General features: G+C 48.9%; 2 long non-coding RNA genes across 2 annotated transcripts in view; both read right to left on the minus strand.

Annotated features, from left to right (window-relative positions):
- Positions 1 to 10351: 10351 nt before the first annotated feature.
- Positions 10352 to 39715, minus strand: LOC124963456 (uncharacterized). The gene is made up of 3 exons (XR_007104741.1): positions 37823 to 39715; positions 15213 to 15293; positions 10352 to 11056 (listed from the first exon to the last, which is right to left on the minus strand). It is a non-coding gene; the product is annotated as an uncharacterized LOC124963456 (long non-coding RNA).
- An 18096-nt stretch (positions 39716 to 57811) lies between these two features.
- LOC124963455 (uncharacterized) overlaps positions 57812 to 71911 on the minus strand; it is a 17761-nt gene continuing 3661 nt past the window's right edge. The window contains exons 2-5 of the long non-coding RNA XR_007104740.1: positions 65048 to 65165; positions 62515 to 62591; positions 59429 to 62291; positions 57812 to 58469 (exon numbers count right to left, since the gene is read on the minus strand). This is a non-coding gene — a long non-coding RNA (uncharacterized LOC124963455). The remainder of the gene's footprint in view (positions 58470 to 59428; positions 62292 to 62514; positions 62592 to 65047; positions 65166 to 71911) is intronic.

The following is a 71911-nucleotide window of genomic DNA, read 5'->3' on the forward strand; positions in this document are numbered from 1 at the left end:
AATCTTCCACCCTGGTACCGTTTACCATTGTGAATGAGAGGCACGCTGGTTTGACCTGACGGTGAGCTCCAGGGTATGAACAGCATCCCTGGCCTGCCCCTGAGATTCCAGTGACAATCATCAATTCATGTCATCAGAAATGCCTCCAGACATTCCTAGAACTGCACCAAGAAAGGGGAGGTCTCCCCAGCTTGCGGAAGACTCTCCTGGCTGTGCTTCTTCAACTTGGACAACTGAGACTCTCAACACAGTAGAGACAGGAGGACCCAACAGGGGCGACCTCCCACGAAGGGTCAAGCCAGAGGAGCTCAGCGTGCTTCCAAAATAGACCAGCAGAGGCAAGTAAGGCCATGTCGCCCTTGGAGTCTCAACTCTCTCAATGCCACCGAGTCCTTGCCGTGGCGCCCCGTGTCCCCTGCCCTGCCCCATCCTGCTTCCCAGCGATACTGAGCTGCCGCACATATTTGAAGGCGCTCTGTTCTCTGAAGCCTGGACTTGAGTTGTGTCTGGCAGACATCTCTGTCGGTAGGTCTCCTGCTCTGAAATTTCTCTGTGTGTGTTTGCTTCCCACAGCTAGTGGGAGCTCAGAGGCCACACACCTCTTCCCCCTTATTAGCTGGCTTCTCCCCATTCGGTGACGTTTGTAGAAAATGAACTGAAAGGCCATATTTTGCCTGGTGGAATCATTCTCTCTGCGCTCGTCACCCTTGGTCTTCAGAGAGCTCATCAAATCGTGCAGGATGGAAGCACGTTTCCCCTGAGCGAACGTGCCCCGTGATCCTCCCCAGGGCTGGGCGTGCTGGCGGGAGCCCTGCCAGCAGCCGTGCCAGCTGGGCACCTGGCCTCTCTGGCAGCGGGTACGCGAGGCCCCACCCCTGAAGCCGTCCTGCCCAGCCCTGGGATTCAGCTGGCAGCGAGCATTCCAGGAGAACGTGCACATTTCTGCCACATAGGTCACTCCCCTAGTGGCCTCCTCTGCTCCTTTTTCAGAGTGGACACCGTGATGTGACAAAGAGGACTCCGTAGCTGATCCCTGCACCTGTCTTGCGGTCTCATCACTTAAAGCTTCGGGAGATACTGCACTTGAAGTCTCGAGGTTCTCAGCTGCCAGGTGCTTGTGTCTCCAGAGCTGTGCACTTGCACTCCGAGACCACGGCGCCCGCTGCCGCTCTGTCTGTGCAGACACCAGTGCATGTGCAGGGCCGGGGTGCACCCGCTCCGCTCCCAGCACCTGCCCCGGGGCCAGCACAGTGTGGACGCCTGACCTCTGGTCCACATGTTGAGAGACAGCTCACCCCAGCCCCTCGCCCCACCCTGTGGACCGACGGAAGCCTCCCCGTGAGCTTGGCCTGAATGCCTCCCTTGCTTTGCTTCTGTTTCCCCACCCTCAGCTGCTCCCCTGGGAACATGCCCTTAATACATTGCTGGCACAGGCTCTTGTCTCAGGATCTGCGTCTGGGACCCAACCCAGAGTGACCTCTTCCTCAGCAGGGAAGGAGGATGAGTCAGAATCACTAAAGGATGTGAGTGGCCACGTAAGCTGTGGGACCATCCTGTCTCTTCAAACTGAACAATAGCACGTCACAACCGAGTGGCCAATTAACAACAGAAATGCATTTCTCATAGTCCTGGAGGCTGCAAGTCCAAGATTTAGCATCTGGTGAGGGCGCCTTCTCACTGTGTCCTGGTGGTGACAGGGGCGACAGATCCCATACAAGGCTCAGTCCAACGCTGGCCTCCTGACCACCCCAAAGGCCTCACCTCCCAATGTCACTAGGGGATTGAAATTTTAGGCAGACAAGCAGACCCTCTTGGCATCCTCGTGTTAGGCCTCAGTACACCAATTGGTAAGCACTTTAGAGTCAGCGGCATCAGGCGTCACACTCAGTGTGGGTCCCTTCTGAGCCAGGGACCTAGGAGGCGGCAAGGTGGGGTGCCCAGGAGGCTGACTCTGCCTGGCAGTCTCATGGTTTTCCATATCCAGCTACCTTCCAACAACCTCTAAAATCTAATAACATCGGTTACAGCCTTTGGATGATGCATTTTTTCTCTCTAAACAGCTTTTATTTAAAGCATTATCACTATAAAAATAGCCATAGAAATGGAAGACATATGGGGAAACGTTTTTAAAAGATCAAAAACCTCAGTAAAATAATCTATGACACAAAGGGAATTTTGGAATTCATCTCTCCTGGCAAGATTCTGTGCACACAGTAGTCACTCAATAAATACTCATTGATTGATTACAATTCCAAGTGTTTCACATTTTTATTGGTTTCCTTTCCACTTGGCAATATTAGAAGCACAACAAATTTGAAAATATGAATCTTAGAAAGGGCCAAGGATCCGAATCCAAAGTGATGACTTTACAGATGGGAAGACTGAGACCAATATATTTTAAGGAATTCTCCATGGCCATGTACCTGACTTATGAGGACAAAGAGCTGTGCTCCTGCTGCTCTTGAGAACAAGGGCCTTGATTTATAATTGTGGAAATTCCAGTAACATAAACAAAGTCTCACCAGGGGGATGTGAAGGTGTGTTAGAAGACACGTCTGCTGGGTGCCGTTTATCTATAGTCATAGCAGAACAAGCCAACCACACAAAAGGCACTTAGAACAGCACACATTTGACCGGAAGCGGGGATTTCAATGGGCAGAGGTGGGAGGAGAGGGTTTCCACGTGGACAGGGCAGGGAACGCTGGTGCAGAGACCCAGGTACATCTGGAGAACACGTCTGCTGCTTCGATGGAAAGACCTCATCTGCTGGCGATTTGGAATAAAGCTATTTGTCTATGAAAGGGATGTGGCCCATGGTACTAGTCAGGAGTTAAGCATCCACTCTGGACATGAGGAATTGGAGGAAGCAGACGTGCAGTGAGTAAAGGTTCCCTGGGCAACGAGAAGGACAATGAGGAGGATGAGCTGGAAGGGGATGAGGTGGCAGCCAGGACATGTGGGACAGGGGAGTGGCTGCCACGGTGGCAAAGGGGACCAGAATCTAATCTCCAGTTACTCAAGGAGATAGCGTCCTGCTCTCAGCCCTTAAAGGTCCTTTCCTTGTGACAAGGTGGTAGAGCAGCTATTCCCGGGAGGTAGACATAGGCAGGAGGAGTCACCCCAGGTTTAGGAACCAGGGGCTTTGAAGCCATTGAGAACAGTGGGACTCTGGTGACAAGACCCACCCCATGGTGAACTGACTCAAGGGCAGGTTGGACGCACTGTGGACATAGGCAAGAGCCATGCTGCTGGAGAAGTGGTGGAGCCATGTGAGAGGACAGGCCAGAGTGTACTGCTGGGGGTGGCCACCAATCCCCCCACACCCAGCAGATTCAGGCGATACTCAAGGTGAGGACTGAGCTGGATGCTCTGGCTCCTCATCACTCCGAGGTCTCCGTGTGCAGCCAGCTGGGACCACAGTCTGTGAAGAGCGGGCTTGAGCTTCCAAGATGTGCACACCCATGGCTGGAGGCTGGAGACCTCAGTTACCCAGCAGCAAGCCCCTCCCAGGTCAACCGGCTTCCTAGGAACCATGTGACGGGGAGGGCAAGGAAGCAGGGAACTGCCCAGGCTCCATTACCTGGGCTCCAAATCAGATGCCATCACCTCTTTCTTTCTGTGTTAGATCAAATCTGTTCCTCACTCAAGGGGAGGAGAACTAAACTCCATTCCTGAAGGAAGAGGAACAAAACATCTGCAGATGTATTTTTGAAACTATCATATTGGCTTAGCTGGGCTGGGAATGAGAAGTATCCAGGTGGAAAGGGTACCAGAAAGGTGACAAGGAGGAGTGGCAGAGACACTGGACACTTCTGGCAAAGGTAGACCCGGAGTGGTCAGAAGTCCATCCGAGGCATTGTGGGCTAATGACTGCGGCCAACAGGGAGAAGCGGGCAGCTTCATCCCAATGTGCCTTTTCCAGGTATGTGAGTCAGTTACCACCTGCTTCCTCTGCAAGCTGAGGTGATATTTTGTTTGCCCAAATTTTCTTTTTCTTTCTCCCAAATTGATGCAGAAACAAACTCCATCATTAGATAGTAAGAAGACGACTTCGGCGTTCCTCCTTGGAGCCTCTTTAGAGCACCAGCAGGCTGCACAGCGCGGGCCTCTGCAGGACCAAGATACTTCCCCTGCCCCAGCCGGCCCTCCGCAGGCCTCTGTTCCCCGTTGTCCGGGTCCTTCCACCAGACTCGCCCCTCCCAGGCGCTGCTCCATTTGCATAAGGCATGAGATACTGTCTCTGCATCTCAGGGTCAAGAGCAACTGATGGACATGCAAAATACTCGGTAGCATGACTGATAAATGCCCATGTGCAGTTTCCTGGCTCCAAGTGAAATCCTGAAACTCACTTAGACTTCTTCGACTTGGATGCTGAGCTCAGCCAGCACCATCTTAGTCTCAGCACTTTCCCTCCTCTTCAGGCTAAGGAAAAAAAAAAGTGCATACATCAAAAACAATTGCAGAGCATTTATAACAGAAGCACCAAGAGTTCATTCTCTATTATCAGGGGGTGGAGGAAAGAGAAGGCAGGATGACGCCATGGATAAGGCCCTGGACTGGAGACCAGAGCCCGGACTGGGGAAATGGCTCTGGCCAACTAAGGGGGAACTTGGGAGTCTGGACTCAGGATGGTGCTTCCTTCTGGTTTGCCAGCTGTGTGCTTGCATTAGGTTGGCAATTCCAGGGCACCCCCTCTCCAGACTCCTGCAGTGCGGAGGTTTCCCCAACTTCTGTGTCTTCTAGCACAGAAGGTCCCCTGAAACCTCCTGGGGTATTTATTTTGGTTCCGTTATATTAATCTGATTTTTACATTACCTTCTGCCAAGAAGTCCAAGATCAGAAGGAGGGAATTTGACCATGATTCTGTGTCCCTTGGTCAAAGGTGGCTCCTGATCAAGACCTCTGTGTACCTCTGGAAGGCACCTTAGCTCCTCACACAGACTTTCCCACTCAACTGGTCTTCTGATCAACCTGTCACTCCAAACTCCATCAACAGATAATAAGAAAATGAGTGTTCTGAGACTCAGCGGATTCACAGCGCTCTGGTCCAATATCCCAGCCACTGCTAGCCTGTGCTGTCTCCTGGGACCCCAACTGTAGAGCCACTGACAGGAAAGATGGAGGATCCTGAAGCCCATATTTGGCTACTCTCCATTTCACAATAGAAAAATTTAAAAAACAAACAAACAAAAAAATAAAAGCCAGGATGCAATTTGCCTGCTGCCTCCTGATACATTTATTTTTTATGCCAGAGGTTTCTTAGAATGTAGAAAAGCATGCTTCAGCAAAGGGAGGCCAATTTTCAAAACCACTCATTTGGCAAATACACCAGCTCTCAAGCTGGAAAGACCTGCTTCTGGTTCCTTGCAGTTTACCTAATTCAAAAGCAGTGGTAATCCTGTTTTAAAAAAATTATCAGCTCTGCCAATAGCCTTGGGCTTTACTTGCTGCCACAGTGCTGTGCGTGGAGGGAGAAATGGTGGTAACGGGTCTGATGCAATAGAAATGCACCGTGGTCCACAGGCAACAGGAACGTCTGCTTGAAGAGCTACCGGGCACAAAATTTATGGCACCCTTTACTTTACAACTGCAGGGCTCTCACTATAAATGCTTTTGTGGGATCAGCCCATTTATTCCTTGGCTAATAACCTATCCATCCAAATAGCAATGTCTGAATAAAGGTTTCTACTCCTACAAGGTGCAGCATCTGACCAGACCACAATCAACATAACCGCACTTTACTCTCACCGGGTCAACTTACAGGATAAATTCTGCATTGTTTTATGGATCGAGTTCCCCAGCTTGACAAAGACCTCAGAAGAACACCAGCACTGTTAAAAAGTGGGCGGGTATTGGAAATCTACAGGAATCTCTATAAATCTTCTTTCCAGCACTATAAAACGATGTGTCTTCAGCATGTTCTTCCTTCCTGGATGTAGGACTACATGTGCTTACCAGAGTAAAATCCACGAGGGACATCAATGCTGCAGGAGATCTGGCTAAAGCCATTCTCTTCTAAGTCATCCATTTGCAAGGAATTGACTAACTCAATCATACTGCAGGTCTTCGTTCAGCAGGAAAATGAGTTGACTAATCTGAACTCACACACCAACAGTAGAAGCATGTACCTTCCCATAGGACCGTTCTCCGGAGTCCTGCAGAGCACTCTTACTCGTTTGTATTTAACGTCTAAGGTGATGCGCTCTTTCTCCAACCTCATGGCAAACGCATGATCAGCACAGAATGATCCTGAAAGAAAATCCGTGTCCAGCATGGATCTACGGACTGCACTGCTGCTGCTGGTGCGTATGGCTGTGTGCTTTCCCCAGGACCATAAACCGAGTGATGTGGAACAACAGAAATTTGTCATCTCACAGTTCCCACAGTTAGAGGTACACAATCAAGGTGTGGGCAGGGTTGGGCTTCCTCTGGGTCATAGGAGGCACTCCACCCCAGGGGTGGCAGTCTTCCCTGCTCCTTGGTTGACAGCCACATTGCTCTGATCCCCCTCTGCTGCCCGTGGCCCTCTTCCCTCTGCACACCTGTATTCTCCTGGGGCGTCTTCCCTTCTGTCTCTCTTCTCTAGCATACACAGGGTTCTACTGGGGAGAGGTCAACAGTGGACGTGGGAGCAGATGCCACTGGCTCACCACAAGAGGCCCATTCTGTGTCTGACATCACCTTGACAAGTCCATCGTGAGCTCAAGGGACTTTGGTCCAGAAACACAGTCTTGTCTTTATACCCAGAATTGCTGTGTGCTGGGGAAGTAGATGGTGTGACTCAATTCTTAATGGCTGAGCCACAATATCGGTGTGCTAATTTTTAGTGGGAAATCAGTGTCAGACAGACTGAAATGTTCATTTTAATGTGGGTGTGAATTCATGTCTGAGGCTGAACTACACAGGCAGTGAACTCAGAAAGCGTCTTATGAGAATGGAAATTAAGCAGGAGGAGTCATTTGGTGATTCAAACAACATATTACCTGAGCTTGGTACTGCCATCTTCTCCGACTTGCTGCTTGTAAAAAGTGCATAATAAAATGATCACATCTGACATCTATTGCAAAATTACTTTGTGTTAAGCATCATGCTGAATACTTCTCATACATTTCCTTTCATCTTCTCACAATGGTAGGAAGTCGGCCGTGCTCTCATTTCACAGAGAAGGAAGAAGTCTGCTGAGTCTTTGTTGACAGTGCACAGTCAATAAAGGGCAGACCCACGATGGGACTCTAGCCAGATGGTTTCCAGAAGCCAAACTTCACCTGTCGCACTGTCCACCGGAAACCTCTGCGTGGGATGGTGGTGGTCGCACTGCTTGCTGTCCCTCTCTGCCAGCCTTCCCTGTTCTTCCCTGTCTCTGCGTCATCGTGGTCTTTCTTGACAAATGCTAGTTAGTTAGTATCTGCGAGTGGTCCAAAGAGAAAGCTCGCTATTCGTGATTCTGACGTGAAAGAATTTTGTTCTTAATGTTGACGTATTGCACACAATACAGCCCTGTGCTCAATAACTGGTAGCAATAAGTCTTGGAAGAAAAACGAAGCCACCTAAGAGGCCGCAGGGTGACACGGTGACGATGTTGGAGAGTGTGCTCAAGGGACAGTGTCTAATGGCAGCCTAATGCAGCCAGAGGAGATGTGAGAAACGCAGGTGCCACCCGAGGACCAGCAGCGCGAGAGTCACTCAGGAAGGGGAAGAGCAGGGAGAAGTGGAAAGGAGCCCACCCAGTAGACGGAGACCTTGAACAAAACGCCCCGCACCGGGCTCGTGTGCCTGCCCCAGCAGCTCCCTCCTCCAGCTACAACCACCCTGTTGTTAGGAATCCAAGCCTTCTGCCCGGTGGGGGCCAAGCCGCAGGACGGCGAGCGAGGGAGGACCAGAGCGCTCACCGTACCCCGTCAGCCCGCGCCACCACCCAGGAGTGTGCGAGGAGAGAGCACGCTGACCTTAGCGGATGCCCTCCTTGGAGGACAGTTATCCCGGGCATTTTTATGAATTGTCCCTGCCTCTCCAGCTCCAAGTCTGCCTTCCCCGCTCTGAGTACCATTTCACTTATGGCCATTAAACAGCATCAGCACTTGGCTTTGCCTCAGTTATTGGTGGGATGCGGCTACCCAAGCACCCTGCAGGCCCATGAGGAGGTGAGCAGTGTGACTCTTCCTCTTAATCTCACATCCACAGAAACGATTCCATCCCGGACACCTTCTCTACCACAACACTCCTTTAGGTCTTTCACTCGTGTTAAAACTCACTTAATGCTTAGAGCAAAGCTGCCAGGTAGGTCTGTGGCACTCAGAATTTCTAAGTGAAGAGGGTCTGACCTCTGACCTCAGCCAGGACACAGACCACACACTTTGCTCCAGCATCTGCTTTTCCACCAGGACGCCCGGTCCTGTTGCTAGCGCAGGGCTTGGCCCACACTCAGAGCATGTTTCTGAAAGCAGTTGTTTTACTTAGGGGTTGAACAGGCGCTGATCAAACTCTGTAGCAGTGCATCCAAGTGCATGCCTGAAAGAACTGAACTTAGGAAGGACAGGAAATAAGAAGACAAGAAGAAGACCGCATTTAGAATGTCTAGAATGTGTTACCCCATCCCTCAAGGACCTCGCCTGCAGATAATCCACCTAGGAACAGCCTCTGCATGCAGTCAGGGGCTTTTCCTGGCACCTGGACCTCAACCCTCTCACTACAGCTTGGGTAACAATCCAGGCACACTGATGTCATTGTCTTTTTCCTGGTGATAGTTTCACTCGGGCCTGGAGCTTCTATCCTGTTCTACACTTAGCCTTCAGATTTTATTGTCCTTCTCAGCTATAACATAGGCATGTCCCCTGGGCTGTTTTTTGAATGAGGCCTGCCCGCCCAAGAAAACAAACGAGATACATGTAAGGTGATTTAAAAATAAAGTGTAAGACTGAAGTTTCTAGCACTAACAGATCGATTTTCTGAAATCGCTGGCGTTGGCTGTGTGGACCTTTGCACCCCGCCACGTGCCTCGTTCCCCCCTTGCTGGGCTACGTAACTCCTTGGCAGCTCTGCTCAATCCTATCTGCTCAGAATTTGTTTTCTATCTCCCTACTAAGTGTAAAGAGACTGTATTCTCTCTCCGCATTCCTTGATGCAGTATAGGTTAAAAATGTAAAAATAGTTACCCAAGAAATAGCAATTCAACCTCAAAATGCTAGAGAGGAAATGTACAAGATACAGAGAGAAAGCATGTTCTTGCTTCTCAATTACCTTTCAATAATACCACCAGTTATCCTACCAGTGCTATTGAAGCACCTGCTATGCGGTTACGTGTTCTGTTAGGCGACTGGGACAGAGAGAAGACAGATGAATCCCCCTGTGTGTCCTACTGTATAGAGGACAGTCAGCACAACAGGACAAATTCTGATACTGACAACATAAGAAAATTCCATTCAAGACGAGAGAAAATTAAACTCGAGATGAGAGAATGAAGAGTTAAAGAAGAGGCGGAGGCTGCTCTCTTGAGAGTTTCCACAAAGATCTCTCTGAGATCAGAAAGGTAAGAGACTCGTCACGTGACTGTCTGGAACACTGTCTAAACCACAGAACTGCACGCACCCGTCTGTGCTGAGTGGAGTGGGGGTGTTGGGAGAACAGAGGGAAGATTCCCTGGCGGGGCTGCAGTGCAGCCTGGAGAAGGGCCGGAGGTAGTGGAGGGATCACAGGGAGGGGTCTAGGCGGTAGAGCAGCCTGCAGACCAGGACGAGGTATTTGCATTTTATTCTAATTGCACAGAGAAGCCAGCTGTGGTAGCAGGTGATTAATCAAGAGTGTGCTATGGTAAGACTCTGTGTTCCCAACAGATTGCTCTGGCTATTGTGTGAAGAGTTGTAGGGAGTGGGCTGTGGAGAGGACACTCCAGTATGCAGGGCTGCAGTTGGGAGCAAATCCTGAGAGGAATTCATGTTCAGGAGGAGCATCTGCAGAGGAAAAACTAGGCAAACTAGAGGTGTCCAAATATGTTTTCTGCTCCTTCTACATGATTGAAAAGAAACTGCCTAAAGCAGTAATTATAAAATCATGTTGATGGGCATATACTGTACAAGAATGTCATTTTCATGATACTAGCTCATATGAAGGGGTGAAAATGGAACTTTGTAGACGAAAAGTTTGCACACAATGAAAATTAAGTAGATACCATGTGGACTAGATGTTATAAATTAAGAAGCTAATTGTAACTTCCAGGAAAATCACTGAGAAAACACTTCAAAATATATAGTAGAATAAACAACAAGAAATTTAGAAAGTTCCATAAAATATGTATTTAACATAAAAGAAGTCAAGACAGAGGAGCAAAAGAGATTTTAAAGAAGACAAATATCGAAATTGCAGACACAGATCTCACCTTATCAGTAATTACATTTAATACAGATGAATTAAACACTCCAATCAAAAATAAATGATGGAAGAAAGGATTAAACAAATGATTTATCCACAGTAGTGTCCATTTATCTGATAATGGACATTCCATGTGTTCAATTACCTGCAGTTAAACACAGTCCAAAAATATTAAATGAAAAATTCCAAAAATAGATAATGTGTATGTTTTACAGTGCATGGTATTATGATCATTATCCGCCTGCTGCACCTGGATGTGATGAGCCCTTTGTCAAGCATGTCCACACTGTATATGCTATCCACCTCTTAGTCATTCTGTAGCCATGTCAGCTGTCAGACTGCTGGTGCTCAGGTGGCCTTATTTTCCATAATAATGGCTTCAAACCACAAGAATAGTGATGCTGGAATTCAGATATGCCAAAGAGAAGCAGTAACATACATCTTTTCAGTGAAAAGTTCACTACTGAGAAAAGAAAAAAAAAAGTATGATAAGATTTCCAAAATCTATGGTGAGTGCAAATTTTCTACTTGTAAAATTGTGAAGAGAGTAACATTTGTGCTAGCTTTGCTGTTACACCTCAGATTGCCAACGTCATGGCTGTGGTGAGTGATAAATGCCTGTTTATTCATGTCATTTCACTTCATCTCTTAGATACCAGCAGAAGAAGAGGGAAGGACAGTGTGCTCCAATCTGTGGAGAGACAGAGGGAGATCAGATGCTCATAACTTCATTACAGTACATTGTTTCAATTGTTTTATTTTTTATTAGTTGTTTTTATCTCTTACTATGCCACTTTATAAGCTAAACTTGCTGTGGCTGTGCATGCATAGGACAGTCCACAGTATGCGTGGGGCTAGGTGCTGCCCAGGTGTCAGGCTCAGGAGCACACCTTCTGTGGACGAGGGGACTGCAGCACACACTGTCTATGAAGGACACGTGAGGTATACTTCATACCAAAGGCTTGAAGAGGCTAAAAATAAAGGTGACAAAACTACAGGCCACTAACATGAGGACCATGAGGGAACTGGAGAGGCCATGCTGTCCTCAGACAAAATGGAGTCTAGACAGAATTGGTAGGGACACTAAGAAGGACATTTCACAAGAACAAAAGGGCCATTCCTTAGGAAAACATGTCTGCCTTGTACCACTAGGCCCCCAAACCCAAGAGGGAGATGTGGCAGGATTGAAAGAAGAACTGGCCTTCAAGAAACAGTGGCAGACTCAATGGCCCTTTGTCAAGAATGGATATAACAGCTAGGGAGAAGACAGAAGAGGGAGAAGATAACCCGAGCAGCACCGGGACTCAACTAGATCTGACCAGTAAGTGCAGAACGCACAGACTGTTCTCCACAACAGGTCACGTGCTGACCCATAAACCAGTCTGCTAAAACAAAGTCTTATTGTTTGTTTACATTGGAATAAAATTAGAAATCAATAACAAAAGGATACTTGGGTAAATATTTCAAATATGATGAATTTAAATACTACACACCTCAATAACATATGGTCCAGAGGAAAAAGTCACAAATAAGTTTAGAATGTACTCTACATATTTTTTTAGAATATACTCAGATTATTGAAAAAGAAACAACATAAAAACACCTCTGGAATATAGCTAAAGCAGAACTGAGTAGGAAAATTATAGATATGAATGCCTTTTTAAAATTGAAGAGAAATTTCTCATAAACATCTTAATACTCCTCTTAGAAAACTAGAAAAATGAAATAAACAGCAGGAAATAGACATACCAACAAAACCAAGAGTTGGTACTTGAAAAGATCAACAAAATTGACAAACCAGATTAATCAAAGAAAACAGGGATAAGACTCTTCAGTTTTATAAAAATAAAGAGATTGAATCAATAATTGAAGAAAAAGCAAAACACCCCACTTAGAAAATCCAGGCCCAGTTGCTTTGTAAGTTATTTCTACCAGATGTTTAAAATCCTTTACAAGCTATTGCAAAGCTGAGGTAGGAAGGAAACACTTACCCTCTAGTTTTGAGGTGTTACTCTGATACTAAGACAATGAGACATTGCAACAACAACAACAAAAAAAAACAAAAACTATAGACCAATATCTTTGTAAAAGCAGATGCAATAATCCTCCACAAAATACCATCAAACTGAGTTCAGAAAATACATAAAATGTGATACACCATGACCAACTGGCATTTAACACAGGAATGCAAGGTTGGCTCAACATACCAGAAATGATAAGTGTAATATGCCACATTAATATAATAAAGGGAAAATACCCCATCATGATCACACAGAGGACAGGGAAGGATGACAACATTCTACTCCCTTCCACCACAATACTCAGCCACAGGATTAGGGAAAAGCTTGCTCAGCATGATAAAAATATCTGTCAACAGAGAGGGGGAGAGAGAGAGAGAGAGAGAGAGAGAGAGAGAGAGAGAGAGAACTAAGATAATGCTTAGTGAAGAAAAACTGGGCAAAAATGTTTTGCCTTAAATCAGGAACTTTCACTCTCACTACTTTTCTTAAATATTGTAGTGGATGGTCTGGGGAGGAAAAAGAAAGAAATAGAAGTCATCCATATTGGAAAAGGAAAAAATAGTAAAAGAATTTTTTTTTTTGCAGATGGCATGACCTTCTATATTAAAAAATTAAAGAATACATATAGATGATTTTATATATAATAATGAGCAATGGTACAAAACATAGGATTAATATAAAAATAATTACATTTCTGCACATAATAATAAACAGGTGAAACATAAAATTAAGAAAACAATTTCATTTAAAATAGCACCAAAAAGAATAACATAATTAGGATAAAATTTAACAAAACACAAGTCTTGTTTGCTGAGAACTGTAGAAATAAAAGAAAACCTAAACAAAATGAAAGACTGCTTTTATTCATGGATTAGGAGAGGTAACATTGTTAAAAATCACAAACTGATCTACGGAGTCAGTGTGACCCATACAAAACTTCCAGCTGATGTTTTAAATAATAAATTAACAAACTCATCCTGGAATTTGTATGGAGAAGAGACCAAGAATAAGTCAAATAATGTTTAGAAAAAACAAAGTTGAAGCATTCACATTCCCAAAGCTGACAACAGTGTGGCATTGCATCAGAATAGAGGTACAGAGTCACAGAAGGGATTGAGGTTCTGCTTCCTTCTTTGCATAGGTGGAAGTTCAGTTTTCTATCATTATTTGTTGAAAAACTATTTCCCTATTTAATGTTCTTGATACTTTGTGAAAAATCAACTTACCATGAACATACAGGAGTATTCCTGAATTTTATTTTGCATTGTCTTCCACAATTAACTCAAAATTCATCAGATACTTAACTATAATACTAAAACTATAAAACTCACAGAATAAAACATCAGGGTAGAACCTTGTAACTTTGATTTAGGTGATGGTCTCTTAACTACAACACCAAAAGCCCAAGTGATTAAATTAATTTGGATGGATTTATCTGTGTCTAAATTAAAACTTTATTTCTAAATATACCTTCAAAATCTGAGGACAGTCTACAGAAAGGCAGAAAATATTTTCAAATCATATATGCGATATGGGACTTGGATCCAGAATACATGCATGAATAATTCTTACAGTTCAACAATAAAAAGATGAATAACCTGATCTTTAAACGAAAACGTATTGGAATAGACATATTTCCAAAGGAGAAAGGCAATCGCAAATGTTGGCGGGGAAGTGGGGAATTTGAACCCTGGTCTACTGCTGGCATAGGAACAAAAGGGCACAATCCTTCTGGAAAGTATGTCAGCTTCTGCAAAACATTAAGCATAGAGTTATCACACAGCTCAGTGTCCTGCACAAGAGAACTGAAAACATGTCCACACAAATACCTGGACAACAATGTTCATGGCCGTGTTCTGGTGGGCAAAGAGGAGGAGCAAACCAAATGTGCATGGACTGAGGAACGGATGGATCGAATGTGCTCCACCCATACAGTGGTGGTTCATTCAGTCCAAAAAGGAAAGGAGTATTGATATTGCTACCTGTGTGGACCTTGAAAGTACACTAAAAGAAGGAGTCAGCAAAATACTATCACATGATGCACAATTCCATTTATAGGAAATGTCAGGCCCAGGCGAATCTGTGCCACAGAGTGTGTTGTTGTTGGTGGGGGTTGGTGTGGGAGGAGCCACAGCTACTGCTGTGAGTACAGGGTTTCTTTGGTGGTGGGGGGGTGGTAATATTAGATAGCGGACAACTGTGTGGATATCATAATTTTTCAACATTGACTTTTATAGTTTAAAATAATAATTTTTATGGTACATAATCTACATTGCAATATAAACTATTATTTTTTAAAAAGCATGTATTTATTAGCTCACCAGTTGGTAGATCCAGCTGGAATCTGGCTGGATTCTCTGCTCAGGGTCTCATAATGTCACAACTGGGGAGTTGGCAGGTGGTGTTCCACTGGAACCTGAGCTCCTTTTACAGGCTCATTTTTATCCCTGGATTAATACAGGTCTTGGCAGCGAGTAGGTCCCTGTTTCTTTGTTATAGTCAAATAGGGCCACTGTCACTCCAGGGGGCTCCCATTTTCCAAGCTTCTTTCCCCCATTGTCTCAAAGCCCACGATGGAGAATCTCCTTCTGTAAAACCCCTTGCAAGCTTGGGACCAGATTTTCATGGTGACACCTGTCTCCTGGCAGGACTCATCAGCCCGGGCCAGTGCTGGCCAGGATGGACTCTCGTTGCTAAAGCTGCTGTGCCATGTGACCCACCCCAGTCAGGGGAGCTTCCACCCGTTTACAGTCCTGAGCATCCTCAGGACCGCAGGGCAGGAGTTCATCCATCCTCTCTTCCCCCACCTCGGCCCTGTTGCTTTACCTCCTCCTGATGTCTGCCGATCACTCCAAGCGCTCCTCTTCAGGATCGCCCTGCGGATGTTCTTGAGTACCGCCACACAACCTAACACAGAGAAGAACATTTAATACTGCCCTGAAAGTAGTTTAGCTGAAAATCCAAGGTGACAGGTCCATAGCCCTCACTCTCAGCCTGGGACATGGAGTGACATCCCTGGGGCTGCTTCACACCTAGTCTAAGCACGGTGCTGAATTTTATCAGCCTCTAGGAACGGTCCTGTGGCTGTTCTAGGACAATCTTGGTCTCATTTCTCATATTCAGAAACTTAGCACTCAGAATTACTTGTGCTTGTATGTAGGTTATGGTGAGAACGTGTGTGGGCGGGAAGACAGATGACTGACAGAAACATTGCTTTATTGCTGCTATTGCTTCACCCTATTCTGCTCAAAAAATGGGAAATAGCATGGAAGTCAACAGAACATAGTGGAAGTCATCACTGATGTGCACAGTCTGCTGCTGATCTGGCAGCTTCTTGGACCTGGCCCTCTCTCTCTCTCTTGTTTCCTGTTCCCTACCCCTTCCATTGGGGTGCATTTATCCACCATATGCCTGGAGTTTGAAAGCCTAATGGCAGGGAAGTCTAATCACAGCCACATGAAGCCCAAAGGGCTTGGCTTAGTAACAAGGCCTCCCTGCAGGAAGCACAGGCCTGGCCAAAGGATCATGATTGACCCAGACTGTGGTCAAAGAGCACTTCAGCTCTGCACAGGGATTCTATTCACCAATCAGGATCTCAGTTAAAAACCAGGGATCGATGTGTCTTTGAAGAAACGTTTTTGCCAATTTGGCAAATGGTCTTGGGCTCAGCTCTCCCCATCATGTAATGGAGGCAAATAAAACTAACCCCATTTTTTTGTGAGTTAAATTTAAGGGACATGTATTGTTCAGAATATATGTTTACATACAGTTTTAATAAAGAGCAAGCAATGTTTTCATAGATTAGAAAACATCACTATGTGCCAGTTGGGGATTTTATTTATGATACATTGTGCAAATCCTAAAACAACACTTTGAGAAACTTCCATACTATTCTTTTGCAAGACAGAAGGGGAAGCTATCCAAATAGCAGTGCTGCTTTCAAACCCTGATCTTACACAAACAAGCTCTGCAGCCTGCACTTGGCATGGGCTGCTCATTCCCTCCGTCTAGACCACGGGTCTCTGTTTCACTCTGTCACACTGACTCGTTGCCTTTCCGTAAGCTTCCTAAAGAAATGCTTCATTTTTTTCAAAGAAACTTGAACATTTTACTATTGTGCTTCTTTTTCTAGAGGAAATGCCTTTTATCACCAAAGGTGCACTGACTCATTGGGTAATGCAGAGCGCTGAACACGTGGAACAGGTGCTTTCTGAACAAAACCGTCCAACTGTTCATAATGCACCAGTAATTGCAAGTTTTCTTTCTAAAGAAACCCCTCAGAATATTTTCAGATGAATATCTCATGTCACTGAGAATTCAGGTGACAAGCGCCTCATTTTCTTCAAAAAGTAGCTAGACTCATCCTTCAGAGAAATTGCTAAGAAGTACTCAAATCTCCTTCTCAGATCCTTGATCTGTCACCTGTCTTTGAACTTTAATTAAGGGAAGCCCAGACTCCATCAGAGCTTGGAAGAGAGAAGGGGAAGCAGGGAGTGCCCCAAGAGTCGCTGCTGTATGTCAGTCACCTCTACCGTGTTCTGGGAACCTTAGGGAGAGGGTGGGAGTGTCTGCCAAGAGGGGAGACTGAAAGCTTGTCCCTACCCCACGGCAGCATGCAAATAAGCGGCTAACACTTGAAGAGCGCCCAGGAGGTAGGCAGATGTCACCTGGTTCCACCTGACATTGGCTGTGGACCTGTCTTCCCTGGTAGGAGCCAGTGCTTCCCTGGGAGGGTCCGCATCACCACAGAGACGTGTCTCCATTCTCTCGGAGGGCTGCCCTTCCACTGGGAAGGTCCTTGCTTCCCTCAGAGGTGTCTGCCTTCCCGTGGAGAGCTGCTTCCCTTCCACACTCTGGAGCAGCAGCAATGCTGTGACTTGGGTCTCCCGGCTGAACCTGAAGGTGGGGTAGCGAGCATTTCAACCTAGCCCTGAGACCAAGTGCTGGTTTAGACCAGGTGGCGTTTTTAATGACTGAAATAAGTTCATTTCTAATGCCTGGACATGATAACAAACTCTGAAACCTGCCCAGTCAGTAAAGGGAAAAAGCAAACATAGTAATACCTGAGTTCAAAGACAGCAATTGGAGAAAACACAGTTTCTTAACTTTCCTGTCAACGTCAGCCCATGACACTTGGAGCCAGTCCTGTGTGCTCAGAAATGCCTTCAAATAGAAAATACTCTAGTGGAAACAGTAGATAGGAACACGCCCTCAAAAGTTCTGGATTTCTGTAAAAAAATATCGTTTGTATCTACATCCATTTGTCTTCCGATCCTGTCTTCTCTACCCTTCCCCATTTCACTAATCTGTTTCAGTTCAGAATATTATTGAGTTTCTACTATGGATTCAGTACTGTGTTATGGACATACAGGAAGCAGAGGCCATCTAAAAAGAACTGGACTCCAAATAGAGATTCATTAATTAAAAAAAAATGGTTTAGTAACCATATTAAATATGTCAAAGACTGGATATAAGGTGAATAACACCAAATCTTCAAAATGTTTGTTATAGTCATTTTACTGTTGAAAAATGTCTCTGTCGATGGCCAGTGAGGCCCAAACCAGGTTACTGAAAAAGGAAAATAGATAACTTGGTTCATCTAGACATTTTTAAAGCCAGCGATTATGTACTCCTCTAGCAAAACAATTAACGTCATTAAAACAGGATGTTAGGACCAAAGAATATATTCTGAAGTTCAGGGCCGTGAATTTTAATCTTAGCTCCACATTAATTGCCTATCAGATCCTGAGCAATTCTTTTGACATCTCCGAGCCTACTTTCTCATGGATAAGCAGAAGGTCTAAGCCTAAACATACATCCCCAGGTTTTCAAAGTCAAGGAAGTAGTGCTATTTCCTGTTTTGTAACCTACATATTTTAATGCTTATGTTGGGTCTTTTCCATGACAATTCCAGAAGGTAAGCAAATTCACTCATATCAAGCCTCCCACTGCAGTTTTTCCAAAAGATAAACTGAATTTTAGGGTAACAGATGTTTGCTTATTGTAGGAAGACAGTGCCGTGGAATCCTGGCAGCCTGGGGCATTTATTTGTTTCCAAGCAGAAGCATCTGAGACATTCTGATTATTTGTAAGGAGTCATAGGTTCTGTCTGTAAAAATGTGGCCTCTGTCCATTCTGTCTTCTCCTCAGCATGAGATCACTGTAGCAGTGGTCGTTTAGGGAAAGGTAAATTCAGTAAAGGTTGTTTGAAGGACACCTACCACTGTCAAAAAATATGGCTGTTTTTAATGAGGCATGCTCTTTTCATCTGAAGTTGCATTTCATCAGCAGGGTAAGTTTTTCAGATAGTTATGTTCTGGGTTCTGCAGGTTAGCTAGCTAATCTCAAATGTGATTGGCATGCACAGTCTCTTAAACCTGTCAGGCCACCTTGCAATTAGGCAGAATGCCACCCTAGCAGATGGCATGAATGATGCCAAACAGCCCATACTCATATCAGCACTGAGCACTCAGAGAATTTCCTCTCGCAGAACGTCAGATTGCGGGTCTGTCGCGCCGTCAGCAATGATGCATTTCATGTTACACATTTTGGAAAAAATCATACTGTTTTCATTTATGGCCAGATTTGGAACCAGAGGATCACAGACGCAGAGATACTCAGGGTTAAGAGGTACTTAAAAGGCAATGAATGCAACACAACTTTTGCTGCTTCATTCATTCACTCACGCACCCAGCAAATACTGAACATCCGTGACAAGTTAGACGCCGTCCGCCTATCTACCAAACCATTTGTCCATGCTGTTGCCTAACTCATTTTGGCCACCTCTGCTAACAGGGACCTCACTACTGTCATGCTCATTATCCTTGTTCCCCTCCACTGACTAGCTTAATGTTGACAACATCCTCTTACCCTCAACATCCAGATGCAGATCTGCTGCTGTGTATGAATGGGTTCACAGACAAACGCAACCAGTGCAATGACTCTGAGTGGAATCTCAAAGTTGGCTAATAGCTTTTCTTGGACTATTAATGACTCACTACTGGAGATTATCATCACCTCACTTTGTTTGCTTTTGATAAAGTCTAACAACCTTTGCAATTCTAAGAGAGAACAAAAAAAAAGTCTACGATATTGAAAATGTCCTCACTGTGACCTGTGTAGTGAGGTGATGCAGGAACAGCTGTTTCAGTACCAGGTGCATTTAGATCACAAAACTCCATTTACCAGTTTGGTGCCATGGTGAGCTACTTCATCTTCCTGAGGCTTCATGACCTCAGCTGTGAAGTGGAGACACAGCTGCAGTGTGTGACATACCCAGTCCCTCCTTTAGCATTCATATTCTGCAACCATGTGTGCTTGCTTCATGCCAGGACAAGTTCCATTCGTTACGGAATGTGAGGAATTCACCTCAAACCAGGTAAACACTACCTATTGCTCTTGAGCCCTGGTAAAACAACTTGTTTGCGCAGTACAATGTACAGACAGCATGTATGAAATGAAGGAGAAACGTAAAACTCTGGGCATGAAGTAAACTTACAATCGAATGCAGGCTTGTCTGTCTATATCTGGAAGAGGGTACCACCACTGTTCAGCAAAGGCCCCCAAAGAAAACCCACCACAAGAAACAAAAGTTTGAACCCATGTACTGAGGTCATTAGAATATAGGAAGCACTGTTTGGCCTGCTTTTAGGACCTGATCACCTTCCCAAGGCCCCATTCTCCTGACATTGCCAGGTGGCAGGTGTGCCAGAATCCAGTGGATGCGCCTACATTGCCTTCTTCCTCTGCACTGTTTTTTGTCCTTGCTCCAGGCACCTTAGATTATTGGATGGAGACTAGAGGGAACTTAACCTTGTTCTTCTGGGGGTTCTGAGGTCCCCAACTCCATACGTGCCTTCTCCTCACCTGCCTACGCTTCCTAGTTAAAGCAGAAATGAGAGCACAGAAGCAACAAGTCTTCTCCCAAGAGGCCTATCCTGTGGTCCAGACTCCAAGGACCAGGGTGGCTCCCACACAGAGAGGGTGCATGAGGGTGAGTACACGTGAAGGCTGCTCTACAGCGGCCTCCTGGAGACTGGGGGACTTGAGGCCCAACAACTGCCAGGAACTTGAAGCCCAGGCAGGGCCACACTTGGAGAAAAAGGCACCAGTGGTGGCAGCTGTGGCTTGGGGGCCTTGCAGCAGGGAGGTACTTTGGGTACCTTGGTGCTGGACCTTCCCCATCGCTGTGAGCATGCTCTTAGGCTGGATAGTCTTACGGGATGGATTGCAACTCCTCAAAGTGCACATGTTGATGTCCCTGTCCCATGTTGATGTCCCTATCCCCATGTTGATGTCCCTATCCCCATGTTGATGTCCCTGTCCACATGTTGATGTCCCTGTCCCATGTTGATGTCCCTATCCCCATGTTGATGTCCCTATCCCATGTTGATGTCCCTGTCCACATGTTGATGTCCCTGTCCCATGTTGATGTCCCTATCCCATGTTGATGTCCCTGTCCACATGTTGATGTCCCTGTCCCATGTTGATGTCCCTATCCCCATGTTGATGCCCCTATCCCATGTTGATGTCCCTATCCCATGTTGATGTCCCTGTCCCATGTTGATGTCCCTATCCCCATGTTGATGTCCCTATCCCATGTTGATGTCCCTGTCCACATGTTGATGTCCCTGTCCACATGTTGATGTCCCTATCCCCATGTTGATGTCCCTATCCCATGTTGATGTCCTATCCCCATGTTGATGTCCCTATCCCATGTTGATGTCCCTATCCCCATGTTGATGTCCCTATCCCCATGTTGATGTCCCTATCCCCATGTTGATGTCCCTATCCCATGTTGATGTCCCTGTCCACATGTTGATGTCCCTATCCCCATGTTTTATTTGTGCTCTTATATGGAAATAGGGTCATTGGAGAAGTGATGAGTTAAGATGAAATCGTGCTTGAGTAGAGTGGGCGGCCAATCCAGTCCTTTATAAATGGGAGAAATCTGGAGACTGACACACTCAAGAAGCACATCTCCTGAGGATGAAGGCAGAGCTATTGCTGAGGAGCGCCGGAGACGGCTGGCAAGCTGCCGGAAGCCAGGAAGGAGGTCTGGAGCACACTCTCCCCAAAGCCCTGGGCAGGTACTCACTCTGCCCACGCACTGATCCCAGACTTCAGCCTCCACGACTGGGAGAGGGCAAGTGTCTATTGTTTAAGCCTCCATTTTGTGCCTCCTTGTGACATCCTCCTAAGCAAACTAACACGTATGGGAATAGACCTTCCTCTCACCCATAAAGCAGGGCCAGAGAGAAGTTCAGTGCTGTGGGACAGCAGAGCAATCGCCTCAAGTGACACCAGGGATCCCCTGATGGGAAGAGAGAGTGGTTAAGGATATTTGAAGAACAGCGGCTTTCATTATGTATGTAGACAGAGCCAAAGAAATCTGTTAACTGTCTTTACCAATCCCAGCTTTACCAATCGGTTTGTAAGGTCCTGACCCAAGCAGTCACCGAGGCTTCTCCCTCTTCACTCCTGCCCCACCATGCACCATCAGTCTTTGAAGCTCACCAGATCTGCCCTGGTGATGGCTCTCCTATCTTTCTTCTTCACTCCTACTGTCCTGAGTTTTGGAGATGTCACCATTTCTTGCCTTGACCAGCAAAACTATGTTCTGACTGCTCCTCTAAAGTCCAACCTTCCCAAATGCAAATGCTACAAGTGCATTGAGGGTTCTGTAAAGTACACATGATAAAACCCTTAACCTAAATGTGAAACTGCAGGAATCTCTTCTCTCCAGAATATGTGTGCTTAAAAATCCAAGCTGCTGACTGAGCTCAGATTTTCACACCCATTCCGTGATCCAGGAAGCCTGGGTTCATCTTTATAAAACCAGAGAGTGATGACCGTATCTCCTTCTAGTCGGGTGGGCAGAATGAATTTCCCATTAGAGAGCACCTGGCGTACCATTTAACACAGAGTTGCTTGATAAGTAACAAAAGCCTCTGTAAGTGTCTCATGTTTCAGGTCTCTGTACTCCGTTATAATCACTCCAGAACGCTGGCACTTTCAGGACAAATTGAGTCATATTGTTTCATAGATGGCTGCCATGGGCTTCCCAGGGCTCTATTTGCCTTGAAAACTGATTTATTTTTTAATGCCTGGGGTCTTTTCATGAAGCCTTTCCTGCCTACAGGTAGACTCCGTCACACGCCTGCCTGTGTTCAGTGCAGTTCTGTAGAATTCTTTCTTGGCAGAGGACACCACACAGCAAGAGTTGACTTAGATTTTCCTCCCAGGGATCTGCACTTGACCAGCCTTAGAAAGTCCTCACTGCACACTTTAAAAATAAAATCCGTCTGGTTTTTATAACCAAAGGTAAAATTTCTATGTCTTGTCCTCCAAAGTGATCAGCTCAGGACAAACTTCCTGATGCAGCAGTGAAGAAATAATAGATTTGGTAATGTATTCTTAAGAACTGCTGCATTCAGACCCTAAGTGACAGAATCAGGAACAATGACTCAAGTCTTCCAGTAGTCAGGTTAGACTGGTCATCGCTGTGACCAAAATACCTAACAAGAATAACTTAGACGGGGGAAGAGATTTTGCCTCACAGTGTCAGGGGATTCAGGTTAGCTGGCTCCATTGATTTGGGCTTGAGGTGAAGCAGAACATCATGGAGAAAAGAAACTGCTCAGCTTACACAGAGAGGAAGCAGAGTGAGCCGGGAGGGAACCAGGGACAAGGTACAGTTCCCAAGGCCATGATCCCAGTGACCTCCAACTATGTCCCCATGCAGACCCTTTCCACCACTGCTCAGCAGGCAGGGGATTCAGGTTCAGGTGTCAGGGGATTCAGGTCAGCTGTCAGTGGATTGACCCACTGGTGAGGACCAAACCCTCATAATCCAGTCCCTTCCCCAAAGCCTCACTGCTGCACAGGTTGCTTTGGGGACCAAGTCTTCAGCACATGATTCTTGGGGAACACTTCAAATGCAAACCACAGCAAAGGTCAATATCCCAGGCTGGTTCAACGTAAGCACACAAGTGTGAGAGTGTTGGTTAGAGATGGGCATGAAAATCCAGCAAGAAGCAAGTACCTCTCTTTTCCACCTATGTTCCCTCACATGGAAGTCATCATGGGATTATCCTCACGTTCCTCAGAGTGTGAGAAAAACAGAGCAAGTTGTGAGTTCAGTGTTGTATTTTGCAATTCTGTGCTCTTTTCCCAAGAGCCTTGTGTGTCTTGTTCGAAAGAAACAGGAAAGAAAGTGGAGCTGGGACCTCCCCGCGCAGAGGGAGGACCATCTGCCAGGGTCCCCCTTGTTCATGAAGGGGAAGAACAATGCCTGTGGGCACACCTCCGAGGTCAAAAGGGCGGATGGCCACTTGTGACCAAGCACAATCAGGTGCTCAGAAACACCTGAGGCGTCACTCCGCCTGGGTTCGTCTTCCCGTCACCTCCCGCGTCAGCATGAACGTCTGCTCTCAGCACTGAACGCAATTGCAAATATCTGTGAGCCTCATTGAAGGTGGCAGTTTCTTCCTGTTAAGTCTCCAAAGCCTAAGACAGGTCCCAGCTTGACCTATGTCTTGTGCTACATATACAAATATGTAGAAATAATGTCAAGAAGTGACTAAGATCAGAATTAGCCATTACACACCATCAGGAGAGCGCTTGGTGAGCTTCTGGCTTTTCTTTTATATCTATCATAGTTTCTAAAGTAAAACTCAACTTTAAACATTCATTGGGAATGCAAACTCTTATTCTAAATAAACACAGGATCAGGCACTGGGCAGACATCGATTCGAAAAGTAGTGTCCTAAACCTTAGAACTTCTGCTCACTCTGATTGATGGTCTATGGGAACATCGGCAATTTAATGAGACATTAGGTAATTTTCAAAATATTAAAATATATGTGAAATCCAATGCAAAACCACTGAAAGAAAGAGAACAGAGATGCATGCTGAATTCCTGCATGCTGATTATTGTCCTAATGACTCAAGGGTGCCACCCTGGGAGTGCTCGGCAGAGGGCCTGGCACACACTGGCCTCAGAGAGTGCCGCTTGCTGCCCTGTAGCAGAGTCTGCACCCACCCTCCCTTGCACTTCTTCCTACAGTAGGGTCTGGGATGTGGTTGTCCTGCTGAGCAGCTCAGAATCTTCAGGTTTGTTGAAGGGACGGCACTTACTTCAAGTTCAAGGGCAAATACCCATTTTTTGGCAAAATATCAAAATATCATAAGTACTTTCTAGGGATACAGTTAAAAAACAGAGAGAGAGAGAGAGAGAGAGAGAGAGAGAGAGAGAGAGAGGCCCACAGCTTATCTATAGTGCACATGGTAATTGATCCACTGCTGTGCAGCTGAACCCTGCTCTCCCACTGTGGGTACAGGACCGTATGTCTGCTCAGACCACCTTTGGTTCTAAGTCACATCTTTGAATTTTGAACGTGTAGCTCGCTCCTGTACCTGGGCCAACCTCAAGTTTTGCAAGTGTTGCCTATTTAAAGACAGAATGAGAAGAGTTCTCCTCTTTGACTATTTTTCCGACACTGATCTGAGATTTTATATATACACACATGATATACAAATTTAAATATATACATACATATACACTCAAAATTATATATATAATACATATACACAAATATAAACATATACGCTCAGGTGTATATATTTGTGTATCTATATACATATTTATATTTACATATCTGACTTTCCTGATAAATACAGATGAACATGAGCTTCTGTAAAAACTAGCCTCAGGCTGGTGCCTGAGAGGACGAAGCCTCCGAGTGAGCCACTGAAAGCCACCGTGCTCTTCAGACGCATTCACAGCAAGGATAAGGTCATCAGCACTAAAAGGACAGTGATTTCTCTTTTTCTTTTTTATGCACTGGGCAGTGCTTCTCAGAACACAGGTAAGGAAGGGCCTCCTCCCCTTCCCTGTCCCCAGCAGTGGGATCCAGCCCAGCACATCCCGGCACAGGCCTGTCTCCTGAGCCGCCCGAGCGATGGTTGCCAACCATATACTTCTCTGTGCATGACCAGCCAGCTGCCGACCTCCAGGAGGGAAAAACAAAGAGGAAAGGAGGCAGGTGTGTGGAAGGAGGCCTCGGAAAGTTCAGACCAAGGGAAGGACGGAGCAGGAGGCAGGAAGGTGTAAGACGCAGGGAAAGACGAGAAGACGCAGAACACACCAGAGGATGAGGGTGGCCCTCAGGGAGATGCCAATGGCACCTGGAAAGGCAGGAACGAAGCCAGAGCCACAGGAGGAGAGGAGGTGGTGCCATCGGAGGGCTGGAACCTCTCAGTCGAAAGCCTTGGGGGCTTCTGTGCAGGAGTGCGTGAGCCATCCGCCCATCCCTCCGTCCTGCATTCATCGGACAGATCTTTACAGGCAAGTGGTGCCTTCCAGGTACTGCGTCAGGCTGCGGGGCACAGCTTCGTCCTGCTGTCGAGGACTTCAAACTCTAGCAGGAGAAGAAGGACCGTAATCTCGCAAACCAGCAAAGAAGTAGGACGTTCCTCGTTACAGGGTTCCCCGGTCCTATGGTAAGGGAGGTACCAGGAGCGAGGGTCTCGATTCCTTCAGCTGTGTGTGTTGAGACCCCCTCCTCCTGAGGCAAGGATACAGGAGGTAGGGCCACTGAGAAGTGACAGCAGCAGAAGCACCGTGAGGGCGCGGCCCTCCTGAGGACCTAGCACCTTTGTAGGAAGAGGCCACAGACCCAGCCTGTTCTCTGCATCGCGTAAGACGCCTCGCCAGAGCCAACCAGGCTGCACCCAGGCTTCCAGCCTCCAGAACCAGGAAGCACAGACATCTCTTGCTCATAAATCACCCAACCAAAGCGTCTTGCTGTGGGAGCCCAGCAGATGGAGATGGGGGAGAGGGTGAAGAGTAAGGCTGGGGACGGGCCTCGGGGAAGGCCAGGCCAGCTCCCGCTCTCTGCCTCCGCGATGCTGCCCCAGGACAGCTTCGGTCAAAGCTCCCAGGCGAATTTTCAAAACTCCAATGTCTCGAAGGAAGAAAACACTTAGAGGTTAAGTGTTCAAATGCAAAGTCCATGAGCACTGTTTTCATTATACTTTTCTCCATTTTCTTAAAAGTCTATTTTTTTTTTTTTTCAAAAAAATTTAAGAAGAAAGAAACTTAGGAAGAACTAACGGGATAAGCCTTTCCCAATGTCTGCCTCTAATGATTCCCTTCATCGTGCCCTAGATCTCTAGTGACAACCTCTTTATCACATGTGTTTCTTAATAATAACAACAGACAATCCAAGGTCAGTTTGATGGGGGCCAAGAGTAAGCCATGGGCAGGGTCAAATGCAACATGGAAGATGTGTGTTGGACTCCGTTCCACAGCGGGGCCGCGGCACATCCATTGATTGACTTCCAGCTTCCAAGCGCTCATTTTAAGAGGGAGCTCAGACAGCCTGACTGGCTGAAATCTTGGGAGGACTGATCAGATGATATATAAATGCACACAAAAATATACAACTTCCAGAGAATGCTGGCATGCCCCAGGGGGACAGCCTGTAGACTCCACCTGGACTTGCACCCCAGCCAGAGTGACTTCCCCCACACAGGTGAGGGATCCGTGAGCTGGGCTACGTGGAGCTGCACGTTTGAACTCACACAGTTGTGTGGTTTTCCATTCAAAACAAAATATACAACACCGAAATGATGGCAGGGTCGGAGTCGTCAGGGCATTGCACTGAAATTCCATTTTTCAGAGCAGAAGGGTGCTCTTCATCTGCCTAGACAGCCTGCATCTACTAAGCACTGATTTCAAAAGGTGATAATTAATACGTGGCTTGAAACAAGCTTGAAGAGAGAAAGAGCACCAATCAATGAGTCCACATGGTGCCCCACGTACAGAACGCAGGAGCCAGGCAAGCAGGGTGTGCAGACCGCTTTGAATCACAGCAGAACCAGGCTCATTGTCATTAATGACGGGCGCCCATTGTGAGTTAGGAAATTTCACAAATTAGCAAGTCAGAAAAAAACATAATTAAAAGAATTAGGGACACTGAATCATGGTATGTGCAGGGTTCATTTATTTTGACAAGTATAATTTAATTTTACTTGTTTAGGGTAATATTTCATAGTATACTAATGAATGCACTCTTGTCTCTTTTGTAAAAGTAATGAAATACTAGTAACGTGAGCCCTCACTGCTGCTCTCTGTTACTGAATTGCCCCTGACAGGAGAGGTAAGACCACCGCCGGGTTTGCACTTGAGCGGCTGGGCTGGAGCAGCGGCGGCATGGTGGGAATTAGAAGTCACCACGGTGGAGCAGGAAGGTGCTCCGTCCATGTTCATGAGAGAAGATGCAGAATGCAAAGAGAGGCATTAAGTGAAGGCTTTGTGGCCGTCTCCTGGTCCCACATAGGGCTCTCTCCTCTGGGGAATCAGAACGGAGGCAATACTTCTCCAGGACTCGCTGGTCTCTGTCAGTGCCCCTGACGTCCTCCAAGGCAAGGGGACTGAGAACCTACAGCTTTGCTCTAGCTCATTGTTTTGTCTTCTTTTGCTGTTTTTTTTTTTTTTTTCCTCACAATCTTTTCATAGCTTTACTGAGATACCACTGACAAGGAATTTTTATTTAAGTGTCCAGTGCGATACGTATATGCATACATACAAACTCTGTGAAGTAGCCCCATAATCGATCTGATGAGCACATGCCTCCGTTCTCAAGGTGACCATTTCCTTCTTCCCTCCCTTCCTTCCTCTGTGGGGACACTGAAGCCTCATCTGCCCTCAAGGACCATCACAAGTGCACAATGCAATACCGGCGACCACGGCGCACTGAGCATCGGGTTTCTGCAACTGGTTCATCCTGCAGAAGTGAGACGTGGTACCCTCTGGCTAACATCTCCCCACTGTTTTGGAAATGTAAATTGGTACAGCCACCGTGGAGAGCAACACAAAGGATCCTAAAGAAATTAAAACCAGAACAACCACTGGGCCTAGCAATCCCACTTCTAGGGCACACTTGAAGAAAATGAAATTGAGCTCTCAAGAGATGTCTGCACTGCAGTCGTTGTAGAGAACTCAAAGTAGCCGAGACACAAGGGAAGCTAATGTCCACCAACAGGTGACTCAATAGAGAAAATGCCACACACGCACACACACGCACACACGCACACACAGAGGAACATTACTGCACCTTGAAAAGAAGCATCCCTACCACTCTGCAACACAGATGAACCTCAATTCCCTTACACCCGACTCCTTGCTCAGCCACTTACGCCCGAGTCTGGTGGCCTGCAGCTGAGGCTCTGAGCTTCGCATCTTAGTCTCCCTTCTCTCCTGCGCTTGCTCGTTAGGTAATCTAAACCGCTCTCGGGAACATGCGAGCACTCGGATCACACACCTTGCCTGGTTCTGCATTGCCATTCATGCTAGTGATAAACTGGAGTCTGCATTCATGAACTGAAATTCAAGTCCCCACCAAATCCTCTCTCATTCTTTAATAAGTTCTATCTTTAATAAATTAGTTTATTTTATCTAATTTCCCCCACATGAGCCTAGTTCTCAGGCCTACAGTCTCATTCCTTTGGCCTCTATTTTTCTGTCTACAAATGGAACTGGATTAACTAAACTTAGGCTCCATTTGCCTCCTTTTTATTCCATTTTATTTAATTTTCGGTTTGCTCCCTTACCTTCTGCAGTCCCTCACTTGGTCCCTCCCTCTCTCTGCTCCCTTCTCCTCACTGCACAGACTCCTGGCTTTCGACGTACCCATGCAGCCCCCATCCCCACCTTGCTTGCTCTCTGGGGTCCCAGACTGATGCCCAGGCCTGAATGTCCTCCTGATGTCCCAACAGTACCTAGAACTAAAACTGACGCCCAGGGAAGTCCTGATGCCAGCCTTAACAGGGTCCCTCTCTACCTTCTCTGGATTGACATGCGGCTTCATCGCCACTCAAGATTGCCAGGGCAGACGCCAGGCCCTCTCACTCCAGTCACATGGTGAGCCCCAGGAACCTTCTCCAACAACTTGGGGGCCTGCTGGCACGTTTGTGCTCTAATCTTCACTCTCACTTTCACTTCCCCTAAAAGAGCCCCCCGTTGGTCAGATTGCACCTTTCTCCCCATGAAGTCCATGCTTCCATGTGGCCATCAAGGTGTGTATGTTGTCAACCTCAAAGTTCCCCTGTAAGTTTCTCAGTTAGAATATTGTCCACAGTTCCTCAAAGTCTGTGGTAAAAACTCAAGCTTCACCATAGAAGTATAGTCCTTTGTGATATTCTAGATTTTGCTCTTCTCCTAATTCACCCCTCACTTCAAAAGCTACCTTCCTGAACTGTACATTCCATCCAGGATAAAGCCTCCCATCAGAACCTCAGCTCCCTAGCCGGCCTCTCCTGATCCTCATCGAATTGTCCTATGATTAGCCACTTGGGCTTCTTCCCCACTAGAGCTTGTCCTTCAAGGCTAAGAATCTTGTCTTAGAGGTCACGAGAGCCCTGGCCTTTTTTGCCATCTCTGGCACCCAGTAGATGCTCAGTGCTGGCTGTGTGCACACTGCACTCCCCAGACTCCACGCCAGGCACGGGAGTTCAGTCTTTCCTGGCCTGTGATGTTGTGCGTCATCTCGTGTCTGGACAACATGCCAGCTCTGTGGAGCCCACTGGTATCTTCAACCAGGCGGCACCTGGTAAGACACGGGGAAACAGGGGAAGTAGAAAAGCCCAGGCAGGCCTGAGTAGCCTCCCCACACGCTTCCTCTTGTATTCACTGCCCCCGCATTGAACACTTGAACTTTCAGCTGCTGAGATTTGGAACGAGGGAGCTTAATTAGTCAACAAGACATGACAACATTCTGTTATGTGAGATTACATACACCTATGGGGTGTTAGGAGTCACACAGTAAAACCCAGCAACTTCGGAGACCTGAGAATAGTGTTATCTTCCAACAGCACATGGGAGACTGTCTCCAGAGATAAAACGCACAAGACAAATGGCGTCTCTAATTGAAATGCGATGGAAAACAGAGCCCCTGGAATTCCAAACACAATTTCTGTCCCAGGGTCCCTATATGGATTTGGGTGAACTGTATTAACAAAGAATGGGGAATATTTTTAAGTGGAGAAAGCAACGTACATTTCTAGAGGAAAGTACAAATCTGTTCAGATGTCACATTGCTGAATAGTAACTTCCATTTCTTATGTAGTTTGTTATTTATTCCTCCATACAAATGCAAAATGCATACATATTCATTTATTTATTTTTTTAAAGAGGAGGATGTTCAGGAGTCCCCGGGGTTCCTTTCCACTTAATGACGCTTCTAACTGTGTCAGCACTCACTGTATAACAGAAACCAAAGCGGCGTGGATGCAGGACCAGGTCCCTCACAGGCAGAGCTGAGCCTCTGACCCAGGTGGCTGGGCTTGTTCTCGAGTCTCTAAGCCTGTGCCCTTGGCCGCACTGCCTTCCTCTGGGGAGTCTCATGCAGGCCACTTGCTTCTGGTCATCCAGGCTGGCGTGAATGTGATGGCTTCGTCACGCTGGTCCACAGAGTCTCTGCCAGTCGCCCTCCCGTCTGTCCTGGAGGTGGGCAGCGCCCTCGAGCTGCCCTCTCATTCAGCGATGGGACAAACATGGCAGTGTGGTGTGCAGATCTGGGGGTGACAGCAGACAGGTGTTCTGTGAGAGCTGGCCATGACCTCCTCAACCACGGACGGAAGGCAGCAGGCAGAGAGCTGAGCGGAGGGAGGTGGACGAAGGCATGATTTTGTTTCAGATGACCAGGGAAGAGCTCTCCCAGGCAGTGACCGCACAGGAAGTACTCCACGGAAGGGGTGAGGACAGCCCCGTGGCAGCAGCTCGCCTGCCGTCTCCTCCAGGCCTCAGCTTGCCAGGACCAGCGGACAGGCTTGGCGGGGCACCTAGGCTCTCCCCTCCCCCGCGTGTCTCTCCCTCTCTCCTCCCCTGGCTCTCCGCATCCTCAGAACCTCCCTGTGGGGACCGCGGAGGTCCTGGTCAAGACTTGACGTCACAGGCCGGCCAGGTGCGCCATTGCAGAGGCAGGTACAAAGGAGGCGTTGGCTACCCTGGACGGCTTCCCAGCTTTCCAGGCATCTGCGGGAGATTCCTCCCAGCACAGGTTCCATCACGGTTCTCCTTCAGAGATGCCCTTAGCGTCCTCTAGCAGGACAGAGGTCCAACACTGTCCTTCAGCATGTGGCCTCCACAAGTCACGACTCCAGTGCGTTCTTGCCTCCCGAGATGACTGGGCTGCTGTCCTCAGGCAATCAGAGCTGGGACAGGTCCTGCTCTCAGGACGTCAGAAAGGTCGCTGCAGACGCGCGTTCCTGGCTGGTGATGGCAGAACCCCGCTGCCTCCAGCCTAGAGGGTCAGGCCCCTCCAAATCCTGCCAACTTCTGTACCCTGCAACAGCAGGGGCCGGGGTGTGGGCCACTCGAGGCTTAAGGTTACCCAGGCTCTGGTTTCCATCAAGACCATGTCCACATCTTTGGTAGTGGGCCGTTCTACTAAGATGAGTTTATGTCCGGACTTATGTGAGTTTTTTCTTCCAAGGACTCATTGAGACCCTTGGCTCCAGACTCTAGTCTGTCGTATGTTGTGAAAAACAACTCTTCTTTTATAACTTCTGCATCAGTGTCTCTCCTCCATTTCTTCCTTTGGTTCTCCTCTTAGAGGTGAGTGGCCTCCGACAGCGGCCCTGAGTGTACATCGTTATCTGGTTGCCCTGTGTCGATAAAGAATTCAAACCTGACTCTTGCTCCACTGAGTCTCTTTATGTGCCTCACGTGTGCTGCTTATCCCATTCAAATTGTCTTAATTTTAATTATTACAGTTTTCCTTTCCAGGAGTTTTATATTTTCCCCTCCAAACCCTGTGTGATGCGTTCGAAGTGATCTTTGTCTTTTCTCATGGCTCATTTCCTTTCTCTGTCTTTCAACAATTTATACACACTCGTTCAGATGAACCCTGGATTCGGGTTGTCAGCCTATCTTCCAGGAGACTGATTTTCCCAGAGTGCACTTGATCTGGGTGTGCACCGCCTTCATTCTCTGTGCCAGCCCCTGTGAGTGAGCGCCACAGTGACGGACGCGCTGGGAGGTTCTCAGAACCCGGTTTCATTACAATCCCAAGTCAGGTAGGCACAGCCTGTGTCCCCGCCAAGGCCAAGCTGGCCTGCAGTACTTGGTTACTACGCAGGTAGAACAGAAGTGCTGAGCAGGTTTGGATTTCAGACTTAAGGGGACTCAGGGTCTCAACTTTTGAACCCCATGGTCATTGCACCCAACCCCCGGGCAGACAAATAGGAAGGAAGATCCCTTTGGCACACACCTGGGACAGCCCGTGTGCACCTCAGCTGCTGCCACTGCTGCTGCGGATCTCAGCCAAAGACTAAGTATCCCTTGTAGCCCTGTGTCTAGAATTTGCAGGAAGCTTTAAAGGCAGTGGTTTCAGGACACCTGCTCTGTCACATTGTAGCAATTGCAATGAAAATAAATTGTTAGAATTATTTTCTACAGGGATCCCAGTAAACTTTCCACTGATGGAAATATATTAACAGCATGTATTTTTCAAACTAAATGAAATAACCAATTAATTTCCCAGTGGATTTATTTTCATTTATGACTCATTATGCTTTAGGAAATATCCATTCTATCACCCGAGAAAGCAGTCTTCCATTTACATGAGCATCAGCATGTGAGAGCCCTGGCACTCCATGATCCCGTGGTTCAAATGATGTGATTTAATCCCAACGACATCCCTTGAAATAGGTCTTCTGTTTGTTTGGTTGGTTTGCTAAGAGAAAAAGCTGAGAACCAAACTGGACAAGTTGGACAGTCCTTTCCCTTACAGACCTGAGGGATCGCTGGGCGAGCTCTGAACACAGGCCTACTGGAATCTAGAGTGGATTCTCCAGCAGCCCCACATGGCCCCCTGCCACTCTGTGACCAGACCCCAACCTCCTCAGCCTCAGCTCTGGAGATGAGCCAACTGTATTCCTCAGAAAAGTCACCCAGGGGTCCTTCCCCACCGAAGATTGACAAGCCTGCCGTGACATCATGCTGCCTTGTACATGACTAAATCAGCTCTCTGATGACACATTTCCTGTACTTGAAATCTGATCCTCTAGGATGTGCCAACTGTGACCGCCACGGCGGTGGAGATGAAGAAAAGGAATAGCGAATCTGCAGTACGGAGCAGATGTGGAGGCAGAGCCAAGCTGGCCTCACATGGAGGCACGGAGGTCCACCGGCCATTCGGAAATCATGGAAGGAGACCCTTGGTGCTGCGCCTGTCTCTATCCAACACGACTGAGCTGTCGCCTTCTCGAGCTTTGGAAAGTTGGCCTCCTCAGGGACCTGGGGCACGCGAGAAGCAGAGGTGAGACGGGAAGACACGAGTAGCCAGACAACAAGGTCCGAGGGAGGAGAGGGCGAGGGTTCGAGGAACCAGGGCGGGCAGGAGAGGGAAGGCCAGAAAGTTGGGGAGCGTCCCAGTTCCCCTCAGCCAGGAGAACCCGGGCGCCATGGCTGCCGTGAGAACTCCCCTGGCCCCTTCGTGTAGTGGGATAAAAGCCACGGCCCTGGAGGAGACGGACGGGGAGGTGCTTTGGAAAGGACGAGGCGGCGGGAACATTATGCCATCGCAGAGCCTAGAGCTGGCACTGGCGGGCACGCTCGTCCCAGGCAGGCCACGCGGCTCCGCTCAGCCAAGGCCGGAGGGGCAGGGAGGGCCTGGGCCCGCCCTGAGCAGAGCCTCCCCTCCCCACAGCGCCCCCTGGTGGAGAGGGGTCTGCGGGTGCATGGAGAGGGGACAGCCCTCAGCACAGCCTCAGGTCCAAGGGGCCTGCTCTGCACCTGAGGGACAACGAGCCCACCGGACGTGAACAGGTGAACCTGGAGGCGGGGAAAGACCGGGAGGGCAAAGAGCAACCTGGGTACAGGAGAGCCCACAGCTGCTTCTGCAGTCACACGGAAAGGACCCTCTGGGCCTGCGTGTGGACAGCGGCAGTGGCAGGAGAGGTCCTCCCGAGGTGCTTCAGAGGAGAACCAGGACTCAGGGAACAAACGGAGGAAATCATGTGTGTGTGTGTGTGTAGGGACTGGATTTCTAATTTGGGCTAACTATAGGAACATCATTAAGAAGGGCAAAAGACCTGGTGTGGTGGTCCTTGCCTGTAATGCCAGCACCTCAGAAGGCTGAGGCAGGAGGATTGCAAGTTTGAGGTCAGCCTGGGCAAATTAGACTGACCCCATGCCAACATGAAATTATTATTTTTTTATTGTTAACAAATGGGGTACAACTTGTTTCTCTGGTTGTACATGAAGTAGGGGCGTACCATTTGTGAAGTCATTCATTTACATAGGGTAATGATATTTGATTCATTCTGTTATTTTTCCTTCCCCTACCTCTCTGACCTCTCTTTTTCCTCTACATAGTCCCTCCTTCCTCCATTCTTGTCTCCCTCCCATGCCCCATTATGTATCATCATCTGCTTATCAGCAAGATCATTTGTCCTTTGGATTTTTGGGATTGGCTTATCTCACTTAGTATGATATTCTCCAACTTCATCCATTTGTCTGCAAAGGCCATAATTTTATTATTCTTTATGGCTGAGTAATATTCCATTGTATATATATATACCACAGTTTCTTTATCCATTCATCAATTTAAGGGCATCTAGGTTGGTTCCACAATCTAGCTATTGTGAATTGAGTAGCTATGAACATTGATGTGGCTGCATCTCTGTAGTATGCTTATTTTAAGTCCTTTGGGTATAGGCCGAGGAGTGGGATAGCTGGGTCAAATGCTTGTTCCATTCCAAGTTTTCTAAGGACTCTCCACACTGCTTTCCAGAGTGGCTGCACTAATTTGCAACCCCACCAGCAATGTATGAGTGTACCTTTTTCCCCACATCCTTGCCAACACCTATTGTTGCTTGTATTCTTGATAATTGCCATTCTAATTGGGGTGAGATGGAATCTTAGAATAGTTTTGATTTTCATTTCTCTTTATTATTATTAGAGATGTTGAACATTTTTTCATATATCTGTTGATTGCTTGTAGATCTTCTTCTGTGAAGTGTCTCTTCATTTCCTTAGCTCATTTGTTGACTGGGTTATTTGTATTCTTGAACTTTTAAAGGACTGGAGGTGTGGCCCGGTAGAAGAGTGCTTGCATAGAATGTGGGAAGCGCTGAGCTTACTCCCTAATACTGGAGAAAACCCCCAGTTGGACAATATGGAGAAACGGCAGATATGAGGGTGGGGCAGGACTGGACAGAGTGGAGTGTGGAGCTCCCTACATGGGTGGACATGGAGGACCATGAAAAACGAGGCAGAGATGACCAGCGGGTTTGGAAACTGTCAGGAATCAACGGCGGGAATGAGATGGACATGAACTTTCATGACCATCAGCCTACATTTGAAATCGAAGTCTGAGGTCCTATGATGACTATGTTGATAGGTCGGCTTGACTGGGCTGAGGGATGCCCAGGGGTTGGTGAAACAATATTTTGGGGTGTGTCTCTCTGAGGGTGTTTCCAGAGGGAGTCAGCATTTGAATTGGTAGATTGAGTAAAAGGTCACCCTCCCCAAATGTGTTAAGGAACTGAATAGTAGGAAAAGGCAAAGAAGCGTGGATCCCTTTCCCTGCTTGACCCAAGACATCAGCTTCTGCACTTGGACCTTGGAGCTCCTGGCTCATGGGCCTTGGTCTAGACTGAGCTCACCACCTGCTGCCCTGGACCCGGCTGCAGACCCAGATCTCTGCCTCCACAATCGTTTCAACCAATCCTTGCTAATAAGTCTCTCTCTCTCCCTTCAATAGTACTGGGGTTGGAACCCCGGGCCTTGCACGTGCTAAGTAAGCACTCTACCACTGATCGAAATCCTCAGGTGTGGCGAAGTCACCCAGGCTGGCCTGGAACTTGTGGAGCTCCTGCTTCACCCTCCGGAGTGGCTGGGATTACAGACGTAAACCTTTCTGTATGTTACCTTGTATCCTATTGGTCTCTGAAGAACCCTGATGAATGCAGGTTTCAATGAGAAAAATATATATATATATATTACACTTAACATATAAATATAAATGTATAAAATATATATATGAATTAATATTTAAATATATATATGTATATATAATATGGTGTTTAACATTAGGCAAAGAAGGGAAGCAAGAGGGATAGTGAGGAATGGCAAGCTCTGGAGCCTGGAAAAGTGGACAGGACTGAGCATGAGAGAATGTGCCCCGTGGGGGACGTGCAGGTAAGGTCTCCAGGTGTGCCTACCCCTCCTTGGCCCAGAAAATGGGGAAGGGACACAGTTGGGAACAGACACATTCTGGCTCCTGTAGGATGCCCATGCCAGCCTTGTGTCACACCCAGCCCAGTGCAGATGGTACAAGAGCCACAAATCAGCAAGAGTGTGCTATTTCCCTAAGTGGAGGCTCCTGCTCTGACCCCCTAAGTGGGTTGTGCACGTCCATATTTGTGTGCACGTGTGTGCACACGTGCCTGTGCAGTTTGTGACATCAAATCCCTGACTTCAAACTCGCATGGTCATGTGCAGGCCCGCCTGAGGATGGCTAGTGGACTGTCCATGTCCTTGAGAGCCTATGCTCCTGGGCACCATTCAGAAAGCAGGCTCTTTCTTGGGAAATCTCCTTTGTTCGTGTGCTTGCTTTTCCCAGCCACCAAGTCAGGTGCTCCCTAGACATAGTGTACACCTTTCGTTGTCTGAAAAGTGGTGAAAATAATCATCAGCTTGTGCTCTCCCAAACAGTTAACAAGTGACTCTAACTACTCACAACTTACTTGAAATGCTAGAAATCATCAGGCTTTTTCAATCTGCAATTTTTTCTGAATACCTTTAAGTGAATGATAATTTTGTTAAGTATGGATTTTTCAAAGTGGAATTGTGTTAAGTCTCCATTTTTCTTAAGACAGCAGAAATAAATCTAGGCCCAGGGTTCTTTCATCTGAATAATTAAAAGCATATACTAAAAATGCCTTCCCAGTTCCATAGACCCAGTGAGCTCTGGGCTGATAAAGGAATAATCAAGTGATTGAAGAATGGAGCTAGCCACAGCCCCCTAGCCAGCAGGAGAGCAGAAAGAGGTGACCTCAAGGGCAACATCAGGAGGGGTGCGTGGAGATGCAGTGTGACCGGCAGCCTTGGCGGGAGTGAGGTGGGGGAGGGGTGCAGGGGACACAGGGCAGCGGGTGCGGACGGCGGACCTGGCAGGAGGGGCAGGTGTCTAATAGGGAGCACAGCAGGGGGCAGCTTCCTGGTGGGGAGAACCCTGGTCCGTTACAGCTTTGGGGCTCAGAGTCATTTTTCAAGAGAAGCTGCTCAGACAGATTGTTTGGCTCGTGCTCCTTTGTGCTGCTGGACACATGGACAGTGCCCTTGCGTCCATATTCAGGTTGGGGGCAAGTCCCCAGAAGGGAACAGGGAGAGGGGCTGGTCCCTGGGTCAGCACAGTCATTACCTGCTTTGCGCCACAGCAGGCGAGGAAGGGACCCTGGATGGCGTTGCTCTCAGGCTCCCCAAGGTCACGAAGAGGCCGGCACCTGGGAGAGGGAAATGGGCCAATATGGCAGCTCTTCCCTGAAGCTCCACCCGAGAGGAGCGGAGGGAGGGCCTCCCGTGTGCCCCATCAGCTTCTGGCAGAGACCCAACTTGGGGGACTGACAGCAGGAGGTGGGCCTGGCCCATCTGAGACCAGCTCACAGAACAGAATATGCCCCACACCCCCTAAATGGAGGACTGCCACACCAACACTGAACGGAGCTGGCTGTGGGCATGATGACCGGGTGGCATGGCACTGCATGGCCCTGTGTTGCACACCGCTGCAGACAGTGACCTTCTTCTGGTAGAGGAGAGTGCTCTGTCCCCAGCTTGCAGGCACAGACACAGCGTGGGGAATACAATGGAGATGATGTTGACCGATGGGCCTCTGGGCTTCGCGCCCCGCATCCAGGGCTGGTGCACGCTTGAGATTCTTGGAATGAATACCATTTATGACCTTCTCCCTTTGATGCATGAAAGAGCTTGGCTCACACACTTTTTAATGTGATTTTTATAGAATCTTCCAGAGCAAGACAGAAAGAGAAGAAAACGAGCCAGTCTGTGGCATCCTCTCTTGAAAAATCACGGTGGGCCACAGCAAAACTCTGAAAGTGACAGTGTGAAGTCATCTGGTGCTGGCTGTGCCGGGTGGCAGATGGGAAGCAGGTGCGCTTCTGCAGGCTGAGCTGAAGGAGAGCGGCTCCATTAAAGAGCACGCTCACGGCGTCCAAAAGATCTTGAATTGCCACGTGTGGCTGCTTGTCCCCTTCCAGAATGGTTAACTCCTTTCACTGGGGGCCATTGTCCTCTCTGCAGCCCAAAGCAGTGCGACTGTGCTATTATTTCCCTTGTGGACACACGGCCTGGTGAGCTGGCTGTCAGGCCAGCAGACCCTTCTGCAGACTGCAATTGAAATAGCTCTCGGGCACGGGCCTCAGCTGCTGCCTGCCCAGCCTGCCTTTAATTGTGGCTGGACCCAGTCTTCTGGTCAGCTTGGGCCTGCCATTTGCACAGACCGCTCTTTTTTCAATGCTTCACAGGATCACACTTTCGTGTCCCTTCCAAATGGGCAAGTCCATCTCTGTTCTTTCTGCTCTGCGCAGCCTCCTTGGACCTCTGATCGACCCTCTGCTGCCACACCCCAGGGTGGCTTCCTCCCCTTTCTCTCCTGCCAGCCTAGTGTGTGGTGGTCTCACTGCTCTGACAGGGATCAGGGCTGCGTGGTGCTGGGAGGCCCCACAGAGAAATGGGCCTGTCCCCTCATGCAGGGAGGATGTGGCTTTTCAGAACGAATTTGGAACAGGAAGGATATTCAACAACCAGCACTTGGTGTTGGTGGTTTCCAGGAGAGAGGTGGAAAGGCAAGGGGGGTCTGTCCAGGGCAGAAGGGCCGAAGACAGAACAGCCAGCACTACGGCTGAGCCTCAGCCACGCTGTGTCCAAGGCCAGAGCAGCACTTGCTTCCCTGGCCTCTAGACCCGGGAGATATGGACAGGGACGGAGCCCGCTCACACGTGCCCCCAGGATCCAAGCACCTCAGAGGCCCTGGCCCAGGGTAACTCTCATGTCCACTATTTTAGAATTACTTCTGAGAAAACTCTCTGTTTATGACTGAAACTCAGGGAAGTGACACAATGCATCTGAGACTGAGAGCTAATTAGTGGCAGAGCTGAGACTCTGTCATATTAACTCCTTATTTTAAATCAATTGCTAAGTTTTCAAATGTTTCAGATAAGCACATCTCCACATTTTATGACCTTTTTATGATTAATCCAAAAGAATATACTTGCTTTAAATAAATTAGGAGCATGATACACCTTGATATACAGTCTACCTTCTGAATGTACAGGGGATTGGTCTCGGACCCCAGTAGATAGAAAATCTGCAGATTCCCAAAGTCCCTTGAATGAAATGGGGTAGCATTTGCATGTAACCCACCCACATCCCCTGTGTATCTCTAGATTCCTTACACTATCTAAGACAAAGTAAAGGCTGGATCAATAATTGCTATACTGTATATTTTAGGGAATGATAAAAAGTCTGCATGAGTTCAGTACAGAGTCAATTTTTTTCTTAATATTTTCTATCTGCCATCGGTCGAATGCATGGGTGTGGAGAGTGGACGTGGAGGGCTGGCTGAGCACATTAATGGGAGGAAAGAGTTCCTTTTTACTAAGCTCCTATTGTGTGCCACATTCTACGCTACAACCCAGCAAGATGCGCTTTGTTTCCCTGTTTTGCTAGTAAAGAATCTCTCAGAAGGATGACATGGCGGAGTCGCTGAGAAAGATCATACATGCAGCAATTGGGGAGAAGAGGACTGGCCAGGTCTGCCCGCTCCAGGGCCAGAGCAAGAGCTGCCCAGACATCAAAGAGCTCATCGAGAGGAGAGGTTTGCTTCTGAACAAAAGACGGACTGCAAGAATCGCTTCAGTTGCTGCTCCTGCCTCAGTCTAAGGAGGGAGGAGAAAGCACAAAGCAGGAGAAAGGCACAGAGCTGGCAGCTGCTGTTCAGCCCGGGCACCTCTCAAAACGACCCCTCCTTTCCCAGCCAGACAGGAGTCCGCATCTCGGTTCCCACCTCAGCCTGTGTCCTGCCAAATCCTCAGGGGAGGGGCTCTTTCCTGGGGACTGTCAAGGCCTTGTGGCCAGACCAGTTCGTGTTGCACCGCACAGATGCACGACTGGCACCAGGACTCGGCGGGCTGTCCGCATTCACAGGGTCCGACCTCAGAGACCGGGTTAAAGAGTGGGCAGCGGAGCCGCGCCATTTGCAGAGAAAAAGAGAGAAAATCATTGCTTGCTGTGTACTTTCCTCCTGCCTTTCTCAATCATCTCCCTTTTCATCATTCTCTCCATTCAGCACTTCCTATTTATACAGATAAACAGAGTCAGTAGGACACCCTGAATATCTAAAGCTGCATCATCTGAATGTCCTGTCTCATCCAGGTGGCACTTTGCTCAAGGCCACGCTGCACGCACACCATGCAGACAGAGCCTGAGTCCCTGGCCAGGCAGGCGTGCATGTCTGCATGTGCACACACACATATGGAGTGTCCTAATGCCACTTTGCCCACGCAAATAAATCTCTCTGCTTCTCTGTGTGATGTGATTGTGGGTAAGGCCTTTATATTGCTGTGATTACCAAAGGGAGGATAGATTTGCATCTGTTAATAATCTTAACTTTTCTGAACGGCAATAACAACTTTCCAGTATGTTTGCTTATATACGGTTCACCTTGACCGAATACAGCTGTCTGCTTGCTCTTGATGGATTTCCCCATATGATCCTGCCCTGCCATGGATATGTTGATGCTCATTCTCCTTTGAGGATTTTGGTCCCAAAAGCATCCCTCAAATGGGAGAATGTGCCATTTCTTCCACGGTCAAGTCATTTGGGAACAGGAGGAGAGTGTCCAAACACCCCATTTTCCCTTCTGTCAAATGTCCTTTGTGAGGTGAAACTCCAAGAATGGAAATTAGCTGCTTCTGTCCTGAGACTCCGCTCGAACCATTCTTTCAAAGGGATTGTCCAGAACAACGCTCTCTGACCACCACAAAGCGGACACGCACGGCTGGCTGATGGCTCCCTCAATAGGAAGGCTTTCAAAGCCTGCTCCATGGTTCGGGAGAGCCTCTGCTCTGGGGTTACGCCAGGATCAGGGCTGCCAGGGGCAGCCCAAGGACAGTTCTCAGCTAGATTTGAAGAGACCCCCGGGCATGCAAAGCTTGGAGAACTTGAAAACCATGCTTGTCCAAGGGATGGTGGAAGGAGAGGGAAGAGGGGCAGGGTAATCATAATACAAGGGTCATATCCACCCTGTTCCACGCTGAGCATAATCCTACAAATGTCCCTCCTCCAGACACTAGGGTGGTGGCAGTTGCCAACAACCCTTTATTACTGGAAGATAAAAACCAAGTGGTTAGCAAATGTCAAGATAAAAAATCAAATCAGCTGAACCAGCGACTGGCAGGGCCTGCGGCCAGAGGGGCGTCTGCCGCCAAGCTCCAGGTGCAGGCGGCTCCCCCAGACTGCGGGACATCTCTCTCTACTTTGAAACACCCAGCCATCTCTGGGGGCGTCGAATCGATTAGAGGCCACCTTTTGTGAAATTGATGCTATCATTGTGGCCGTAATGTATGCAAAGAAATTCTGCGGCACAGGATGATTAAATTATAGTATACAAGGCAGGATTTCTACAGCAGGTTCCCCTCTGGGTTTCTCACTTTTATCTACATTATGATCGGGTCTGTGAAAATTTAGTGCACATGGTTTTGGATCTGAAAAAATAGAACATTTCCACATGTTTCTGTGCGTTTTAAAAGTGGAGAGAGCAATGCCACTGCTTTGAGATCTAACTGAGCCTCGGAGGCAAAGGCAGCATGTTTCTAAAAGGAAAAAAATAAAAGCCAGTACGGGCTTTCCCTGGGGTCCAGAGCACTCAAGCTGCCCGCTGCCCACAGCCCAGCACCCTGACTGAGCCCCACAGTCCGGAGACATCCCCGGACAGAGCCCATAGGCTGAAAGGAGACGAGGTTAAGGTCTCCAGTGACCTGGACCCCGTCTTGTCCGGCTGTCACTCGGAAGCAGCCCCCACCCCATTTCCTGGGGAGCCACCATTTTAGCGTGGTCTCTGGATGACAGCAAGATGGAGGCGGACGGAAGCAGCCGAGGCCCCCTCCCGGCTCCCAGGCATGTCCACAGCCTGCTTCAGCTGAGTCAGGGCAGGAGACGGCAGGGAGCTGGGCGGCAGAGCGGCTCCGCCCACAGCCTGGGACACGGCAGGGAAGCAGCGGGACGCACTGCACTGCCTGTGGATTTGATGGGCTGCTGGCTACACAGAGAATTCTCAACAGACCCCCATCCCTGTGAGGCTGACCAATTCCTGGACTGGCCGTCTCTTCCTCTTTCTCTCTTTCCAAGCGGATGGCACTCGTGAAAAATCTATGTGGCGAGCACAGGACCCTGCTGCTGGGACTGGGGGCGGCCGTGTGGGCTCCTCCCTCCGCCCCTCTGGTCTCTGAGTCAGCAGCCTGCCCTCCGCATCCTAACAAAGAAGCCTGACTCCTTCCTGGCAGAGCCAGCTGGGGGCTGGGAGAGCAGTGAGCAAGGCTGGAGGCCATGGTGGCGGTGGAGCCCAGGACTGATTCCTCGGTCGGGGCCTCAGGACCCGGTGGCGCCCGCTCTCCGGCATGTGGGCACAGAGGCGGGCCTAGCAGGTGTGCGTGGCTGTGTGCGACGCTTGCTAGTTCACAGCGAGGTCTGGGAACCTCAGTCAGCCATCAGTCTTTTCCTAAGTGGACATTTCTGGGAGTAAGTAAAAATCCACGTAGCTGACCCCGCCACCCACACACACACCCCTAGAGAGAAACCAACCGACGGCCCGAAGGAAAGCTGCCCTCAAGTCACAGAATCTCCAACCCAAATCCCAGTCCAAACCCGAAGGCTGTGTGCACCCTTCAGACAGCCCGTCCAAGGGACCCACAGGGCCAGGGGCCCACAGGCACGCACATCGCCCAGCAGCACTTGGACGAGACACACTATGAGGAGCCCCTTGAGAGTGGGATGGTGGACCACGTGCTGGAGCTGGACTGAGGCGAGACCTGCTGCCACGGGGCCAATGATAACGGGAGTGTGGAGATGACCCTGCAGCTGAGCCTCACCACGGGCACAGCCGCCTGAGTTCACCTCTGCTGTCCTCACTTCTCTCCTCTCAGTAATGGATTCCCCCCAGCATCTGGAGAGCCCCTGGACTGGAGGCGAGGAGAGCGTGGACAGAGCCACCCGCGACTGTGAGCAATTCCCACATTTTCCCTCTCAGGCGCCTCTGTGTCCCCCCTCTAGCTTCCGGTGCACCCAGGAGACCTGTGCACTGTCCCACCTTCTTCTTTCTCTCCTGAAGTAGATTCAGTCAGAGAAACACCCGTGCAGGACACAGTCAAGAACAGCGATAAAAGGAACCATTTACATGAAAAAGCCAGTGACAAAACAGTATGTGCAGAAAGATTCTGCTATAAATTTCAGGGTGCACCTGTGCACGAGAACCCATGGAAAACACAGGAGGAGTGTATTCCAACATAGTGGTGGGAGTCACCTCTTGGCGGTATGATGATTGATTATTCCTATCTGATTTTCCACTCTTTTCAATATTTTCCTAAACAAACTATGAGGAATTATTACTGCTTCTACAATCAGTAAAAAGAAATTTAACGTAAAAAAGCCAATCAACTCAACATGGAGCTGTGTTTGCTATTTGGCAGCTTTGGAATTCCAGGCAAGCAGGACAGCGCTCTCAGAGGGCTTAAGAGCTACTGGAGTTGTTTATTCCACTTGTCACTGAGCTCATCTCTCTTCTGAACTGTGATAGTGCTTGTGCCACCAAAATCTACACTCTCCTCATTCTTCCAATAGTAGGGTCCCATGTCGAGCTTGGCACCTGGCTGTCGGGAAGCATTTCCCTGCATCCCTTGCAGCTGGATGTGGCCACATGACTATGTTCCAGTCCAGAGGATGTGAGCAGAGTTCACATGTGTGCAATTGTCACCCACGTGATGTCAGAGAAACAGGTGAGACTTCACCACATCCAAATCTAAGCACAGTGCAAGACCATTGATAACACAGCCCCGCCCCCTACCACTCCATAGACCTCCGTGGGGAGGACTTTCAGATAAACTGACCAGAGAGGACTACCACCAGGACCACTCCTTCCCTGAACCTGGCGGTACCAGGGACACAGGGATTTCACTTTTAATCACTTCCTGGACTTTGGGATCAGATGGGCAAACCTAGTCTCTCAGGAGTCCCAAAGTTTCCCTCTCTAGAATATTTTGTAAGTCTCTTGAAATAGCCCAAGAATTTCTTAGCTTTTTCTACTTAGAAATTTTTGTTTATTGCATTTGCCATAAAATACCCAGTTCCCCTTCCTGATGACCATACCCTCAAAATAACCACTGCTAGCCCCACTGGTAAATTGTGGCCAGGGAGGCAAATACTATACTTTGTAAAGTTCTTGGAGCTTGTCCCTGAAATGCTTTCTGCCCAGGGCTCAGAACAATGTGTGTCTGCTTTGGTCTTTGCCTCAAGGGTCTTTTCCAAGTCGTCCTGTGTGGGTTCCCTGAACCAGCCCGAGGTCACGGAGTGGAGGTGTGCAGATAGACTTTGACAGCAGACTGTCCTTCTGAAGCAGCTGGCTCTAGGCAGAGGATGGAGGGTGCCCACACTTGCTGTCCCAGGACTGCAGAGGCCCTCACCACCACGGCGGGCTGCCACAGCCGTGGAGCCAACTCCAAATCTCCTGTCCGAATCTCTGGCTTTTGCTTTCCACGAAGAACCAGTCACCAAGTTCTCCTCCTCCTCTCTCTTTAATACTGCACTGTTAGGGAGTATTTCAAAGTTTTTAAATTCTGTGGACTGAGTTTAGAATCCAGCTCTCCTGAGTCTGTGCCTGCTCGTGTGGCCTCAGCCTTGCCTCCTGACTTCATAGCCCTCTGGCAAGAGTCCTGCCCCATGGGAATTCACAGGTGACTTGCACATCTCTCTGATTGTCAACATATTGGGATGAGTGTTTTGAATTATTCAAGCCATCTCTGGGTCAGTCATCAAAGATGAGCTCCCTTTGAGTACACAGACACCCTAAAGTGGAGCTCTCTGCAGTCCATCAGCTGACAGTTTTCTATGTCTTAGATGCTGACCACCGATTTGACTTCTCAGTAGAATGTCCTAGTTAAGGCTCAAGAATTTCAGTCCTTAGCTCAGGCCTCGCAGCCCTAGAAAATACATTGGATTTTGGAGAACTGATTATTTCTGTAAAGGCAATAGGTTTGCTACCTTGGAACCTGTGACTAAGGTGACAAGTCTCTGTCCTCTTTTGACATTCTGTAGCATAGAAACATTTCCCCTCTAGACCATGGCTTTTTCTTCCTAGAAGTTCACAGGAAGAAATAGGGCCTCACTGTCATTTTCCTCATCCTTCCCACTTAGGGGAATTCATCTTGCCAGCAAATTCTAAAGAGCTTCAGAATGCAGCACAACGCTGGTGTTCCAGTGTTCCTCCCGATCCAATAAAAACTGATCCTAATTTCTCTTCAGCCTGCTGGCTGCAAATTCATCTGTCATGTTTTGAGCCACTCTTCCTGGGCCGGAACAAAGTCCCTGAAGTTTCACATAGTGCAATCACAGACGAGGGTTCCCAGGTTCTTCAACTCAGGTGTTCCCTCTAGATGGGCTGCATCTGAGCTGAGTTGGGGCACAAAGATCCTTCTTGTTGTCCCCAAGGCCATCGCGCCCAGGGTCTGCACACCCTGTATGACCCAGGTGTGTGAGTGGGGTGCTTGCTGTAGGGACTCACAACCCCAAAGTCTCAGCAAAAGGAAACCATTGTGTTCGCCATCCACGGAGACATCGGGGCCTTCCTCTGTCCTGCGTGCTCTCCTCTCTCCTCACACGAAACCCCACACCCTAATTGCATTCCACTTTTTCCAGAAGCTTGAATACCTTCTAGTTACCGTCTAGTTTCCTAGTGGAATTACTTCCAAGTTGTCCAGACACTTCTGCTTTTGGTCTTGTGACACAAAACCAATAACATTTCCCACAGGCAAGAGAACACACTTGCTTGACCACAAAAGGGGAGAAAGTCCACACAGTGACTCAGGAAGTCGTTTTACAAGTGACATGACCAGCATCATCTCCATATTCAGTCAGGAGGTTCTTGGTTAAGGCCGAGGACAGGAACGACAAATGAATCTTTCCTCTCCAGACGCTGGAAACCTGGCCTCATGAGTGCCCTTGGCCAGCAGGGGGTGTGAGGACCTGCAGGCTTGTCGCAGAGGTGACGCTGCAGATAGGCTGAGGGGCCACTGCACTCAACTGCTCCCTCCCTCCAGGAGTCCAGATTGTCCACCATGTCCAGAAAGCAACCTAGTGAGACCAGTAAGATCCTCATGATCAATTTCAATTCTTGTCATCAAATCATCCAATTTCACTTGTGGGAAGTCTCTTCGATATTGTACCCAAAGTTTCTCCCGTGATCACACATGCGTTCTGGGCATCCTGAGATGTTGAAAGGGGCTTCACACAGATGGAGACCACCTGAGTCACCCCAAGGCATTGGGAGATGCAATCTGGATGGTGGGTAACGCCTGCTGATAGAAATTTTGGTGGCCTGCCTGGCAACCTAGAGACGCGGGAGGAGGCCTGGATATCATTCCAGTCTCAGACTAGACTGCCTGAGTGGAAACGAGAAAAATGCATGAGATACCAAGGAGACAGGCGGCTGCTGTCATAAATCGCAGCCTGCGGGCCTTTTAATGTGTCAGCGCGCCCCGGCCGTTAACCGTATTTAATTGCTATCTACTGTAAGTTCCGTAGATCATTACCATACCAGGCATTTCTCAAAGATTCTCGTTAGCACAGGACCAGGGAACACGAAAAAAGCGATGTGACAGGAAACGGCTAGGGGAGCTTGCAGGGAGGGGCTGAGACCGCAGCCCGCGGGAGAGGAGACCTGCTTCTCCGGGCACCGGCACAGCTCTTCCCTGTAGGACCCAGGACGGAGGAACCGCTGTGCTTTCCCTCCTGCAGGCTCCTCTCCTCCAAGGCGCCCTGTTCCTTCGCACACCGCATTCACGGGGCCCGGCTGGGAGGAAGGGCTCTGGAGGCAGCCACAGTCCACACCTGGAGATTCTGAAAAAGCTCTGGATTTTACACTGACAGTGTGTGCACTTGGCAGGGGTGTGTGCTGTGTGTCTCTGTGTGCTAGGCCATTGAGACTGAAGGTCACCTGAGACCGAGTACCCAAGGACACGACAGCAGGGGACAAAGCTAACAGCAATGGCAGGTGTTCAAACCCACCCTCCTCGCCACATTTCAGGGACTCTTTTTATTAAGTCCTATTGTCGGAATTGGGGCTTTATGTCTTACTTTTGCCCTTTCACACGTATTTTGAGTAGTTTCTGGCAGCCCCTCAGATGTGAATTCTCTTTGTGTGAGTCTGCAGCGATGGTGGTGGTGAGTTTCCACAGGTGCTGTGGGCTCGCCTTTAGGAAGCTTCTTCCCCTGGAGTCCCAGAAACTCCCCCAACTGCATAGGCATCTCCGCGGGGACAGTGACCCATTCGCCTGAGCTGAGGACCTTTGGGTTTGCAATCTGGTCTAGACTGCATTCATCGAATTTCAGCTCAGTATTTCCAGGCAGCACAGACGGTGTGAATGGAGAACCCTCCACCCGCATCTTCTCACTGCTCCGTGTGACTGACATCCCAACCTGAGCGGGGGGCTGGCAAGTCTGGGTGTATTCTCTGAAATGGAAGGTTAAACACTGCTAGTTTTTATCCGGAGACACGATAATTTCACCCCGTTCCATCCAGTTCCTGGATTTAGCAATTGCTCGGTTCTGATGTTCATGGTGCACAGAATCTGCCAGCTCTCTGAGCCCCCCCATGAACTTAGGTTCATGCCCTGAGATGTACTTTTGATCCCCATATCTCCAAAGATCCTAGCTTTCAATCCCTGCTCAATGCTCTCTTTAAGTTTTCCTCCTCTAGTCCCTGTAAATGTCTCTGTGTGTGTGTGTGCACGTGCGTGTGTGCACGTGTCTGCCTGTGGCATTCTTTATCATGCGGTTTATACATCTGGCCTTCTCTCAAGTTGGCAGTGCAGATCTGGAGGCGGGAGACTGATCTGTACACCTGCCTGTATGGTTCTCTCCACCCTCACTTTATACCAGGAACCTGGACCTTAGAGGACAAATGAGCTTAATCGCTGGGTAAGCAGACTGGAGCCAAACATAAGCACGTGTGGACCCCAGTAGCTTCTGGGTAAGAGGCACAACTTTGGAACAAGAGCCCTGGACTTGGGTCTGAAACTGTAACCAGGTTTTCCCCTTGGGTGGTGGTGACTTGGTTCTCGCAGCCAGGCAAAGGGCAGAGTGCTGCCCGAGCAGGTGGGAAGGGCTGATGCACCGTGGCTGACAAAAGCCCAGCAGAGCTTAAACCAGACAGAGACACTCCCCTGCAGCAGCAGGACCCTGCTCGGCTACCCCGCCTGGGAGCAGAGGCCCGGTGGGCGGCAGTCTCAGGCCTGGGAAACTGAGGAGCTGAGGCCCCAGGCGTCACCTCCAGAAGCAAAGCCAGGAGCGAGGACCACATGGAGTGAGTCCTCACCCGGGGCCTCGGCCTCCACCCTTCCAGCCGGCATTGAACAGAATGAATACAAGAAACTTCAGCTGCCAGAACCCACCGGCGAAGCAGAGCGCGCCTGCTTCCCAACAGGACCCCCGACTGCCCACCTATGGGTGCTACTGCCTACGGGTGCTGCTGGCAAGTGGTCTCCACACCTGCTGGCTCTCCAGCACCCCTGCTGTGGCTCAAAAGTGGGCAGCTGACCCTGTCCCAGAGTGGGGCAGGGACCTGGCGTTGATCAAGGAACCCAGCACCAGGGCGAGGAAGAAAAGCAATAGAGTTTCGGGATCCAGGAAGTCACAATCCCAGGACGCGTGGTGGTGGTAGTGTTATCGTTTGGTGGTGGTCGTGGTGGTTCTTCTTGTCTCTTTCTCTCTCTCTTTTTTTTTTTTTGGGATTCTAACAAACGGATACGTTGGCCTCAGTGGCCAGAATAACACCTTCCCAAAAATGCACTTCTGCAGTGTAACTTCACTCACGGTAACACAGAGAACCCGCCCTGGTATTTGCAAAGGACAGGGTGTGAGCCCTCCCCACCCTCCTCATTTTTAAGGAATGTCCCAGGAGCAGAGCAGCAGGAAGGTGACTCAAAGTCCTTTAGGGGCCGAGCCTGGATTGAGCAGCAGCTCACAGCCCACAGGCTCACCTCCCAGGCCAAGCACTGCAAAACTCAGACACTCACTTCTGTCTCTGGGAAGCGTGGACAAGACTTACCTCAAAGCATTGCCATGGGGTAGGGCTTGTAAAACATTAATAGTATCTGACACTCAGCAGGTGCTCCAAACGTCACAGCTATTAATATTATTGCTATAAAATAATATTAGTAAAAGAGAAAGTCTTAATGATGTCCGTCAGAAGCTGGCAGCAGCAAAGCGACTTTTCCATAGGCATTTGTTTGCTCAGAAGGCAAGACCAGGCCTGACTCCTGCACCTAGGTTGGTGCCAGCACTGGTTGGTCGCAGTCGCCCAGCGAGCTGGCGGCTGAGTTTGGCCACCTACATCGCGGAGGTAAGCGGCGGGCAGCTATCCCGCCCAGCCAGCAGGCCAAGGACAGACGTCATAACTGAGCGACCCCACCTGATCCCTGCACCTAGGTCGGTGCCAGCACTGGTTGGTCGCAGCCGTGGAGCGAGCTGACCGGCGAGTCAGGCCGCTTGCATCGCAGAGGTAGCAGGCGGGCACCCAACCCACCTGCCTTGCGGAGCGGGGCAGCGGGTAGCCAACCTGCCCAACCACCAGGCCAAATACAGACGCCATCACTGAACAACCCCACCTGACCACCACGCCTAGGTTTGTTGCCACAATGGAGCTAGCCGGAGGCTTCTTTATAGGCTGGTGCAGGCATTTTGAATCACTCCTGAGGGCGTGACCATCATCATTGGAAGGGCAACTCCCTTCCTGAGACACCTACAGGAGGACAGAGGACCTTTGACAAGACCCAGGAGCCAAGAAGAGGAGGTATTGAGAGACTCGGGACCAACTCAGAGCCACCAGGGAATATACCCCACCTGAAGGCCACCACCCCTAGAAGACCAACTTCCTAGTGGAGCATCGCATTATCAATTCCTCCAAGACTTCAGGCTACAGAAGGCTAAGAGGCGAGTTATTGGAAATGTATAGAGACAATATTAGTCAATAGAGGAAATCTGCAATATCTCAGAGTTTCACTACTAGAGGGGTAGATACCTGAACAATATGAGAAAACAAGGGAAGAAAATGTCCCAAACAAACCTAGATGGTATAGCAATAATATTCAATGACAGCATGGCAGAAGAAATGGCAGAAAGGGAGTTCAGAATGTACATAATCAAAATGATCAGGGAAGCAAACAAGGAGATGAAAGAGCAAATACAGGCATTGAAGGATGAGATGAAAGGGCAAATGCAGGCATTGAATGATCGCACCAATCGACAGTTAAAAGAGCAAATACAGGAAGCAAAAATAATTTCAATAAAGAGTTAGAAATATTGGAAAAAAACAAACAAAAATCCTTGAAATGAAGGAAACAATAAACCAAATTAAAAACTCCATAGAAAGCATAACCAATAAGATAGAACACCTAGAAGACAGAACCTCAGATATTGAAGACAAAATATTTAATCTTGAAAACAAAGTTGACCAAATAGAGAAGACAGTAAGAAATCATGAACAGAATCTACAAGAACTATGGAATATCATGAAAAGGCAAAATTTGAGAATTATTGGGATTGAGGAAGGCTTAGAGAAACAAACCAAAGGAATGAACAATCTATTCAATGAAATAATATCAGAATTTCCCAAATCTGAAGAATGAAATGGAAAATCAAGTACAAGAGGCTTATAGGACTCCAAATACATAGAATTACAATAGACCCACACCAAGGCACATTATAATGAAAATACCTAACATACAAAATAAAGACAGAATTTTAAAGGCTGTGAGAGAAAAGAATCAAATTACATTCAGGGGGAAACCAATACGGATATCAGCAGATTTTTCAATCCAGACCCTAAAAGTTAGAAGGGCCTGGAACAACATTTTTCAAGCCCTGAAAGAAAATGGATGCCAACCAAGAATCTTATACCCAGCAAAACTTACCTTCAGATTTGACGACAAAATAAAATCCTTCCATGATAAACAAAAGCTAAAAGAATTTAGAAAAAGAAAGCCAGTGTTACAGAACATTCTCAGCAAAATATTCCATGAGGAAGAGATGAAAAACAATGATGTAAATCAGCAAAGGGAGGAACTACCCTAAAGGAACAACGAAATAAAGGAGAAATCAAGTCATGTCAAAAAAAAAAAAAAAAAAAAAAAGAGCCAAATGACTGGGAATACAAATCATATCTCAATAATAACCCTGAATATTAATGGCCTGAACTCATCAATCAAAAGACATAGACTGGCAGATTGGATTAAAAAGAAAGATCAAACAATTTGTTGCCTGCAAGAGACTCACCTCATAGAAAGAGATTCCCACGACTAAAGGTGAAAGGATAGGGAAAAACATACCACGCACATGGACACAGCAAAAAAGCTGGAGTATCCATCCTCATATCAGATAATGTGGACTTCAAGCCAAAGTTAGTCAGAAGGGATAAAGAAGGACATTTCATACTGCTTAAGGGAACCATAAATCAGCAAGACATAACAATCACAAATATCTGTGCCCCAAACAGTGGCTCATCCATACATGTCAAACAAATCCTTCTCAATGCCAGAAATCAAATAGACCACAACACAATAATACTAGGTGATTTTAACACACCTCTCTCACCACTGGACAGATCCTCCAAACAAAAATTGAACAAAGAAACCATAGATCTCAAAACACAATCAATAATTTTGACTTAACAGACATTTATAGAATATACCATCCAACAAAAAGCGAATACACTTTCTTCTCAGCAGCACATGGATCCTTCTCTAAAATAGACCATAAATTATGCTACAAAGCTACTGTTAGCAAATACAAGAAGTTAGAGATAATACCTTGTATTCTATCAGATCATAATGGATTGAAATTAGAAATAAATGACAGAGTAAAAAACAGAAACTACTCCAACACCTGGAGATTAAATAATGCGCTATTGTATGATGAATGGATAACAGAAGATATCAGGAAGGAAATTAAAAAATTCTTAGAGGTAAATGAGAACAAAGAAACAACATTTCAAACTCTCTGGGACACTATGAAATTAGTTCTTAGAGGAAAATTTATTTCATGGAGCGCATTCAATAAAAGAAGAAAAAATCAACAAATAAACAACCTAACACTATGGCTCAAAGCCCTAGAAAAAGAAGAACAGAGCAACACCAAAAGTAATAGAAGACAGGAAAAGTTAAAATCAGAATTGAAATCAATGAAATTGAAACAAAAGAAACAATTGAAAAAAATTGACAAAATAAATAGTTGGTTCTTCGAAAAAAATCAACAAAATTGATAAACCCTTTGCCACACTAACAAAGAGAAGAAGAGAGAAAACCCAAATTACTAAAATTCGGAATGAATGAGGAAATATCACAACAGACACGAGTGAAATACAAAACATAATTAGAAGTTATTTTGAAAATCTATACTCCAACAAAATAGAAAATCTCGAAGACATCAACAGGTTTCTAGAGACATATGAATTACCTAAACTGAACCAGGAGGACATACACAATTTAAATACATCAATTTCAAGTAATGAAAAGAAGAGGTCATCAAAAGCCTACCAACAAGGAAAAGTCCAGGACCAGATGGGTTCTCAGCCGAGTTCTATAAAACTTTTAAAGAAAAGCTCATTCCAATACTTCTCAAAGTATTCCATGAAATAGAAGAGGAGGGAACCCTCCCAAACTCATTCTATGAAGCCAATATTACCCTGATACCTAAACCAGACAGAGACACATCGAGGAAAGAAAATTTCAGACCAATATCCTTAATGAACATTGATGCAAAAATTCTCAACAAAATCTTAGCAAATCACATACAAAAATATATTAAAAAGATAGTGCACCACGATCAAGTGGGTTTTATTCCAGGGATGTAAGTTTGGTTCAACATCCGGAAATCAATAAATGTCATTCACCATATCAATAGACTTACGGTCAAGAATCACACGATTATTGCAATAGATGCAGAAAAAGCATTTGATAAAATACAGCATCCCTTCATGCTCAAAACACTGGAAAAAGTAGGGAGAGTGGGAACATTCCTTAACATTGTAAAGGCCATCTATGCTAAGCCATGGCCAATATCATTCTAAATGATGAAAAACTGAAAGCATTCCCCCTAAAAACTGGAACAAGGCAGGGATGCCCTCTTTCACCACTTCTATTCAACATTGTCCTCAAAACTCTAGCCAGAGCAATTAGACAGACCAAGGAAATTAAAGGGATAAGAATAGGAAAAGAAGAACTCAAACTATCCCTATTTGCTTATGACGTGATTATATATTTAGAGGAACCAGGAAATTCCACCAGAAAACTTTTAGAACTCATAAGTGAATTCAGTAAAGTAGCAGGATATAAGATTAATGCTCATAAATCCATGCATTTTTATACATAAGTGATGAATCTTCAGAAAGATAAGTTAGGAAAACTACCCCATTCACAATAGCATCGAAAAAAATAAAATACTTGGGAATCAATCTAAAAAAAGAGGTGAAAGATCTCTACAATGAGAACTATAGAACACTAAAGAAAGAAATTAAAGAAAACCTTAGAAGATGGAAAGATCTCCCATGTTCTTGGATAGGCAGAACTAATATTGTCAAAATGGCCATACTACCAAAAGTGCTATACAGATTCAATGCAATTCCAATTAAAATCCCAATGACGTACCTTACAGAAATAGAGCAAGCAATCATGAAATTCATCTGGAAGAATAAGAAAGCCAGAAAGCTAAAGCAATCCTTAGCAGGAAGAGTGAAGCATGGGGTATCGCAATACCAGAACTTCAACTATACTCCAAAGCAATAGTAACAAAAATGGCATGGTATTGGCACCAAAATAGACAGGTAGATCATTGGTACAGAATAGAGGACATGGACACAAACCCAAATAAATACAATTTTCTCATACTAGACAAAGGTGCCAAAAATATGCAATGGAGAAAAGATAGCCTCTTCAACAAATGGTGCTGGGAAAACTGGAAATCCATATGCAACAGAATGAAACTAAACCCTTATCTCTCACCCTGCACAAAAATCAACTCACAATGAATCAAGGACCTTGAAATCAGACCAGAGACCCTGCATCTTATAGAAGAAAAAAGTAGATCCAAATCTTTAACTTGTTGGCTTCCTTATCAGGACTCTCATAGCACAAGAAATAAAAACAAGAATCAATAACTGGGACAGATTCAAACTAAAAAGCTTTCTCTCAGCAAGGAAAACTATCAGCAATGCAAAGAGAGTCCTACAGAGTGGGAGAAAATCTTTGCCACTCATACTTCAGATAGAGCACTAATTTCCAGAATATATAAAAAACTCAAAAAACTCTACACCAAGAATACAAATAACCCAATCAACAAATGGGCTAAGGATATGAAGAAACACTTCACAGAAGAAGATCTACAGGCAATCAACAAACATATGAAAAAATGTTCAACATCTTTGATAATAAGAGAAATGCAAATCAAAACTACCCTAATCTTCCATCTCACCCCAATTAGAATGGCAATTATCAAGAATACAAGCAACAATAGGTGTTGGAGAGAATTTGGGGAAAAAAGTACACTCATACATTGCTGATGGGGCTGCAAATTAGTGCAGCCACTCTGGAAAGCAGTGTGGAGATTCCTTAGAAAACTTGGAATGGAACCACCATTTGACCCAGCTATCCCACTCCTTGGCCTATACCCAAAGTACTTAAAATCAGCATACTACAGAGATACAGCCACATCAATGTTCATAGCTGCTCAATTCACAACAGTCAGATTGTGGAACCAACCTAGATGCCCTTCAATTGATGAATGGATAAAGAAACTGTGGTATATATATACCATGGAATATTAATCAGCCATAAAGAATAATAAAATTATGGCATTTGCAGGCAAATGGATGTAGTTGGAGAATGTCATGCTATGTGAGATAAGCCAATCTCAAAAATCCAAAGGATGAATGATGTCACTGATAAGCGGATGATGACCCATATAGGGGGTGGGAAGGGGCAGGAATGGAGGAAGGAGGGACTGTATAGAGGGAAAAGAGGGCTGGGAGGGGTGGGGGGGAGAAAAAAATAACAGAATGAATCAAAAACTATTACTCTAGGTAAATATGTGATTACACAAATGGTACGCCTCTACTCCATGTACAAAGAGAGAAACAAGATGTATCCCATTTGTTTACAATAAAATGAATTAAAAAAAAAAAGAAGAAGAAGAAGAAGGCAAGACCACACCAGAGTCCTCCTGAGATTTCATGTAACACGGCTTCCATCCAAACCTGCCAGAAAGAACCACTCAGTAGCTCCTCATTCTGAGCAAGCGCTAGTGCTTGAAATGTGACACTCAGGTGACAGAAGCTGAAGCCCAGAACACTGCGCTATGACCATGGGTGTGGCTGCCAGGTTCTGTGTCCGGCTTTCAGGACAGAGCTGGCCTTGCCCACGGACACAGGAACACAAACGCTGGAATCCAGCGGGCCACGTCTGTTCTTACAGGTGAGCCTCGAACACGGAACCCACGCTTAAGAGCATTTGGACTAACTGCGGGTGGACCCCTAGTCGGAGGCCGTGGGGCGAGCGGCCATGGGTGATCGTTGGCAGCGGATCAGCCAGGGAGACATTGGAGCTGGGGCAGGTGGACCCCGAGGGGACCTGAGCTCGCATTCCCCTAGGGAGGTGTTTTCTCCCCCAGTGTCCTACGTCTGGGCCTTACCCCAGCCCTGCTGAGGCCCCACTGAGATCCAGGTTAGTTATATTGATTTTCCACAGGGAATTCTGTTTGGCTCCAGGTTTAGAATCGCTAATGTGCACAAATCCCTCGTTGTGTAGGTGGGAAAGGACGTCAGTAAGATAAAGCGACTGGCCACCAGCCACCCTCTTCCGTGGTAGAGCTGGAAGAAGAACTGAGCTCCTCTGCTCCTGGTCTGAATCAGTGCTCACGACACTCACGGGAGAGAAGTCCCTGGAGAGCGGAGAGCCAAGCCCCAGAGCCAGGAGACCCAGCAAACGGAGCCACCCTGAGGCTTCAGGTGGGAGCAGGGGTGCCAGAGCGGAGGCCTGGGAGGCTCTGCCCTTCACCTTCAGTGCCCACAGTGCCCACAGTGGTGACCATGGGAAGCGAGGCCGTGGCTGAGAAGTGGGGCAACAGACCGCTAAGCACAGCACTGGAAACAACCCGCCGCTGCTTGACTCCTCCTTGGGGGATTGAGGAGAAGGGGATAAAACACGGAGTCCAGCGTGGACATTGCCTGGCTTCCTAACCACTAGGACAGAAGGGCCTTCACATGTTCAAATGCCCTGATTCCCATGGGAGGGGACAGTATCAGGGACAGCAGGGTCGTCCTGCAGTTTCAAGCAGCCTGTGACTGGCAGAGCTGAAACTTAAATCTCAACCCTCGGGACTCCAATTCTTTGCTCATTCACTCCACAAAATGACAAGCATGTCCCACTGGGCCTGGGCACCCCTGTAGTCACTGAACACAGACAATGTGAACAGAGTCCCTGGGCCCTCAAACATGGGCCCCTTGGCTCCTTCTGTAAGGAACCAGGTTCACCTGTGTCAGAAACCCCAGGTTTGTTTGCAGGCGGAAACCCACCGTAAGAGTGGATGCTCTGTTGAAGAACAGGAAGTGAGAAAGAGAAACCTGGGGACATCCTTCGATACCAACTGGGACTCCACTGTGAACCAACCCCTGGAGCACAGTTTCCAAGGAAGGGCGGGAGGGAGGGAGGCAAGACAAGGTCGAGTTCCCAAGCGCATGTCCACAATGACCTCCTTCTCCAGCCGTGCCACACCTTCCTGCAGCCTCCACACAGGAATCCATTCCAATTATTAATGTAATAAATGGATTAATCATCCAATCATTTTCTAAAAACCCCACCTCTGACCTTTGCCACATTGGGGACCATGCTCTCGACACATAAGGTTTTGGGGGGACATTCCAGCATCAAACCTAACAGTGTGTCTGCCCTTGCGGACAAGACCACAGCAAGGCCACTGCCGGCTACTGCTCCTTACCAAACCCAGAGGGGAGTTCATGGAAGAATATTTGCTTAATTTGAGATCAAAGCAGGACTTTCTTCTCTCTCTTCAAGCATCTCGGGAGATAAAGGACATAGTTAAGTTCTCGTGTAGGCTGCCAAATAGTGCAGTATACACCGTGCACTTGGAATGGATTCCTGAGCTCTGCGGTGGCCCTTTCCTCCTGGGCAGCTGGAAAGGAGCTGGAAAGGACACGTGGTGAATTGCTGCCACATCCTGATGAGGAGGGTGAGGAGGGGACGAGAGCCCGTGAGCTCTCTGCCTTGCTAAAGGACAGAGGGCTGCCCAGGAGCAGCAGCTGAGGTTCTGCTGGCTGTGACAACCTGGGTTCACTGACCCTTCATGACAGTGCTGGCTGTCCGAAATTCAGCAGCAGCATGCAAGCGACAGAGCTGCAAGCCCAGCTCTCCAGGCCACACGGGGCATTTCTGTGAGGCTGACATACACCTTGACAGTCTCCAAAGACAGCACCCCTGGTGACAGCTGAAGCAGTCAGGAACCTCAAGGGGAAAGGACAACATTCTTAGGCTGAAGCTCAAGGCTGCTAAAAATATGGTCACCCAGGGACCACAGAAAGAGTCGAACAAAATGGGCCCACAGTGTACCAAGGAGAATGGAAGACGCCCACGGAGCGTGGAATGTGCGGAGGCCACCTGCAGCAGAGCTGGACTCACCACACCTGCAGAGTAGTCCTTCCTCACTTGCCTTTCCTGTTCCTGGAAAGGGAGGAGGGGGAGGGGGAGGAGGAGGGGAGGACGAGGAGGGGGAGGAGGAGGGGGGAGGGGGAGGAGGGAAGCTAGTCACTGACCATGCACTGAGAACCCTTCTTGGAACTTTCACATATTTGCTCATCTGAGAATCACAGCTCCCTCCAAAGAGTAGATTCTGTAGCTCTGGTTGCTATCATTGCTTGCATCTCACCAACTAATTCCATTTGGTAAAATGTAAACAATGACATGTGCTCAGACACACTCTGTGACTTTCAAGGATAAACAGCTAACAGGCAGTTAACCCAAGATTGAATAGGTTCTGTCTGAAACCACCTCTCTTGCCCACAGCCACTGCACAGGAACAGAGCTTCCCATCTACTCCATCAGGATGGAATGTTCTAGATGCATGGCTTCTCCGCCATCTAAGTGAGGTCAGTGACCCTGAGACCAGAATCACCTGGGATCTGCCAGCGGTGAGTCATAGCTCTGTCCCTTATTAGCTGCACAGCTGCCACATCCTAAGGATGGGTGGGATGAGGATTCCACCACTGAGCACCACCTGTTTACATCTTACTCAGCTTTGACTCCAATAAACCCACTTCCGTAAGCTTTCCCTTTAAAAAGAATCAGTCAGTCTCCTGTTTTTAGAGTGCCTCTATGTGTACAAGCAGCAGAGGACACCAGGCCGGGAAGTCCACAGGGCTCTCTGTCCCTACAGTCCCTTCCTTCCCCCTTGGTCGGTGTGTCCTGCTTGCTGCACACGGTCAGCCAGTCCTGACACGTTCTCATTAACTGAAGCATGGTCAGGTTAGGGTTCAGTCCTTGAGTTTCATGGCACTTGATTTTAACAAGCGTCGATGACTCATATGCACCATCGTGGGATCGTAGGGGCCAGGGCCTCTGCCCCCACAGTCCCCTGTGCTCTCCTATTCATCTGCCCCACCCGCCCCCTGGCAATCACTGACCTTTCCACGTGTCCCCAGGCCCGCCTTCTCCAGGACTCTGTGCTGTGCCTCCAGCGGGGCTTGGCCTCCTCTGGGGCTTCGTGGCCTGTTAGTGCTCGTGGCTTCCCTTTCCACCAGTGAGGCGGTGACTCTCCCCCTGGACCAGTGCTGCTTCCTACACCCTAGAGTACGGAGCAGAGAGCTGCGGCCGGGAACCTGAACAAACCTCTGGCCCCGCCTTTCTAGATACTTAGCGCTGGGCTCTCTGCCGCCCTCGCAGAGCCTCGGAAGGTCCCGGCAGCCGTGGGCGCTTCACAGATACAACTCCGAAGAGCTAAGGGGACTGGGGGAAGGTCGTGGCGGGGAGAGTGGAGCGTGGGATGGCGCCAGATGGACGTGCCGCCTCTGTCCACTTCGTTACCCTGCATCCCCACTGCGTCACCTCTGGTGCTGACTCTGTCCCCTGGGGAAGGAGGCTTGTGTCCCCAGCAGAAGTAGAGCCAGGCACAATCTGGAAGCCACAGGGACCAGAGAGGGGGTCGGGCAGCCCCAGCACTTCCTGCTGCCCGTTTTGGCAACTGCTGAATGAGGACTTCCCACTTCTCATCACACCTGAGGTGCCTACTGTGTGCCAGGATGAGACCAAGGGTTTCTCACTTTGATCAGCTGATCTGCAACCTTCTATTGAGCATCTGCACAAACCCAGCAACTAGGAATGGATGCCCTCTGAATTTTCAGATGAGAAAATCAAAATTTTAAGGCATGCAGATGAAGCCTCCAGATGTGGGGGAGGAAGAGGAGCCTTATCCGGGAGACAGCGGACCCTCCTCCCCGGCATCACCCGCTGGTCCACACCCCCAGTTGCTTCTACCTTGATGTCACCTGGGATCACAAGTCCTGGAGGAAGCATCTGCCCCCCTCCCCAGAAGCCCTGTGGCCACAGTTGTGTCCTTGCCAAGGAGAGAGCTGCCTGCTTGAGCTTTTCACCCACTGCCCCTCCACTCACTTGTTCAATAGGATTTCCTTTCTGCTTGTTTTGTGCCACATATTGTCCAGGCACTGGAGCGTTGGCCGTCTGTCACGCAGAGGAGCATGTCTGCTCACCTTCCAGAAAGGTGAGGGTGAGCAAAGCCATCCTGAAATCGGGCAAAGGCCAGAGCTCTGGAGAGAAACCAGCGTGTGCAGGGGCAGCAGAAGTCAGGACTTCCAAGGAACTGGGCAGCAGGGCTTGCCGATGGAGTGACAGCCTGCAGAGACCCCGGGAGGCGAGGGAGGAAGAGTGGTACCGCTGCTGGGGCTTTTCCCATGGAGGGGAGGACAGCAGCCGAGGCCGGGGCAGGGGCGCTTGGTGGAGTAGTGGAAGCCAAACTCAGCAGCTGTGGCGTCTCCAGCCAGTCAGTACTCTGGGTGTGGGAGGCTGTCTTGCAGCTGTTTCGTCCCAGCGGGCTGCATGCACAGAGGCTCCCTGCGCCAGCCGTGGGGAGAATGAGAGGCCAGGAGACTCCTTCTGGATGCCATGATGCCATTTGACCATCCCAGCTTGAGCACAGGCATGAATAGGCACAAGCCCTCCCTGCAGGGTCTCACCACCCGGCTGAACAAGACCTGAGCATGAGCTCACAGCACCGATGGGAAGCTAACCAGGCAGCCTGGCAGCCGAGGAGGGCACGGTCGGGTGGGATGGAGTCGGCTGGAGTCTCCTGCTTGCCACCTTAACCTTCTCCTTTGCCTATGGGCCTGCCAGAGGCCCTGCTGCCTAGCCTTCAGGGGCCTGTGCGGCCAGCTCTCACCAGAGCTCAGCGTCACTGAGAGGGGACAGCCTTCAGCTGGGGCGGTGGGGCAGGGCCCTTGGTGTCCCAGCTCCGCCTCCTGTGAGCAGGCCCTTCGTGGAGAAGCGAAGATGGGTGCCGCGGTGAGACGATCGATCGTGGGCTGCACCAAGGGCGCTGGGGCCCACCCTGCCCTGCGGCCAGAGTGAGCGGAAGCCTGTCCATGAGCCAGGGGCTCTAACACCCTGCCAGGGAAGGGGCAGCTGCCGCCCAGAGCGAGTGTCTCACCGAGAGCTGGAGCTGCTCGGGTGGAGCTCAGCATGCAGTGGTCATTGCCCAGCTGCACCCTGTCAGCAGGGGCAAGAGGAGGAAGAAGGGGACCTGGTGCCCACCACACAGGGCCTCGTCAGGGAAGTTACAGGGTCCAGCCCAGCGGGCTTCTGCAACCTTCTGAGCTGCGCGTTCATGAGTGGAAAACCGGAGACTCTCAATATGGTGACCTTTCTGTAACCCTAGACCCACCTCCCACCTTGCTGCAGCCTGTTTGCTGACAGCCCTAGGATCCAGGTAAGACTGGGATGGGTTCACATGCCCAGGTGACACAGGGGACAGTCCACAGCTCCTCCCAGGGGAGCTGGCCACCCCAGACGGAGGCACATGGGTGCATCCCGCATGTCAGGAGAAGCCCACGCTGAGTGTGCAGTGTGTTTTCAGACTCCAGAGGGTGGGGTTCTCAGGAGAGGCCACCACAGTGGCCAGCCAGGAGCCTGGTGTCTGTGGGGAGCCTCCTCGAGGAGGTGTGTGCGCTGAGGAAGAGGAGTCTGGGTGTGCCAGCCGGAAGTGGTGCCGCTGCTCACGCGTTTCAGGTGAGGCCGTGGATCTTGCCAGGTCTGTGACGCGTCTGATGTTCTCCTGATCACCGTTGGACAGACACCAGACGTCAGTTCAGAACTGACGGAGGAAATGGGGCAGATTCAGCCACCCATCTCAGCTCACTTCTGGGGAGAGGTGAGGCCAGGGGTAGCCGGTCCTCCTGGTTTCCGAGGGGCACAGCTCAGAGAGGCTGGAGAGAAGACTGGAGGGCAATGTTCAGACTCCTCTGCCTCCTTGGGTGGCTGGAATGAGAGAGGCAAACAGCAAGATTTCAGGGGCGCCCACACCCCTGCGGAGGAACCAATTCCAAGCTGCAACCCCTGGACACGCACCGCCTCTCTAAGAGAGGCTTGCCTGGTACCTGGACATCTGTTTGAGGATATTTTTGTGAGAGGCTGGCCTCTTCCTTCCCAGACCCACAGCATTTCAGAACATGAACATTTCAGAAATGAAGTAAGCACTTACTAACTGGCTGCAGATTCGGTGACTCCACGGGCGATGGGAGACTCCACCGTTCTCAGGCAGGTTCAAGCCGACGCTGACTGAGCAGAAGCAGAAAGATGCTCAGGTTGCATGGCCACAGGACCCTTCCACCTGCGGCCCTCCCTGCACGTGCTCTGGCCACAGGACCCTTCCACCTGCGGCCCTCCCTGCACGTGCTCTGGCCACAGGACCCTTCCACCTGCGGCCCTCCCTGCACGTGCTCTGGCAGAGACACCTTGCTACAGGCATCAGCCCAGGATCGCACACCACTCTGAGAATCTGTCTGCATCACTCGGCAGGTGTGTGCACCTAGGCCAGTCGCTGCCTTGCACAGTGCCAGTGTCCACACGTCGACAGTGATAAAAGCATCCCCCCATCGAAGGATTCTGAGAATTCAAATGATGGGAAGTGATTAGGCCCAACACTCCTCATCCTGAGTTCAAACTGTGCCTGTTAGCATTACTTCATTCAGTACTCAGACCAAATCCTCAGAAATGCAATCACACCGACTTTGCAGAACGGAAGCCGAGGCCCCAGGAAGCTGAGAGATTTGCGTGAGAGTCAGAGCATTGACCCACCACCGCCCCTGTGAACTGCAGCCCTTCACCAGGCCAGTGTGTCCATTGTAAAAATAAACAAGAAATAGTACACAACCTGCCCACCTCCACACATACACACTTTTGTGATCCAAGAAAATGCCGCATGTAAGAAGGACAACCCGTGAGTGGGGGACCTATGGAAGCTACGATTTTAGGTTTTTCATTCTCGTGACTTTGTGGTGGCTAATTAAGCAAAGTGATTCATTACAAGACTAAGGCGGGGGCTTCCTTCCCACCTGTAACTTTTCCGAGCTTGTTTATCTGGGAAATCATGCGTGACCAAGAAAAGTCCCTCAGCAAGGGGCAGGAGCTGGGGCAGGAGGCCAGAGGTGGTGTTTCTCCCAAATCTCCGGCCGCGGGGTCCAATTACCTTGCAGCCTTCTGCAGGGGGATGGGAGAACATGGGGTGGGCAGCGGGTTTCAGAGCGATAGGTCCCCATCCCCCGCCCGCACTGTGGCAGGAGCCCCAGGAGACCCGCCCACCGCACCAGGGACAAAGGGGAGCCCAGCGGACATGGCTGAGTCTGCATTCAGTTTGCAATGTGAAGTGGAACTTTCACCTTTTCCAGCAAATTCTGTGTGTTCCAAAGATTTAACTTTCTCCTTACCCCCCTCCTGGCTGAGGAGGAAGAAGAATTGTGGGGTTTATTTTAGTGCAGAGTGTGAGCGAGAAACCCCTTCAGGACCTAGCAATTGGTTTTTGTTTTGTGACCAGTTACTGACACAAAAGGGGGACCCACCCCCATCCCAAGTATTCAATTAACCCCGTGTGACTGCAGAGGACGAGGCTGGTCTAGGCCCCATTCACGAGGTTCCGAGGGGGGCTTTTTTAAAGGATTCTTCTTAACAAAGGTTGCCAAACTAAGTAGCTTTTTTTTTGTTGCTTGGCTCTCCTCTATTGTTACCGCCAAAGAGACCCTTTCCACTTAATTGGGGCTTTAGAATTCCACCTCTATTGTATTTGTATGTAGGAAACACTCTGCCTGAGCCTGAGGTTTGTGTGCAAGCACGTCTGCATTTGGCATGCCAAGGTTGCTGGGCTATGTCCACAGATACATTCTGCAGACAGTCTCATCATAAAACCCGAGCCACCGCGGCAGGGTGATCGGGCGGAACCCCTGTTGTGTCAGGCGCTGTGATCCAGGCTCTGTGGGTTTGGTTTCCAAGCCACAATAAGCTCTCTGTTACAAGTCAGAACTCTGAAGTTTCGGCAGAGAGAAGCCTCACCACACACTAACCAGGCTGGACCCAAGGGCTCCACCTCCCAAGAACTGGCAGGGCCTTGGGTGGCTGTCGTCAGAGCTCCCAGCTCCCACGGAACCCTAGGCCGAGCAGAAAAGACGTGAGCATGTGTGCCCTTCGTACACATGGCTTAAGACGCAAAGGCCTCGGGAGCAGGGAGGAAGCAGACATGTGTCAGGGCCTGGCCTCAGACCACAGGCAGCAGCCTGGAGAGCCTGAGAAAACCGAGACACGCTTCTCGGAGATTTCGGTCCACAGTGATTTACTCACTTGTTTTTTTCTCAGAGCCAACCTGAGGAAGGAGTCCTCTGTCCAGAGGGAGTGGCTTGTCGTCTTCTGACGGAACAAGCAGAAGTCGCCTCCTCACAACCCTCAAGCCACATCGCTTCCCCAGACACCGCACGCCGCCTGGCAAGCCAGCGGACTCTGCACTGACTCTGGATTTCCAGCTCACGGAGACGCGAGGTTGGTAACCTTTGGGCCCTTCCCTGTGCCCATGGCTATCAGCAGTTAGAACCGGGTGGCCAGGTGCCGGACCCGTGTGGCTGGTTGGCTTTTCTGTGCCCAAGGGACAGGTTCTCTCTGCTCAGGTTCAGAGTTGCAGGAGCCCACGCCTGAGCCGGCCACAGGACTGTGCACACGCAATCCACAGGCCGAGCGTGGCAGAGACTTACCTGGCAAGCACTGCACGCATCCAGAGGCATGGGAACATCCATGTAGCAAACCTTAGGCACACACAAAACACACCCAGCTGTGGGGACAAAAGACGCTGCCCATGACATCCCGTTCGCCCTGATGGTGGAGAGAGAGGGGATGTTTTATGCTTAAAATATAATACAACAATGTGAGTAATACATAGTTCTCGCTCTCCTCGCCTATGTAGAGAGTGGCTTTCACCATGTTTAAACAAAACCAATAAAGGAAGTTGCCTGTTCTTAAAGTTTGTCCAACTATTCAGAAGATTTCATTAAAAAGCATACATGGTATATTTGCACGAAAGAAATCAGGCCCTGGTCAAGCAGGATAGACTAAGAATCCCTCTCCCTTCTTGGGCGCCCTGCAGTCACCAGACTAATGTCTTAGACATAGAGGGACTTAATCGATATCAGCTAATGGATCAGCCATTTGAGCAGTTCAATGGAGTCTGGACATTCTGCGTCACCGCATGGACTGGAATGTCCACGCTGCAGCCAGAAGCCTCCCATAGCTCGGTTCACCAAGCCTTTGAGCCATCATGCCTCTTATAAAATGGCCAGAAGCCACAGAATAAAGACAAAACTCTTAACAAGAAGACACAAAATAAGAGAATAAGCAGGAAACACATCTTTGCATCGGTTGAAGTAGAAGTTAAAGTTGCCTGTTACACATGCTATGTCCTTGTGGGGGCCAAACGGGTGACCTGCAGGTAGGGTCGTCACAAGTGGGAGGGGCGCGTTGGGGGGTAGCCTGAGTGTGTGTGCGTGTGTGAAGAGACCACTCAGCCCCATTAGGAAGCACAGGTGCCGCAGGGTGACACACCCTGAGCTCACGCCACGTCCCCAGCCATCCCAGGCCGTCCTCAGTCTCCATGTGCACCTGCAGCTGGCTTCGCTCCCCAAGTCCCTGGTTCCCTCCAGGTCGAAAGACAAACACAGAGGAACAATGCTGTTATAAAGAAATACCAATCTCAGAAAGAACAGGATCTGAGAAGTGATAGGGAAATGAAACCCAGGACCTTGTGCTTGCGAGGCAAGTGCTCTACCACCTGAGCTATATCCCCAGCCCACAAACCACTTTAAATTGCCAGAAACTAGCACATGTACTACAAAAAAAGACAACCAAGGACACATAAAGCCACAGAAAACCTTGCTGCAGAACCCTGAAAATACTCTACGTCACAGTTTATATTGTTTGCTTTTCTCAGGAAGAAAGACAATTATACAATAAATGTTAAAGTATCTCTGTACAAAAGCAGCGAAGCATCATGGCATTAGATGCTTCAAAAACAGACATTTGGCTTCATGGGCCACCAGAATTCCCACATAGATGTGCTATTTCGTGATGGTCTCAAGTCCCAAGCTATTCTGCTTTTAGTCATTAAGTCGCCTTTGCAATAAAACTACAAAAATTGTGTAGGACCCGGGACAACAAGGAAGCCAGCCTGCTGCACCTGAGGGCCCCGACCAGACCTGAGACACGCTCTCTCTGGACCTGTGACTGCACTGTCCCAAAGCAAGTGGACTCAGGTTACAAACTGTGCTGGCCTCCACCTCCCTCCCTGGCACGTTCCTGCCACAATCCCAGCAAACTCCCACTGCCTCCAGGACCATGTGTGAGCACAGGACGGATCAGGATGAAGGCCCTGTCTCTAAGCTGACGGGCACCTCGCAAGTGCAGCGCACCCACAGGCCAGAGCGGAGTGCTCTCTCCCAGCTTCCTGGTCATGCCACAGACGTGGGGCCACTGACTGGCAGCTCGTATTTAAATCCCAGTTTGCGCTGATGAGCTCATTTCCTCTCCTCTGTTCCTGGCCATGTGCTGCCTTCCTCCCTTTTTCTGTTGCCACGTTTTGTCAGGTACCAGTATCCAGTGGGAAGTCAAGAAGGAGACAAGGAGGAGAGCCAGGAACGGGCTCCAGGGAGGGGCGGAGGAGCAGAGCACATTCAGCAATGGCATGCTGATCCCTACGCTCCAGCCGCAGGCCCGGCTCAGCCTGCATCCTGGTTGTGCACCTGCCAAGGGAGGTTCAAGAGAGGCCGGGTGGAATCTTGATGGAGCTAAAAGAGACCCGAGAAAGGTGCTCCAGAGCAGCGTTGCTCAGGCAAGGCCCAGAGTCCAGCTGTGAGTGTGGGTTATTCTGGAGCAGGAGGTTTTAAGAAAGGCAAGAACACAAGAAGGGGACGTGGGAGGAGCTGGCAGCAGGAACACTTGACCAGAGCAGTTTAGCCTCACGGTTGACAGCCTCCTCCCAAAGGGAAGGAATGCACCACCCACCTTCCCTGGAACCCCGATGGGCCTCGGGGGTTTCCCCTTTGCCAAGTCCTCGGGTCCTTTCTGGAAGTGGAGCTGGATGTTAGGACAGATGAGGAAATCAGGGTCCAGAGATGTCTTCTGACTTTCCCAAGGCCCACCCAGAGCTTATGCATTGCAGAACCAGAAGCTGACACCAGGTCATCTGACCCCCAAAGCCACACCTTCAGAGGGACCTCAAAACTTGGTGATATCACACACCATTTGTTATTTATTTTCAGATGTCATAGGGAAGCAGATGATGCTTACGGCAAAATGCAGTAGCCACCCACATGCCACAGGCTGCTTGAGGACTCTCGGGAACACTGGGCACACCTCCCTGCAAAGGCAGGACGATCAACATGTCAGGTTTGGCCAGCCCTATGGTTGCCGTCCAGCTACGCAATGCTGGCTGCCTCTGCATCCTGGAAGCAGCCATGGAGCTCCTGGGTCCACAGGTGGTGGGGGGCGTGCTCCTGTGCAGCCTCATTGGCAGCTCATGCCCTGTGGGCAGCGGCCAGCAGGACTGGCTCCAGGGTCTGCTCTACTATTTGCGTGTCTGTCCACACTGGAGCATGAGCCACGAAAAGCTCTGGGTCCCCCTTGGATAAGACGAGCTAGATGTCTGAAGAGGTCCTGTGCAGGCTCCGGGCCTCCACAAAGGTCAGGCACCTCGACTGCATGATTCCAGAGCTGTGCAGACCACAGGGTTAACAGTAGGTCAGGAGCGCTCTACACGAGGGAGGGGTGGCCACAGGCAGCTCAGAGAAGCTTGTTTGTCATTATGCAGGTGGATGCGACCCCTGGGTGAGGACCAGGAAGCCCCGTAGAGGCATGAGCAGGGGCGAGCCTGACGTGGAGGGACAGGCACCCGAAAACAACCAGGCGGAGGGAATGCAACCACCTCTGTGTGAATTTTGAGTCTGGAAAGGCAAGGGAGGGCCAGGCCAGGGGCTCCAATGCCTTGCGATCGGAACTGTGGGTCAGGGACGGCAGCACCGGCGATCCCGGGAGCTGCTGTGGCCCATCATCTCTGCATTCCTGGGGAAGTTCGCACGGGTCCATTCTACCTCCGTGATGAAGGTCACTGCAGGGTGCCCCCCTTCACCTTTGCTTCCACAACTCTGAGCTCCAAAGCCAGGTTGCTGACCAGCCCTTAGAAGTGACATCCTGTGGCTGCCAGGGCTGGGCCCCGCTTGGACACAGGGGCCATTTTTACTGCTGAAGGCCCTCCCTGGATTCGTCTTCTCCACTGATATAGTCATAACATGGTCTCTTCTGGAAGCTATTCCGTGGCCTGGGATCTCGCCAGAGACCCCACAGTCTGTGTGTTCCGTGGCCAGGTGCACGGTGCCAGGCTGATTGAAGGGATCTGGCCTCGGCCGCTGAGGACTGTGCCAATGAGACGGCTTGAAATCCTCACCCTCCTTCTCCTGGGAGAAGAGGGCTCTGTCCTAGGGCACCCTGTGGGTCCTAGGTGGGAGTGCATCAGAACCATCTCGGACAGAGTCTCAGAACTTCGGTCTTTGAGGAAGGGGCCAGCATCACGTCACACAGGTGGCTCCAGTGCGTTGCAGTCCCGAGGCCCCTCAGGTACTCCCCATCTTCCCTGCCAGGGAATCGCCAGTTCCAGGCTCGCTAACGTCCCTCTCTGCTTTTGCCTGGTCTGCCTCATCCAGGAGAGAAGCATGCAGGGCTCGGTGCTTCTCCACATTCAGGGTCCATGCTCACCACAGGGCCTGGGAATGGCATTTTCTGCAGCTCCCACCTCAGAAGGCTGGCACGGGTTCATGCACCCCACAGGCTTCCCAACAGAAGCCCTGCTGCAGGTGTTGTAAGGCAGGAGTCTCCTGGGCCCCAGGGCAGGGAGCTGCCCTAAGTGAAGACCCCATGTGTCCACAGCATCCCTGTGTAACTGTTCCCAACTGTCCACCTCGGCCACCTAATCATGTGTCCTTTCCCTCCTGTGGCTGTCAGCTCTTGGTTCTGCACCAGGTGCCTCCCTGGGCAACACTGGGCCAAGACATTTCATTCCTGCTTTAAATAAGAACGGACAAAATGAGTAAAAAATGAGTCACATTTTTGTGACCCAGTCATGTGAAAAAGTATTCTTTTTGTAAATTAAATAAAATAACACATGCATAATTTCTAATTATGGACCAATATAACATGATTGTATATTTTAATAGTAAATGAAAATAACCTGTTTAATATGGACATTTGATAACAAAAATTATTAAAAGAAAAGTACATGGGCACAAAATAATGACCAGATGAAAATCATTTAAAAAATGATTGTGTACAACCATAAAAACGAAATTATGTACCCCATTTGTGTACAATGAATCAAAATGCAGTCTATAAAAAATTAAGTTAGATAAAAATTTTTTAAAAAACTGAAAGCTACTGCCACAAATAAACATTTCAGTGTTTAAAACCTGTCATTCTTAAAATGAAATTTTAAAGCAAGAAAAACATTAATTGCCAAATCATTTGGTAATTTTTGACTTCATTTCATGACAAATATTCCAGACATAGAAAAACTTGTTTTCATTTTTTTTTCATTTATTTTCTTTCTTTCTTTCTTTCTTTCTTTCTTTCTTTCTTTCTTTCTTTCTTTCTTTCTGCACCAGGGATTGAACCCAGGGGAGCTTTACCACTGAGCCACATCCTCAGCATTTTTTATTTTTTATTTTGGGACAGGGTCTCACTAAGTTGCTCGTTGTTGACACTGGCTTTGAACTTGTGACCCTCCTGCCTCAGCCTCCTGAGCTTCTGGGATTATAGATGTAAACCACTGTGCCCAGCACTGTTTTGTTTTAATCTTGGCCAAATTCTTGTGAGTGCATCCAAAACATCTTGAAGTTAGGGTAAAGCTAGCACCTCTGAATGTGAACTCAGCTTATTTGCTAACTATAATTTTTTTTTTTTTTTTTTGCTTATCCTGATTTTGGTCTCGCTACTAAAATCAACTTTGTGGATTCTAATTTTAATCAGTTTTTTATTTTATGAGGGAGAATTCCCCAACTTGCACATTATGTCTTTGAATTATTTCATTTAAAATATTCACAAAGAACTGTGCCTGTCGTGGGAGCCACCCTGGGAAATGCCAGCAGCGGAGCGTGGCCTCTGCACCGCCACGTGTGGCAGGCGTGGTGTGTGCGGGCGTATGTTTTGCACACGGCATTTGCTCTCACACCTCCAGTGATGTCATTGTCCAGCATGAGGGATCAAGAGCAGCTCTGTTCAGGAGGGACTTCCTTATGCCTGAGGTGTGAACACAGCAACTTCACAAGGAAAGTGGAGGCCAACACAAAGGCTGGTGGGACCGGAGACTGAGAAGCAGGAGAACCAACTTAGGGCTGGAGAGCAGAGGACTGTGTGGGGGTCTCTGTTTCTAGCACAGGCTCTCCCAGCAGCCCAGCCCTGGGATCCCGGCTGGGGAGTCACCCAGGGAAGGTGGCCGAGTGTTTTCCTGGTAGCCACGAGTTTAGAAGTGACTTCACGCAGGCGCCTGCCAGTGCGGAGCTCTTGGTATGAAACATGAGCCCTCTCCTTCCCATGCAGCAGTTGGCTGCAGGTTTCAGGTCACTCACTGCCAGCCAGGTGGCCAGGGAAGCGGCTCTACAGAGGGCGCAGGACCTAGCAGGACAGAGGTGCAGGAATTCTGCAATGGGCGCACCCAGCCTGCTCTGCAGAAGGAAGGATGGGCGGGCCCTAGCTTCCCAGTGACTCGGCAGCAGAAGCGCCATCCACCCGCTGGCCTACCTCCCACGGTGGTGGCTCCTGTCAGTTGACCAAAGGCCCTAGGAGCACAGGAGGAACCCTGAGCCGGTGGCCCCAGGCCCACCCTCAGGAGCGGGACCCGACTCCTTGGTAAATGACAAGTCTCCCTCCGTCTCTCCCACTGTGTAGATGAAGGCTAAGCCACACTCAGGGAACTTCCACACTACCAGACCCTCGGAGAGGGTGGGGTAGGACTGTCCGAATCAAATCTCTCCCGTTTGTCCACATCGTCTTCTGATCAGCAAAAAACGGGAGAAACAGAGCAGGTGGCCTCAAGTGTGCTGAACAGCCTTCTTCATTCTCCTCCCTCCCTGCCAGCGCCAACGCTCACCCTGCCTGTGGTCAGCCCCCTCCGTCTGGGGACTCTTGTCTGAAATGCTGCTCCCCACCCTGGCCTGAGTCACTGTGGCTACTGCCTGGGTCCCCGCACTACCCTCCTGGCCAGCCCCCGGCGGCAACTTCTGCCCCCATGACCCACTATCCTGGAGAAGCGAGGCCACCGTCCCCACAGGAGTCAGAGCTGCCCGCCCAGCTGTAGTGCCAGCCTTTCCCAGCCAACTTTACTAGTACACCTTAGTTGTACGGTGAATGGGCATCACTGGGACACTTCTGCAGACCAGGCCGCCGTGCCTTGACAGCACGCCCCTCTCTATCTGCCTCCTGGGGGCCCTTTCCTTCCCTAATCGTGCCTCCTCCACGTTCAGGTTATTTGCTTGTTTATTTGTTGATTTATTATAATTCTCACATGCAATAAACTCCCCCAG

The sequence above is a fragment of the Sciurus carolinensis genome, chromosome 13, assembly GCF_902686445.1.
Source record: "Sciurus carolinensis chromosome 13, mSciCar1.2, whole genome shotgun sequence".
NCBI classification, from domain to species: Eukaryota; Metazoa; Chordata; class Mammalia; order Rodentia; family Sciuridae; genus Sciurus; species Sciurus carolinensis.